Source organism: Pholis gunnellus, assembly GCF_910591455.1.
Source record: "Pholis gunnellus genome assembly, chromosome: 5".
Classification (NCBI taxonomy): Eukaryota; Metazoa; Chordata; class Actinopteri; order Perciformes; family Pholidae; genus Pholis; species Pholis gunnellus.
Genome location: NC_136531.1, coordinates 21,396,420 through 21,468,248, shown reverse-complemented (window position 1 = coordinate 21,468,248; position 71,829 = coordinate 21,396,420). Strand labels below are relative to the sequence as shown.

The following is a 71,829-nucleotide window of genomic DNA, read 5'->3' as shown; positions in this document are numbered from 1 at the left end:
ATAATCATGATCCTTCCATAACCAACTGCCTAACCGCACCTTAATAATCGTTCATTTAGCGATGGGGTTGTTCAGGACACCTCAGGCTCAGCTCTACGTTATCCTGGCACAGCTTTCTACCAGTTTAAGCCGTACCAAAGCTGTGCTTTGAGCTCAATGTTAACATTAGTGTTGGACTAACATATTGACATCCATCCCTGAGACGGCAATTTGCTGAATGGCAGGGTGGCATCATTAAAGGTCAAATTTTTGTAAATTGTTTAGATGCATCAGGCGTGTGAAACCGGAACAAACGAACGATTCAGTTAATTAATCCGTCACAAAAGTGCACAAGCCAGTGTAGTGAACACGCTAGCGCCTCAGAGGAGAACTGCATCCATCTCCAGGCTTTTCCCACCAAAAGCAGTTCAAATCACGCTTCCATTTAGGAGCACGTCTTGGTATCAGAAACACATCTCCTCGCAGCGTTGCCCTCTATTCTCCCTCCTCATTCCTCTCCATCGCACCCCGAGCTGGCCCCCATTACAATTTCAATGGCTCTACCTTTGCTGCCGCTAAGCAGGCTAATGTATGGATATTTATTCATCCAGTCCTCTGAAAGATAGGCAGTAACGCCGCTCAGACAGCGGGGGGAATGTGAGGAGTGGCGTGTGCGGGGTAGCAAGCGAGAAACAAGCTGATAAAATGGGAGAATGAGAGACTGGAGGAGGAGGTGGAGGAGACGAAGTGTACGGAGATGGAGAGTCACTATTTGAAGCACCTATTTCCCCCCCACAGTAAACAAACAAACTACAACTTGTTGTTTCCTCTGGTACGTTAAGTAAAGCCTATCGTTAGTATTCCAGCTCTCGTGGCCATTTCCCCGCCGTCTGTGCAGAGCATCTCACATGACAGGTAGACGAGGCTCGGTGGCGAGGCTCTCACTCCGCTGACGTTGATGAATGTGTGCAATGTGCGTGAGTGTTCGTCTGACCCCGCGAGTGCCTGACAGTGCTTCTAAAAAGAGACTCCGTAGCCGTGAAGCTGGGTGACGTGAGGGCCTCCAATTCCGTCAGAGGAGAAAGGGAAAGAGGGTCCTCCTCCGCCCCGCCTCAGTCAGTGATGGTCCACTGAGCTGGAGGGGCCATTGACAGAATGAGTGAAAGCTATCTGGCTCCCGAGACGCCGCGGAGATTTTCTCCTCAGAACAGATTGTTTCATCTCCTGTGTGAAAATATAAGATCAATATGAAGCTATCGCTGTTTGAATTTCATTTTGCCCCTACCGTAGAGTCTAGATTCCACTCATCCCCGCCCCTTAAAGTTGAGCGTGCGCTGATTTGCAGCGTGTGCGGTCTACGTATACACGAGTGTTTGAGTGTTTCTTCTGTTCCATCATGCCTGCGAAGGATGGATGACATTCAGCTGTGCAAGGAGATCACTCGTCTGAAGAAGGAGCTGCAGAAATTAGTGTCCATACCAGGTAGGAGTCCTCGGGGTATTGACAGTTGTTGATGAAAGACACAAACCGGCAGAGCAAATGAAAGGGAAAATATCTGCTTTCTTGCCAAGAATTAGTGGGGAAAATTGATGCCACGCTAAATATGAAGCTAGAGCCAGCAGGCAGTTAGCTTTATGCTGTCGTAGCTTAGCACAAAGACTGGAAACAACTAGCCTGGAATCCTCCAAAGTGAAACAAAAAATAAATCTGCCTACCAGCACCTCTAAAGCTCACTAATTACATTTTATATCTTGTTTGCTTTCCTTAAAACGTAAAATCAGACGTGTAAATAAAAACAGGAGCAACAGATGATCCCTTCTTTTGTGCAGTGTGTTGCTTTTACATCCCTGTTAAAGTAGTAGGATACAACAGTTGCCCGTTTTAGAGGTGATGGTGTGCATATTTGTTTTCTCACTTTGGACAGAGCCAGGCCAGCTGTTTCCCCCGCTTCCTGCTCCTTTCTTTTTGAAGGGGAGGGAGAGCTTTTCCTTATGCAAATCGAGGGTGTCGTATGCTCTACGGATTGTAGAGACCCTTGAGGAATATTTGTGATATTTTTGTGATATTGGGCTGTATAAATATAATTGACTTGGCTCCAGACTCATTTCTAATGCACAGCGGAGCACTAGAGTGTCATCGAACTCCCACCAAGAAATATAATGATTGTATTTCCCAAATTATCAAAACCATTCCTTTAAATGAATTGACTCCCTATTGAATTATGAATTCAATGAAGTGTTTCTTTAATTCCTCATTGTATTTGCAGTAGAGTAGAGGTAATCTGTGACGACCACCAGATGACTCAGATGTCTTGTGCTGCAGATAATGACAAGTCCAACGAGGACCGGCAGAAGGAAGAAGAACTACTGCAGCAGATCCACAAGCTGGTCGAGACCAGAGATTTCCTGGTGGACGATGTGGAGTTTGAGCGACTCAGGTGTGCTTCTGTCTCTATGGTCTCATTAGAGCTTGGTAGGACACCTGTGGTAGGCTGTGACTGAACAATTAAAGATGAGATCCTACTGCACACCAGATAGAGTTGCAGTGCACGGATAGTGCAGCCTTCCAGAAAAGGCAATAGGGAATTCTTTGCCCGAGTTTGACACGTACTTTTCATGCAGGGGAGCGCCGATCTTTGACGACGCCAATTCATGATCACCGTTCATTAACCTGCTTACAATGACTGAGAGGGCTCGCAGCCGCCGATGCTGGTGAAGTCGTATCTCAGTTCGGTGTCATTTGTATGCACGCTTCACAAAAAGCCGCTTTATTAAAACACTGGAGCATCTCCTCAGGCACAGCGCTGTGAGAGGGTGCGCCGCAGAGCGCACCGCAGAGCGCACCGCAGAGAGCCATTTAAATTAAAGATCTGTCAGCGTGCGTCAGTGAGTACTGCCAGAGGAGGGAAAATAAACTCTATTTCGGCATTTTTCAGGTGCACCAAGCCTCTTGCATCCGCTGCTGGCTGTTATTCGCAGGAGATGAAGGGAAGCTGTCTGAATCCTGTCCAAACCTTCCAGATCTATTCTGACACTGCTTCACCACACATGTCATACAAAACACCACAGGACGCTTTACATAATATTTAGAGGCAGGTCGTATTTTTTTCATGCAGAGGAGTCAAACATATATCAAATCTAAAGTTAAATGGAATGTATTGTGGGCTTATTGTATGTGGAATACATTATTTTCAGTCCTGCGCTGGTAAAAAATGTAAACCATTCAAGTTACCGTAACATAACGTGACCCGACAGTGGACAACAAGTATGTTTTTAGGTTTAATCTTAATTCTCACACAGTATCTGACTGACACCATCGCTGGTTTGGTGAGAAACACTTTGTGTTAGCAGCTGACAGCACGCTGTGAAACCACTGAGGGGCTGCTGGGAAGGTGAAAGCAAGAGACCAACAGTGGAGTAATGGATCACAGAGAGGAGAGGATGTGAACCCGCTCAAAGCCATGTTGTCCATGCTGATAAATATAGAAATCTCTCTATTGTTATTTATCTCTTTTTTTTTTCACAAGAAAATCCTATCTGCAGTTTTTATGTTGTACTTTTTATTTTTAAAGCAGGACAGAACATACCGGGTATCAATATAGATCTGCTTCATACATCTAGTAGTATAGAACATCACTAGACACTTCAAACGTCCAAATACCCTGATATGCAGAGTATGTTTATCCAATATAGAAAAGTCTCTGTGTAGACAAAGAGTGGTTGCCAGTTTTATTGAGTTTATCAGTGGAGCCTCTCAGAGTAAATCCAATCTTCTCTAATAGCCAGAGCTATGTTAGGTTTCTTATACGGTGCGAAAGTGTTTCATCTCTTCTCCTCTTTACCTTCTCTGAAATGTTAATTCACTACTTGTGAACAGATGGCCAGCAAGTGTAACTTGACTTCTACATCTGTATAACAAGGGATTCCTATACATCTTCTCTTTTGTGATCTGAAATACGAGGGAAGACTTTACATCGTAGTCCGCGTGCTTGATCTATTCATGCTTTTACGTTTTTACTTTTTGATATCAATCTTTCTCAATTTCTACAGGGAGAAGGAAGAAGATAAAGAAATGGCAGATTTTCTGAAGTCCAAATTCCCAAGAAATATGAAGAAGAAAGGTATTTGAGCATGAGGAGAGCTGCAACTTTGCACTCCATCAAAGTATCAACAAGTAAAAAGTACATTTTTGGGAACTGAGGAGTGAAATAAGCAAGGGCAAATATTTGCCTTGTTCCAAATGTTTTGCTTGTTCAAGGTGTTTCCCTCCTGAGGACTTTGAAGGACGAAGCTTCACGCGTCCACTGACTGATTCAGCATGAATTAGAACTGCTAGACCTATCTGTGCTGTTTTTGTTAGTAGAAGACTATTCCGTCTTTTCCTCACAGTATATATTTTCTCTGGGCTCCAGGTGGACCAACCAGGCGGGCGCCATCCAGGGCTCAGCAGGCCTCCGCTCCCTTCGCCAAGACGGGCCTCACCCTGCTGAAGGAGTGCTGCGGCTTCACATGCTCCGTCATGTAGACCGGGGGCCCCCCCGCTGCATGGGGCTGACACAGGGGCCACAACCCAACATTTCTTTCGAGTTTCAGCTTTTCAGTCCGAGTAAGACTTTGAAGCGTGGATGCAGCAGTACAGGCGCATGTTGAGAGTTTTCCCAGAGGGAGAGCAAAGGATGTCGCAAGCATCATGTGCTGAGTGTTTCCATGCCAAGACCCGAGTTGTGTCTTGTGTTGGATCTGTTTGTCTCTTTCATTGGATTTCATAACCCGGCTCTCCGCGTCTCTCATCCCAATCCTGTTTTTTTTTTTTTTTTAACTCTCATTAATCATCACAGCTATCAAAAGGAACAACCCGACGACCTGGTATTTATTTCGGTTTTTCAAGCCGACAGGACAGGGTTTGAAGGACAGAAACAGCACCAAGTGAGGCATGTATTGTGTGCAAACTAATTGGAATCAACTACCGTGACACCTATGAGTTTGATTTTTTAAGGATCCCACTGAGCTATGATAACTGTAATCTCCTGATTTAAAAAATAAACAGATGTGTTACAGGAGTCAGCAGGCCAGTCCAGACACACTGCTGGCACTTAGCAACACTAATGAAACTGACATTAATCAGGAGCTCTGTCAGGAGGACGTTGCCTGTGATTTGACTGCAGATCTAAATGGGTACAACCTTTTGAAGAGTGGTGGTTTGTGAGAACGGATGTCTCATTACGCTCCATTTTCCTGTATTGATAATACATATTCCAGTTATTGAAAATGTCCAGGAAAATCTTCTGTTGTCCTGGAAAAATGTTTCAGCATTCTCCTATTTCCCTTTTAGTCAACTACGAAACTATCTATCAGAGATCCCCAAAACGCATAAACATTGGCATCTGAAAGAGCTAAGTTATGTTCAGAATCATAATAACGTTCAAATGGTAGTCAAATGGTCGGTGTTGTGGAAACGCTGTGAACGCCCCCCCCCCCATGTCGCATGGCAGCGCATGCAAGTTGGATGACTTTACATAACGTGGCTTTCTTCCCAACTTGTTTTAAACAGTTGATTAATGCTAAATTGGTTAGCATGTTGCTAAAGTCGACGTGCTTGCTATAGCTTGTTGTGCCAGGTGTGTGTGTTTGCGTTATTCTAGGATTCATTTGTCATCATTTCTAAGCATGTAAGATATGACTTCATAGATATTTAGTTACAGCCAAGATCTGCACGTCTTTTAAATCACTACACAGAGAAAGAGATCCCAGCTAGATCATAGCTCTAGCAAAGTGCGGGAACTCTAACTATTAATATGGCTTGAACACTTGAATGAGTCATTCTGAGTCGAGTGCGCTCTCTTTTGTATCATCCATATGCATATTTCACAAATGATATGGATCAGCATGCAGCTCACACTGCAGACACTAAACCTAATATAGTGGTTTATATATATATATAAAAACACACACCAGTGATACATATCACAAAGGCACACTTGAGAGTGTTTCGAGTGGCTACTCTATGTTTCATTATATTTAATCTGCTGACAAGGGGAAAGAATTCAGCCAACTTCCACCATGCATAAACATTATATATTTGTGAGCGCCCCACATTTCATCAGGTGTTATGGCCTGAATATTTAGGTGTATGCGAGGCTCTTGAATGGCCTGCGGCACATACATCCATTTCGTTGGTTCACAGGGTGGTAGTGGCCAATCAAACTACGGAGCACCTCTGTGTTGCCAAGAAGAATGGTCGCCATAGCAACCTTGTACATCCCATATCTATACGATGAGACAATGAGGATGTTTGGACGGATGAGGCCTCATAGATGTGACAAAAACAAATACTCGAGCACTAACTATCATGGTTACCTAATGGAAGGCAAACAGGAGACAATATCACACTGCTGTTGTTTTCATGTTTTGGATTCACTCTGAGGACAACACAGCCCACTTTGGATTGCAACAAAATGTACCATAATTGAGCCTCTGAATCCCTTTCGCACCCATTTAGACAACTGCTTGGCTATTAAATAAGCACAAGGCAGCTTTGCCTGCACAGTATTTACAGAAGATGCAAACTGAACGTTTTAAATCATTATAGATCGTATATTTCTCAGTGAATCTTTGTTTCTCATCCCTGTTTTAACAGAGCGTTCGCTTTTATGGTCCAAACCAGTCCTGAGGATGGATACAGCTGTCTCTTCTGGTAAATCACTAGATCTATTGATATTCAGACTGAAAACTGTCACAGAGGCTTTGGGTCACATATCACCCGGCAACCATGTCTGGTGCTGTCATGATGGGTCACAGGGGAATTAGATGTGTGCCAATACTGTTGAAATGACAGCCGCGGGAGAAAAAAAACAAAAACTACCAGGGAAGGGTTTCTTCTGCGTGTGTGTGAGTAATACGGGGGAAGAGGTGGACACCCCGATGGGGAAATTTGTCTCCAAATGTTAAGTATTAGACAGTGTAAACCATTTTGCCAAAGCAGAACTGTATTTGAGTTTTAAAAAGAGACAGCAATGATACACAATATCTATCATCTGAGGTTATCCGTCCGTACAAACACATTCTTCCCCCCAATTTGTCATATACCGCAACTTGGCCAGTGCTCCCTGAGCTTCAAACTCCGAGGTTCCCTCTTCAAGTCTTCTCCCACGGTTGAGCTGCACAATGCATACGTCTGTGGAGACCTTCATGTAATCAGTAATTATTTCTTTTGTGCGCGACACGTTTCTGTTCTTCATTGTTCACATTTAGACATAAAACCAGCCGTTGACACCAGCTGGAGGGAGTGTTAACATCTCATAACTCTGCTCGGAGTCAAGCGAGGATTCAAGATTTTTTCTTTTGAGGAGAGAGAGAGAGAGAGAGAGAGAGAGAGAGTGTGTGCGTGTGTGTGTGTGTGTGGGGGGGGGGGGGGGGGGGCACAAGGTTAGGGGGGGGACTAATCTTCAGTGTGAGTCATCCTTAGTGAAAACACTGAGTTCCCGCAAGGGCAGCTCACAGTGAACGCTGTATGTGAAAAGGACACGACTGTCACACACATCCTGTCCCCCACTCAGTGTGAATAAGAGGAAATAGCACAATTTGTTAGAAAGAAATGAATAAGAAAGAAAATATCGTGAGTGTATGTTTACCTGTGCTTGTTTGCGTGCCTAGAAACAGGAGGGCGGGGACGAGTGGTACCGTATCTGTCACTGCTTTGTTACTATGGTTACTGTGACTTGACGGCATACTCTCACTTCTTGTTTCGTTTGTTCGTGCCAATGTAGTAGACGCCGCTGGGTTCTGATGCAAGGCTGCATGTGTTGTTAAGCTGCTAGGGGAAGACTATAAGGACCTGTTTTTATACTGTTCAGGGTACAAGGTCCTTAAATGTTTAACAGTTAAAGCTGCAAATGTAATAAATGAAATCGTATCTCAAGAGTCATTGTCATTATTACAAACTTCAAGTGAAGTATCGCGACAACTGTCGGACAGACTGCCATGAAGTTTCACACAGACATGCGTGGTGCCCAGATGCATCTTACAGACTTTGGTGATCCCCTGACTTTCCATCTAGTGCCACCAGCAGGTTGACATTTGTGGTTTTGAGTGAAATGTCTCAACAACTAGAGAAATATTGATATGGTGTTTGGTTAAAAGGTGCAATATTTGGGAAACAGAGCATTGATCAAGCAGCAAACAACTATTAGCTTTGTAAAGACATATTGGAGTCATGTCTTTGCTGTAGTTTGCACTGTTAGGGTTGTCGGCTTAGCCGTCGCCATGTTGAAAGCCATGTGGAGACGATAGAAACGCTCCCAATCTCGTATGACCTTTAAGACATTCATGTCCCCCTCAGGAAAAGAGACATGTCTAAAACTGCTCACAGGACAGATGGAACTGCAAACTCTGTAATTTAATATTTTTATGATTTTTTAATCCAGGGAAGTTTTATTACTTGTGAAACATTCCCAGAGCTTAGAAAACTGATTTTGAAGTTACAATATCCAACATCTGTTTTGTTCTTTTTGCACCTCTGGCTATATGTGAATACCTGAATAATGTCCGCTGTGTTTTAGGATCTAACTTCTCAGTGTCTCGCTGCTTGTGTTTTTTCCAGGCAGCAACCTCTGGTTCTGAAAAGTGAAGCCAATGCAGAAGTGAGTTAAACTTGCATTCTTTCTAATGGCCATCAGGAGGCGACTCCTCTGGTTGTATAGACGACTATGAGAAAATGAGCCTGACTTTCATTTGATTTATTACCTCAACCTTAAATGATATCAGCTGCTTCTTTCCTAACTAGATGTTATGGGAGGAAGCTGCCTGCGAGAAAACATCTGCTCCGCACTCAGACTGTAGTTTTATGTAATCTGACATTGACTGAGGGGTCTGTGTGTCTTTGCAAGGACGCAGAGGACCAAGACTCAATATGGAAATGCTTTGTCACCCCACTTATTGCCATGGATACCACAAGCACAAAACATGACACAGGAAGCAGAAAGTGAACATGCGCACATGATCTACATTTACTCCCGGCTCACGAGGCCGATGAGATGATACTACCTCATTTGTCAGAGGATGGTTTTTTTTCCCCTGTTCTTGCACTTGATGCAGATAATGTGTCATCATTCCCTCTCTTTGATCTGCCTTTGTTAATGCTCGCTGACATTTAGCAATTTAGTGCAATGAACAAAGAGGAATTATTACCACACAACTCAACATGAGTGCAGATTCCTCGCAGCCTGATGAAACAAGCTAAATAGTGTCCTGATGGCTACCAAACGTCACTGGAATATATTAAAAAGCAGCCTTTAAGCTATAAAATGAACCAACCACACAAACATTAGCCTTCTTTTTGTTTAGTATACTTTTGTTATTTTGAGTTTTTATCTGGGGGTTTTCTCCCTGTTTGTCTGTTTTTCTGCTTCTCAGAAACAAATGTGCATATTTTGAGACCGAACACTGTTTATTTATCTTTTAAACACTGCGCAGGATTATCTAATGATGAGATGCATTGATATTTTTCATGTGGGTATCATGTAAATTTCATTCAATCTGAATCTCTGTGATTTATTTGCTGCTGTTATATTGCAAAGTACAGTATGGTCACTTTGGAGGCTCCAGTTTTTGTGGTGTTGTTGTAATGTATTGTGTTACACCGACAGGTGTTTCTATTATTTTGAAAAAAAAAGAACGTTATAACATTCATGAAGGCAGCATTTACTGCAGCACTATTGTATCAGATTGCATTAGATAATTTAGGTACGTTATAAACTGCAAAGTGAGCATATCCTTTATTAAAAGTTTAGGATTTCCCAACTTCCGTGAAAGAGAAGCAACTGTACAAAAAAAAATAAAAAAGATTGAGCGGAGGTGGTTTGTTATAGCAGATAATATATAAATGCTGATTGAGCACAACGAATATAATACATCAAATAATGCTGCAAAATGGGAGAGAAAATGCACAAAAATGTGTTTTTTTCCCCCAACCCCGCTAAAGAGAGTGGAGAGGAGGCAATTCAGAGGGGTGCTGATCCCATGGAGAGCGATCTGCTCTGAAGCACTTCATTGTAAAAGTCCTTTGATCTTACCAGGACCAGGACTGTGTGTCCAGGTTAGTTAACGACCCACTGACCTCTGAGCACTGAGGACGCCAGCTGCTGGTGTGCGGGAAGCTGCAGCTTGCCTGCTTTCTATTCTTACGTGCATATAACCATGGTGATGATTACTGCACGATCCCAGTGTGTAGCGGTTGATGATGATTATGATGACATTCCATCAAAATCATTTGATACACCTTTCATATTTTGTCTTAGCACCCTCTTTCATTTTAAATGGACAGTCTGTTCCTCATTCGTGCCGGCGTTTCTCTCTTCAGTCCAGGGGTTTTCTAAATAAAAGCAACCGGTAATGAGAGCGTGGGCAGTACTTTGAACACGGCCATGTTCCATTAACTCCCTCCTAAAGTCACCAATGCAGGAAACAAAGCGGATTCCCGCTCTTTAAAAACAACAACAAAATGAAACTGTGACTCACGCCCCAGTCAATCCTCCCTGCATGCTTTCTCTCTGCTTCCATTCCTCCCTCCCTCCAAATGTGTCCTCAAAACACTCCCCCAGCATCTGTGACAAAGTATTTAAGCGTCCTTAGTTTGACATCTTGTGCTCCTTTAAAGTCAGTGATTGCTCTACAGACAAAGGAATAACGTTACTCCTGGTTTTGGCCCTTTCACTCATGCATGGCTGCTGAAACAACTGAATGTTATTCTCATCATGTCATTTTGGCTACCGGCCTGAAATATAATTGTTTAAAATGCAGGGTTTTTTTCTGACAAACTGCAAATAAACATGAATATGTATTATATCACTATGTCTAATAAACAGATACAGGGGGAACGACCAAGTAGAGAAGAAGCAGACTGTCCAGCACAAGATCTGTGCGCTCTCCATTCCAAACCTCAATATCAAATGTTCAATGAAGAGATTATTTTAATTGTTTGCCAGAGACCAATGATGAAGTGCAGCATGCGCCGTCTGATTTCAAAGTTGCTCTGAAGTCTAGAGGGGATCATTTTTAACATGGGATGGTTGCAGAATCACCTTAGCAAAACCAAGTAATTGCACCACAGTAGTGAAAATAACAACAAGTCATTTTTAGCGAAAGCGAAGGACACATTGGTGATGGGACAGAGGTTATGAATTATGAACTGCTCAGAAAGATATAACGAAACACTTTCTGATTTTCCTGCATGCAATAATCACTATCAATGTGTCAGCAAAGTCACTGTTACTGTTTCGTGAATGTGAATCTAACAGAACTTTCAGGGGCTAACAAGCTTTTCAATCACTTAAAGGTGCAATGTGTAGAATCGGGCGCCATCTAGTGGTCAGGTGGCAGATTGCAACCAACTGAAACATTGCCAAGTGTGTGGGAAAACTATGGTGAACGACGATGAGGACCCCCTCTCTATGTAAATATAAACGGCTCATTCTAAAGTAAAGAAAACACAACGACTTCTATTTTCAGGTGATTATCCACTTGAGAAAACGTACTTATTAATATTATATTCAATTTCTGCCATTGGATTTCCCTAAATGCTACACATTGGCCCTTTAGCAAAATTTTAAATGAAACAACCACCCAGCAGTTGAGTCTCTCTGGCCTTTGGAGGATTCAGCACTTCCCTTTAAATTAAAATGAGAGGAAACGGTTAACATTCTTCAATTTAATTTGTTGGTCCACTGAATCCATAGACAGTCACTTATATGGGATCTTGCTGTACTGCACACTAATGCATACAATAGAGGACGAACTGTGTTCTACAAAAAATGGCAGCATTTCATGAACATCTTGGTAAAGCAGCGTGAAGGCTGGAGAGCGATTCACTCCCATCGGTTTGAAATGATGCATAAATGGATAGATCACAAAACGACGAACCGAACTGCAAATCAAGCAAACTGCAGCGATGAAGGGAAGAAGTGAATGATATTTCAGGGCCATGGATTGAGCTGCTCATCAGTCAAATGATACAGGAGAGGCAGGATTATTGTCATTTAACTGGGGGACACCTAGTGGTCAGTTAATGCTGCTAAACACTGTTCACAAGACATCACATGCTTCAACTTTAACTTTAAGTTCGACACCTGTTGTTTCTATGAATATCACATTCGCTCTGCAAATCAGGAGGTAAAATGTGAAAATAAAGGTAAAAGAGAAAAGGGGAGGAAAGGAGGTAGCGAGAAGATCGTTCCCTGGATCTTTTTCTTGTTTTTCGCCCGTCTGTCTTTCAAATAAAGACACACACACACATTTGACATGTGTTAATTTCATGAATTTGCACATTGTGCAAAAAATAAGTAAAACATTGTAACTAATCCTAGTGGCAATGCTTCGACACCCTATGGAGCCATCTCTAAAGAAACTCTGTCCTCTTCGGGGTCATTTAACAGCGGTTCTCTGGCTCCATCTTGCGGTCACATGGAGAAAGCGCAACTACAAATGAAGCGGAGTGCCTCCGATTTGCCCAGGCTCTGATTCTCCGCCAAGTTGAGCTACACGTCAGTAGGGAACCGGTACTGGTGACTGGACGTGTGCAGCGCGCGTCAGGCGGTTCCCGGATGCACCGAACAGAAACATGGAACGGGTGGTGGTGGAAGTGCCGATCAACAACGGTGAGACACATTACCACCTCCACGTCTAACGCGCCCTTTCGACCACTTATATTAACGTCTCCTAAACGGCGTTTGGTGCTTCTCTCGCGTCGCGCGCACACGCTCCTCCTCCTCCTCCTCTGACGCGTGGTTCGGCATTGACCGCGCTGCTGTAGCCTCTGTAGGTGCTACCAGAGCTCTACAGGCCATATGTCTCTCGTTTCTGTGCGTTCGTTCTCGGAGCTGCGGGTTGCCGGCTTCCTGCACTTGTGCACAACACAGTGGAGCCCAGCAGTGACGGAGCTGCTGTCATCTGTCGAGCAGCAGTTCTGCAACTGCTTGCCTCCACTTTGCACAGGCCCCATTTATTCCCCCTCAATGCATAGATTGGATCACATTAGATTCAACTTTATTGGCATTGCGGCCTACAAGTGCTGAGACAAAGTAATATACTTCAGCATGTTGTTTTTTATATATATATTTATGCACGGTAATAAGCATCTAATAACACGAGGAGACATCAAATAACCCACTGACCCCCATGCTCATCTAACACTTGCAGTCTTATTCCAGGAACTGTAATGGTTTTGGTCCGATGGTAACAGTGTGTTAACAATGTGTGTTTTTTTTAAAGAAGGTCAGAGCGATTCTGATCTAGACCTTCAGTGTGAACGATGGATTCCCTATTCATCATTCTATTCTATTTCCAACTTCAGGTTTTTCTCTTGCCGGCCACTCCACGACCCCACGAAAGCGCCAGGTGCGCTTTTCAGCGCGCCATGACATCATCCTGCTGCAGGAGGTTGTTGCCCAGAACCCCTTTGCCTCCAAAGAGCCAGGTTAGTCCTGTTCTTAAAGGGCCAATCCGCCTGAAAACACTCAAATACAGTTCCTGCATGACAAATGTGGACACGTCAAAATATGTCCAGTGGAGCTACAGTGACATTCAACCCAGGAATAACTCTATATCTAAAACGGGAATAGCAACTTTACAATTTGTTACTGAAACAGTAAGGCTTCCTTTTGAGCTGCCGTTTTGTAAAGACTTTCAACAATCGTACAAGAGGAAATCTATCACATAACGAGCAGAGAGACCAATAAAAAGAGGGAAAACACGATCTGCTTTAAAGAAGAGACATTTGACCACACACACACACACACCTGTGTATTCGTACGGCCTATTACATTCCCATGTGTGTGCACTCATTCATCGTCACCAGGACGGATCTGGGCCCGTGTGGGGGAGATCATCACTGCAGCGCTCCAAGATGAAAACTTTGAGGTGGATGCCAGGAGGTGTAGGGAGAGGACCATGCTGCTGCTGGACTACTACAAGAAACAAGACTTCCCCAGTCTGCGCAGGTTGGTTCAGTCACCGGGAGCAAACTGTGTTGTTTCCTGAGGAAATTACCGGATGTGCTCGGCATTAACCTAAAAGTCAAATGCGTGTGTGTGTGTGCTCTTGGTGTGCTCAGATTTGGAACGGAGCGGTTGTACGCCCAAAAGGAAGATCTGCTCCACGAGGTGTTGGAGCTGGAGGCTGAGAAGGGGCTCCTGGCCTGCGGCGAGAACACAAAGTACCAGGTTGGTGTCGTGTTACGAGAAAGAAGAGGAGGTAAACTTAAGTGACACCACCAGCGCCAGGACTTTATCCTAACAGAGGGGTGTTTTAGTGCCACTGAGCTGGTTTAGAGGGGCAGATTGAGCGTATTAGTTGCAGCTAATCACATAGCTTCATGCTGCAATTTCTTTATTTTGTCAACAGCAGTACTTCTGAGTTACAGACTTGTTATTGGCCAAAGATTAAACTAAGGTCTATGATTCATCACAACTGAGAACACATGAACATATGAACCTGTTTTATAGTCCAGTGTAGGGCTGGGCAATACAATATATTGGTATTTTATCGGTACCGTGATATGAGAGTGTATATCGTCTTAGATTTTGGATATCGTCATATGGCATAAAGTGTCGTCTTTTCCTGGCTTTAAAGGCTGCATTACAGTATAATTACAGTATAGTGATGTAATCTTCTGAACGTAACAGAATGTCCTCGCTGTTCTGTTATTTGGCATTACCCACTTCATTACATCACAGTATTGATGACTATTTATCAAAAATATAATTTTTCAAATTACAAAACATCGTCACAACATCGTGACACAAGATATTGTGATATTTAATGTTCTCCTTGTGCCAGCCCTACATGGAGACCAGTGGATGAACAGCCCCTTGTCAATGGTCTTGTCTACATTGCCTGAGATGAGATACATTATACAATATGTTTTCGCTTACCTTGCACAATACACCTTCTCTCTGTGATCTATAACTTTGAAACTCATACCACAATTTGTTATTAGACGTCAGGATGTCCATTATCTCATTACACCTAAAGCAGATGCACCTTTTTTTCAACACTTCATTTGAACTGAGGCTGGCCAGAGAAATTGGAAATCCAAGTCAGGAGATACTTTTAGGTTCCCTGTAACTCCTGACCACTTCTCCTTTCTTCCTCTTTGTCCCACACTGACTAACAGGATCATTTAGATTCCATATTTGCCTACTGCTTATACACACTACCACTACCGCGGTTACTGCCGCTACAACTACTCTAGTATTGCTTTTACAATCTGCTGTCGCTCATTGTTATTATTGTTGTGGAAGTGATATATGTATATAATCTTGTCCTTATCTTTGTTAGGATGATGAACTGAGAAAGCGAGCCATGGAAGAACTAACTCTACCAGAACAGGACAAACCCAACATCACCATGACACAAACACCCACTGCAGGTAAAAACTGATTGAGAACACCAGGCGTGACGAGAGTCGACAGTCACTTGATAGTTAACAGAACATTTATTCATTGTTGCCTCCGAGGTAATTCCCTCTCAATCGTTTCATCTGGCTGAGAGGCAAATCGCATCTTGTTTAATCATGGAATACGACTCGGTACATGATGTTCATGTAATGAAAGATGTTGCATATATTCGGGGTGTGAGCCACTGGTGTCACAAATACTGCATCATTGAAGGCCATCGAGAATGCTTAAAGAGTAACTGCACACAAAGTGGTTTTTAAGCTATAAACTAAATGATATGACTGTGATGAAACTCATCAATGCTGGTGTTAATATTGTCATTTCCAACCAAATCTGTAAACATCAGCATTTCATGGTTGAAAATGGCTCAAAACACCCTCTATCAGCACATTACAACATCTGGAGAATCAGTGTTGATGGTTATCTGGCGACGGCAATGAGCTTTCCAACGCTGTGACAGGAGTGATTGGATGTTAAGTTGTGACATTTTTCTCCTTTTTCTGCACTTTATGTGCAGCGGGTGAACCTAGGCTCAAACCTGTGCTACATCCACACTAATATGTTTTCGTTTGAAGTATTAATGTATTCTGTAATCATGAAAGGTTGTCCTCTATAATCTTCCTCTATATACTCAAACAGACACATTTCGTGAAAAAAAACCCTTTTATTTTTCTAACTTAATTACAATTTTTGCAGGTCTTGCTCTATCTATCTCTTTCTCACACACATCAAAGTTACTTAAAAAATGCACACTTACAAGTTTATTAGATTATGGGTCAAGACATTTGGTTTCGTTGTTGTCTGTTTGCACACTCGTAGCTCTGCCGGTGGCTAAAGTCTCTGTCGCACTGGGGAGCATTTGTGCTTTTGTTTGTTTACAGTTTCTTTGTGAACTTCACAATACTTGTGCAGAACAAAATAAGCATTGATAAGAGGAAAGTCCTCAGTTTTACGTCTGTCGCCCTCCTCAAAGCGGCAAACCGTGATTTCAAACGTCCGCTTCATAGGGCTGATAACGCCGCTGGACACGATGCTCGCAAATCGCTCCAATAACAGCTTGCTTCTTCCGCATGTAGACAGTAGTAGCATTATAAAATGCAAAATGTAACTACACAACAGCTGCTAATATAGACAACAAGGTCAGCAACGCCTGTCATCCGTTGTCCATGTTGAATCAACCACTTATAGTCGATCGGTAATCAAGGCTGTTGTTTGTTTTCTTCCGGCGACGTGATGAATCAGGGAAGGACACGTCTTAACTGCTAAGACCCAATCAATAGCGAACACTGGTGTCTACGTCATCGTTTTTAAAGGTCCCTGGTTTCCGCTTCCACACTACAACACAAACCCGGATTTTTTTAAATAACACAGAGTCTGTAGCGTTTTATAATGCCTTTTTGGGGTTTTAAAACTCCGGAATAGTGTGGACGCTAGGTGTAAACGTAGCAGAAGATAGTATGCGTTTTAAAGCGAAAATGTAGTAGTGTGGATGAAGCCTAAGTGATACGTTAACCCGCTGGGGGCTTGAAATGTAGAAGTCAACAGGGGAGTGAGTGTTCCTACTCAAGATACAGACTTTGATGAAGCATAGTCTTAATCCTTTGAACCTGTATTTCAAGTTCAAGCTCCTGCGTAAGCAAGTAGTTGCCCTGTCCTTGGATGTTGCTCTGTAGCTGACTGTTTCTTTTCAGAAAATGGTACATTGTTACGTAATTACTGTCACAGCAGAACCAGAAGACGGCCGCGAGGAAATGGCAGAGCATTCAGCGGCGCCCACAGCCAAAAGGCCCTGCCAGTGCTGCTGCCAGACCTACTCTGAGATTCTCAGCTTCCTGGAGAAACGCTCAGAGGCGGAGCAACGGCTACGAGAGGAGGAGCTTTCCCTGCGTCGGGAGGAGCTGGAGATTCAAAGGAGTACGATTTTTTTCAGAGAGTATTGCAGTGTGATTTTGAATTCAATCCTGGGTTAATGTGGTTATTTTATCTTCCAACGTGGATTTTGTTTGTAATGCATGTCATTTTGCATATAATCGAGCATTTGTCACAGGTATTATGACATTAATTGTAACTAAAATGTACCTGTGTAACCGCTAATACGCTGGCTCTAAAAACATTATTTTCGTCCTTTACAAAATTCTCATGAAATTTGCATTAGAGTTGCGTTAAAGCCTGATAATCATTCTGAAATTCCATTTCATTTGAAAAATCTGTGATGTGGACAGAGATGTGGAACCAGGCTAAACTAAAGTAATAAGAGGAAATAGGAGCCAATTATTTTAAGAATGAATATGTTATTCATCAGTGAAGTCATTTATGAAAATGTGACAGATTTGGGCAGTTACAAATATCAGCTTAAAAAGATCAAAGTTGTCTTTAAGCTGTCATCATCCTCAAGGGCCATTGAACCAAAGATTTAATTTCCTTTTTTGTATTCACAGGTAAGATCAGTCTGGAGAGGGAACGTCTGGGAGCTGAGAGAAAAGAAAGGGAACGGAGATTTGAGCTGGAAAGCCAAGAAAGGCAGGTCATCTTGGACCTGCTAAAAGAAAAGGTGCTGAAAGGCTGAAGATCTGCATAACCTGCATCTAACGCCATCTTCGAAAAGAAGTCAAAGCATGAAATATGAGGGAAAAAAACATAGTCGACCGCTGAAACAGGGAAGGAAACCAAGGAAACAGGAAGTGAAAAGATCAATGGCCATTGCCAGGCCATTGTTAATTAAGCAAACAAATGTAGGGCAGTAAAGTGGGGGGCGTCCACATTTATGCAGGCATATGCTTTATGTGTGTCTGGTGCACAAAGCACCAGAAAAAAACAAAAGCTGCAATATGTGCATAAACCAGCGGCACATAGCTGACTCATGTAGATCCCAATAGACACTCCCTGACTTGTATTCCTCGTGGCATGGTCTGCATGAGGATTTAAAAGCGCTGCAACTGCTGGAGTGTCACCTAAGAGGTGGAATGCACCAGAAGGTGTGGAGCTGTGTCTTAGGTGTGGCGGTCCACCGAGCCAGTATCACCGTGTTTTCATGAGTCCTGTTCACACCGTATTCTTTTCTGGTGCAGGTATGAAAGAAATGGAGGAACAGCTGTTTATTCAAGCAGTTCACAGCAAAGTTATGGTGCAGCTCAAGCTTTTGAAAACTCTGTCGCGTTGCAGACTAATGACTTTAAACATGCTTTATTCAGCCACTTTCTTTTTCCAATTTGAAGACATTTTTATTAAAGTAGAAGTAAAACTATATTTTACTGACTGTGAATCAATCCACTAGGCACTTTTGTACTGCAAATACTACAAGCCATTTAGTGGCTGTCCACATTCTGTAGATTATACAGAAACAACTTTTTTTAACCAATGTCCTCAGTTTGATTTGTCGTGCAGGTATAGTTAACTGCCATTGGTTGCATAAACATGGCATTCATGACAGCAGCTCTTTTTATTACATGTTCCACTGTTTTATTAGATGACACTTGCTACTGGACTTCTGTATATTTTTCATTAAAAAATTGTATTTTTCTTCAAGTCCACATAACATAGCCTACGTTGTATAAAATGTAAGCACGGAAAATAAAAAAAAATGACATGAAAATATAAAAGTACCGTGTGACACATTCTTATTTATCAAATATCTACATTCTTGAACTTGCTACAACTTGTGGTTGCACATCACTCCAGTTGGCATTACAGCATGATGTGGGTTAGAAATTGAGCCATTTATCTCACTCTTAACCAAAACGTATGCACATGCACAATACTTGAGTGATTTCATTCCATGCTACTTTACACTCCTCCAAAACACCAAACACATGACATTTATCTGACACCTCAACTTTCTGCCTCATCTCATTTTTCATTGGTAATGTACCAATAATGTGACAGCTACCGCATATCAAATCATATATAACAATGCTAAAGGTGCAATTCCGCATAATGAGCTCTCTTGCTGATAAATAAAGTAAAAATGTAATGCAAGATTGACCCAGTATTTTAAACTGCGTTAGTACAGCTTTTACTTTAGTTAATCATGTGAACAGCCTACGTCTTTCTCCACTGTAGCCACTGTAGTCCCTAAACCCAAGGATTGTCTAACTGCTCTAACTAACTACAGCTGACAGTTGGTATATTTAGGACAATACAACATTTCCAACCACCCACCACTTTTTTTTCGGTCATTGCGCTTTAATTCGAGGTCATAACAAATCGCTCGCACCGATTGGTCAACTATATATCTCACACGCCCACTGTTGTTTCGATCTGACATCTGATTGGTTCAGTTTTAAGTCCCTCCCTCGGTTTATCCACCCAATGAACGTGTGCTCGTGGCGTTTTCTCCCTTGCTGCGACCGCATTACAAAGTTTACAGTCGCCACATTTGAATGCTAGCAGCGGAGTTTAGAAGTTATTACACTGTAGCAGCGCCCGAGACCGTTTTTTGGTCCATTTCAGCTCGTCTTCATGCTAACACGAGCCGGTGTTTGTGCTCTGGAGACGGGAAAGAGTCAGAGACCTGCATGGAAACAGCGACCAGCTTTCCATCTGCTGTCGATTTACTGGTAGAACGGGGGTTTTGTGGCGCTGGTAGATGTGACCAGCGTTGCATGTGGCGCATGTGCGCTCTCTTGTTTTAGTTTATACACAGTGTCGCGTTGCAGAGCTTCAGTTTGTACTTTCTTACAGAAACATGCATCTAAACCACCCATAGTTTAGATTTCAGCGTGGAAACGGCTCTAACGGACGGGTTTCTTTTTTTTGAGGGGGGGGGACGTAACCAAACACCACATTGGTTTCTCAAAGAAACATGCCCAATAGGCGTTTTGGGGGTCACAGGTCTCTGGTCTCTTACTCCCCAAAGCTGTCGTACGGTTTCGCGAAAATGAACGTCTCAAAAAGTGGCTACCGTGTTTTTTCCGCCAACTCCACCACCGCCTGCACCGAGCTGGCCAAGAAGATCACAGAGTAAGTGAGTTTAGACTTTGTGATAATATCACGATTGATGCCACTTCATGTCTGCTAATGTTGAGGAATGGCCTGTCTATGTGTCTATGTGTTACCTGCCGTGTCCTTGACAGTACACCTGGGAGTCATGGCTGCTGGTGACCTGAGGCCAGTCGGTGTGTATTGTTTTGAATGTAATGCTGTTTAATTGCGCTACACACACACACACACACACACACACACACACACACACACACACACACACACACACACACACACACACACTGTACATAGTGTACATAGTGTGGACATCGAGGGGTAGGTCTGAAGTCTGAACTAGCAGTAATGGCAGCAGTAAAATAATTAGTCTGTACTAAGGGAAGAACACGTTTGCATTGCAAGACAACTCATTCCTACATGGATTGTTATGTTGCCAAATCAGTTGGCTTATCTACATTTCTTTGTCCAATCCCTTACATGCATCACACTCTAGTCTTGTCACTTGCAACAACAACAACTGTGCAACCCTTAAAAACAACTTTCAGCGTCAATACTTCATTTGTGATCAGTTTTTATGTCATTTTCACATGATGTAAAAACTTGCTGTGAAACCTCTTTTTAAAAGTTGGTGTGCTTTGATGGCCTGATTGCTGTTTCAGTGGCCTTTCCCAGCCTGAAAATAATCGGAATTTACACATTTCTTTCCATGAATGCGATCCAACTTCAGCACATTGAACGTTTGCATGAAAATACTTTCAGTTCAAAGAAAATCGGCCAGCTTCTTTATAGTTGGGCTTCTTTTGAGTGAGTCTGAAAATCACTTCCCCCCCCCTTAATCAGTATTTACCTTAATAGGACCATCCCAGATTACCAGTAAAGGCCCCGTGTGCACAACTCTATATAGTGAAGATGAAAGATTTCTCCTCTCAGATTGTGTCCAATGTGGTGTTTCTTCTTCTTCTTCTGGGTGTCGGTGTGGGAAGTTGGAAAGACCTGTCAATGAGAATCATTATGATGAAAGGAGCACACTGTGCAGATACTGCTGTGTCAAGGGAGGAAGCAGGTCATGGATAATGTACGCAGGATGTTTGCTGTGGCATCTTTTTAAGAGGCAATTACTCGTGTGGCCTTTTAAACCAGTGAAACCAGGAAAGATGCATCTGAATGAAATGAAAGTATAAACAACATGCCACTGCAGGGCAAATACAGTTGTTAATGATCAATTATGGCCCCGTTTCATTACCGTGGGCCAAAATGGCTGCTTTGAAAAGGGCATGGGGCGTATCCGTTTGTTTTCCTAAATAAGAACACCGACCCGGGTCTTTGGAAACAACAATATCTTCTCTTGTCCTTGTCTTCTCTTTGGCCTCCTGACCCCCCCCCCCCCCCCCCCCCCTGTCTGACTTGTCTGACAGCCAAGCAGAGGTTGCATTGCTCGCTCAGAGAAAAAGAGCTCGCAGCTCTTTCTCACTTTTCACCGTTTGGCAACACTGCGGAACATTATTCGGGAGATTATGTTGCCATCCTGGAGAGCCGAGTGGAGTTTTTCTTGCGGAGCAAAAGGTTATTAAATAACAATGTGTGCACACAGAAAATGTGAATGAACATTACACTGAATAGTCACTCTGAGGTGCATGTGGGGACACGGCTGTGTCGTCCTTGGAAGGCCGTGGAAATTCCTCGCAGAATAGAACTCTTTCAAAGCAATTCATATGAAAATACTTCAAGGGAATATTCTTTGACTGCTCTTTTTTTTATTTGTCTGCTTAATTGCCACCGTAGTCAACATAAATATAAAAGCGTTATATGAACAATTGGCATATGGTTGAAAGGTTTAAGCAGGGCGAGGCAACAGACAGGCCGGTCTCGCCGAGCAGGATCCCGGCTGTCACCAAGCCAAGCCGCACGGCGTGCTTTTAGAGTGCCACGAAGTTCGTTCTTTATAGTGACTTGGTTTGGTTTGGTGAAACAGATGAAACATAAGTTTGCGCCTGAGGCTCAGCTGTGTTCATGGTGTCTAGGCTTGTTCAGAGTTTGACTTGTTATGCGCTGAAAGTCAACATCAACTCGGTCTATGTTGGTGCCAAGTGCTTTATGTGGATGTTTTCTCATCTTTGAGATCATGTAAGAGATTTCCAGTTGTATTACATTGACACAACTTGTATCTATAGGATTCCTTTATGGCTGCCACATCTCACCCCAAATCACTCCTCCTAATTAATTACCCGCATGGCAACAGGGGGATGCGTTTGAGAAGTTGTGGTATGTGAAGTTTGCATGTCATAGCTAGCAGAGTTTGAAAAGTTACCCAACAATTATTTGAATTATTCATAAGTCTGCCAATTTTTTTTATTAATAAATGTGGTCAATTAAATGTCTTTCTCAGATTCCAAGTTGATGTCTTCAAATGTCTTGTTTTGTTGAAGTGAAAGCCTAAACCTCCACATGCAAGAATAAGAACCCGAGAGGAGCAGCAGATCCTCACACCTCAGAAGCTGCAGCCCAACGATGTTTGGTGCCTTTGTTGGCAAAATAGATCACCAACATAGTTTTGGATTAGGCTTTTTTGTGGTTTGGTTGGTCCAATAAGCTGCTGGTCTCAATAATAACAAATCGTAGATTAGTACTAGCTAGAACATTTACACACTTCAATGAATGGGACACGGTAAGGTTGGTGTCTTTAACACTCTGTGGCCTGTTTGTTCTTTCCCAGACGCTTGGGTGTGGAGTTGGGCAAGTCGGTGGTTTACCAAGAGCCAAATAGAGGTAAGGCCGAAAAATACCCTCATCCCCCTCATTTCCACAAAGAACGTCTTGGATTAAAGACCTGCGGGTTAGTGCCGTCTCACTTGACTTGAACCTACAATGTGTTTTATTTTTGGTTTCAGAGACTCGAGTGGACGTGAAAGAGTCCGTCCGTGGACAAGACATCTTCATCATTCAGACCATTCCCAGGTGAGACAGAAGGACGCTCTTGATGCCTTAATGGTCAACAGATAATCCTATCGCTACGTGTTCGTATAATGAACCCTCAGATAAGCTCTCATCAGCCTCGCTTGATTTGCCTGGCATGACATAACAGACTGACACCAAATGATCAACTTCACGGCGAGGAAAACTGAACATCTCGCAAGCTACAGACCCAGATATCGTTCTTGGGAGTTGGTTAACTAGGACGACTGTCTGCATCTGTCACCAAGTAGCCGACAAAAGCAGCTTTTAATGTATTTATTTTCCTAATTACCACACTTTTATCTACATATGAAAACTCCATTCCCTAATGGCAGTCACGTGTGTATTACCAAAACCTGCATCCCCTTGTAGTTTTACATGGTTAAAGCGTAAACCGATGACAAATGACTTTACGTTTTTGATAAGGGTTTAAGTATTAACTTGATGATGATTCTATTCACATGACGAAGCGCCTGTGACAAAATAGTGTTTGAAAAATATATCTCTGCCATTACACGCTCAGTAGCTATGCCAGTATACTTGTCATTCCTCTGCAAAACGTTTCTACTTCATGTACTTGCGTGACTCTGGTAAATTTATCTTTTTTTTTAAATTATTTTACATTCAAGAATCCTACAGCATCCATTTGCTCGCTAGGTTCAAGTCCAAATAAAGATTACCGTGGCAGCACGTGAAACTGGAAAAAGCCACACTTACTGTGACCCTATTACTTCTGCCAGTTGAGCCCTCTCTGTGTCCTTGTTAATCAGTTATCTGAAAGATAACCTGAGGCCACAGGAGAGGACATCGCATTGTGAGATCTCTGGTTTCAACAAGCTGCCCGAGGCCATCGTGGCCACACACGGCCTCCTGTTACACCAGCAGCTCGTTACCAACATAACAGACATCAGGCTACTCTATCACAATCTCAACACAGATAGATTTCAAAAGTGTCCCGTTTTTTTCTCCTGAAAATAACTTTATAATTAGGCCATGTTTCGCTATGCAGTTCAGGCTGTGTTTATTTTGTCCCAACCTAAATCATATAGCAGCAGCCAGTAACGTTCAAGGTAATGTTTTGGCTTAGACGAGTCTAACAACGGGGCGTGTGATCACAGCGGGAATAAAAACAGGTTACATAATGCCAGACAGTGTTGACTTTATTGACAGCGGTTTATTAGATGACGGCCATGTGAACAAACGTTAAGCCGCTGACTCGTCAGTCACCCATCAGCTCATCAACATCTCCATCTATACCTGTTTTGGATCGTCTTTGTGGTCGACCGGCGCCTCAGGGAAATTACGCACCGGCATGATGATTTTGCGAGTTGTGAAATCTTATATAATCTCTTGAATTTAATGTGTTTTCTCAGAGATGTCAACACGGCCATCATGGAGCTGCTGGTTATGGCCTACGCCCTGAAGACGTCCTGTGCCAAGAACATCATCGGGGTCATTCCCTACTTTCCGTACAGCAAGCAGTGCAAGATGAGGAAGAGAGGATCCATTGTCTGCAAGCTGCTAGCATCCATGTTAGCTAAAGCCGGTATGGACTGTGTTTGGTCATTTCCTTTTGTCATTATGTAGTTATTTACTCAGACGTAAGTTGTATGCTCCTTCCCGACTGTCAAAGACTAGATAATATGTGCGTGTCGGTGGGAGCAATCTCTCTGCGTGGTTGGTCCAGTCTCTGTAGGTTTGAAGCTAGTCTTCAGGTTCGTCCCCCAGCTTTAGCTGCACATAACAGAGCCACTTAGAGCCGTGCACTTATCAGACTGTGCAAGGTAGGGTCGGGCCATGTTGCAATTCCCCCACTGACGCTGCACGTATGTCTTTGTTGTTTCAGGGCTAACGCACATCATCACCATGGACCTGCACCAGAAAGAAATCCAGGGCTTCTTCAGCTTCCCGGTTGACAACCTGAGAGCTTCGCCCTTCCTCATCCAGTACATCCAGGAGGAGGTGAGGCGGAGTGACACTGGACACAAGCACATGGTCACAACAGTGATATGTTCCAGCTGTACATCAAAGAATGACTTTTGGAACCAATGTATTGCTAATATTTTCTTCTTTTATTTTTCTTTGTTCCTCAGATCCCAGACTACAGGAATGCAATAATTGTTGCAAAGTCTCCTTCAGCTGCCAAGAGGTAACAAGAAAGCCTCAAGTTCCATTCTCAGGGCATCACTCCTCCTGCTGTCACAACGTAGAGTTTCTTTCTTTAGCGTCACGTTATGATCGTGCGTTTGTCTTTTGTAGGTGTGTTAAAGCTTCCGTGCAAACTCCCTGCTGTTCTTTTTATTATCAATTTTTTTTGTTGCCCGCGTATTCGTTGGTTTGTTTGTCCGTTTCTTTGACTCTTGCGTGTCTCCGTCCGTCTCAGAGCCCAGTCCTACGCTGAGAGGCTGCGACTCGGGCTGGCCGTGATGCACGGGGAGGCCCATCATTCAGAGCTGGACATGGTCGACGGACGAAACTCTCCCCCCTTCTCTCCCCCCCCGTCCCGCACCACCCAAGGACACACCGGCCTGGAGCTGCCATGTAAGACACCCAACACGGCTTCATGACTGATTCTGTATTGCTGGCTGTATGGAAACAAATTTGCTTTTTTAAATTTTTTGTACATATTCCTCCGAACCTGCTCTTCTTGTCCCGGTGCCTCGTGAAAACACCAAGAATGTGCCGCAGGTGTTTGAAATGTATTAACAAAGTCACAAACAGGTTTTTGTTCATTCATAGCAGGGGTCTTGCATGCAGCTATGAACTGCAAACACAACTGCATTGTCAGCAGGGATCTTATTAATTGTTAATGGAGTGTTTCCACTGCAGACGGGAAACTTTCCTTCCTCCAGCGTCTTGGCCAAATACAGAGGAACTGTAACTCCTGACCCGTTCTGCTCTTTTGTTGGGTGACGTGGAGAGCTAAATTTTCAACAGGGAGATTAGAGTGCTCGAGTTTCAGCTGTGTGTTTATCCGACTGTAAGAGAAGCGTTTGGTGCCAAAGCACATTGACATCTGCTGCTCGTGTGTCTGTAGCCACAGAAATCATTAGCCAGAGTTGAGTTCCTGGATTTGTTAAACTTCACAGATGCCTTGGGATGTTTTTCTTTTTTATATATATATATTTTTTTAATGGGATCCAAATAGCTCTTAGTGAGGACCGGTTGCAGGGCTGCCTGAAATCGCCAGCTTACGACGGGTTAATGCCCCTGCTGACCCTGCAGTAACTCGAGCACACAGTGTTTCTCAGCATGTTTCAGGTCAGCCCTGCCACAGGCGTTGTCAGAGCCAGCTGTGAAATGCTGCAGACGGTGGCTGACATTGCCCCGTTTTTTTTCTCCCTTTTCTGAATTTATTTCCTCTCCTCTTTTCAGCTGAAACCACCATCCTCCTCTTTCTCCCCCCCTCGACTTAGAAATGTGTTTTATGTCAACCGTCTCTTCCTCTTCCCCAGCAGGAGCTGAGCTGAGTCACACTCATACATCTCTCTCTCTCTCTCTCTCTCTCTCTCTCTCTCTCTCTCTCTCTCTCTCTCTTGCTTTATTTCTTTCTTTCTTTCTCTCTCGCTCTCTCTCTGCCTCACACATGCATTGATTACGTGCAAGGTCAATTCATGGTACAAGGCTTAATAACCCTAAACACAGCTGCTGCTGCTGCTCCTCCTCTGAAAACAGATGTAAGAGTCTGTTTTGGATATCACTTATGTGCTCTGTAATGGTTTGTCCATTGTATGTCTGACTGTGCAATAACATTTTCTCTACCATCCTATCCCCCCCCCCCCTCCACAAAGCAGGCAGCAGACCTCCTGCCCCATTTCCTGGGATAGAGCTCCCAAGTATGATGATAATGCTTGAATCCATCTGCGCTGCCTTTCGATGCCTCCCTGCATGGAATGACTTGAGTTACTGAGGGCTTCCACTTCCTTTCACATCGGAACATTCGATGATCACAAACACTTGTGTGATAAAGATTAGGCAGCGATGAAGGATTGGCCAGTGAAAACACGACTCATAGACCGCCGACCTGTCCAGCGTCCTCTCACCCAACAGCCCATCGTTCTAGCCTCATCATTACATTTTTTTACAAAACCAATTAGTGCAGCAAAAGTAATGCTGCCGCCCACCACCGCGTAGAATCTAGATACTCTATACAAGGATCTAGCTCAGCATTTTACTGCACTGCAAGTTCAGATTAATGGATGTCTCTGCCCAGTGCAGCAGAACTGTGTAAGCCCATTTTATTTTTGGCCTCTTCCTGCAGCTAAACCAAAGCTGGTGTCATCCTTCCTGATGTAAGGTATTTCATACCTCGTACTGCTGAGGTTTGAAAGGAATTTAGGTCACACATATTGGATCTGTTCAACAATAGAAATACAAGGGGAATGTTGACATATATATATTTGTTATTAAACTCGTATCTGGGTCAAACGGGACTTTGTACAAAGATATTCAAATGAATTGGGGAAATGAAACGTTTGTCCACCGCAGGTTTCACCAGCCTACATACAATAATGTGGGCCGAGCAGACTTTGCTCTTAAAGCCAAAGAGTTGCTGTTTTGGCGAATACTTGAGATGAAAGTAGTTTTTAGTGGTGAGGATAATCGTTGGAAGCCCTCAGTCTCATATCCTTTCAGATGAAATGAAATAAGTTCTGGAGAAATTCAGAATTGTTACAGGAGTCAGAAACTGTGACACGGATGATATGACGCATGTTATCTTAGTCGCCACAGATGCATGTAATCCTCAGGCTGCCTAATATTTAAAATAAATATGAAAAAAAGACGCTGTAGAGACATGAAGCAGCATTTTGTTTAATTAACTCACCTACTAGATGTAGCCTATGAAATTACATATGACTTGGCGCACTAATGATTTAAACTGGAGATTGTAGTTCATTAATTGCTTGATATGAACCTCATCATGTCAAGTGATGATACCCCTGCCTGATGTTTTTCTGTTTTTGGCATCTTTCTGCTTGATCTGATTTGAGTTGAGGGCTCAGAAATGGCTTAATTCTAGTTTCTTGGCTTCCCTTTCAAACCCGTAACCATTCGGAAAGTTTTGAATTTTTCAGTTTTTGCACTGATGCCTGGCTGGATGGTCTTGTGGTGGATTTGGGAAGTGACCCCTGAACATGCCTTGCTGTTTGTAAGATGGTCTTTGACATGGTCAGGGCCCCGTTGGGACCCTACAATTCAGATGTGGTGGGTTCCAGACCTGGATCGATTATTACTTGAAATTCTAAAGTGCTCAAGATATTTTAATATGCCTGTCGGGGTTGAGAGAATTCAATTTGGGGGGGGGGGGGGTTGGACAAGATCAATTATCAATATTGTAATCTGTAAAAAACAAATGGTATTAGATTATTATTACAAATAATAATCGATCCTGGTCTGTGGTTCCTGAAAGAGGCTGTGCTCTACACCCACTTGCCCATTTCCTGCTAAATCAAAAGCATCCACATGCAGTTGCACCATGTAAACCCAAGTCTGGAGTCTGATTCGGTCTCAGTAGTCTGCAGTCTCCTGCAGTTATTGGATCGGTGCCGTGGTACATGGAAGCTTGCTGGGGTAGAGCGGTCTTGCATGACATTTGCAGGTTTTTAACCAAATCCCTTCTCACCAAACCCCAAGAATCCATTCCTGAATGGGGTTGGTGGACAGACCCCCCCCCCCCCCCCCCCCCCCTTCATCTTTTTTGGAAAGTAAACGTTCTTTCATCTCATCTGTGTCTTTCAGTGATGATGGCAAAGGAGAAGCCACCAATCACTGTCGTCGGAGATGTAGGAGGCAGAATCGCCATCATTGTTGTAAGAAATTAAACTTTAATGTGACTTACTTAAACCTATTGCAGCTGCTAGTAATTCATTCCTCTTTTTGAAACGGAGGCACATTTGTATTGAAGAGATGCAATTGGAATTGCTTTAATTTTGGGGGAATCCAATGTCGTACTGTAAGAGTGGGGGGGGGGGGGTTGTTTATTGTGCAAGTTTGTGTGACGGATTATTTTCCATGTGGCGTTTGTGAGTTCATTGCTGTTCATTTCTCATGAATGCAGTGTTTCTGTTGATTTTTGCACTTAATCAGATTCATGTTAGTCATGCCACCTCCCCAAAAAATAGTCTTCTCTGAAATGTCATCCAAATATGTGTATTTTTCGTTTTTATTTGATGCCCAACCCCGTGGCCACTTTCTCAGGATGACATCATAGATGATGTGGAGGACTTTGTTGCAGCAGCCGAAATCCTGAAGGAGAGAGGAGCCTACAAGATCTACATCATGGCCACACACGGCCTGCTGTCTGCAGATGCACCAAGAATAATAGAGGAGTCCGCCATCGATGAGGTAAAGTAATGAGTGGAGCTCGTCACTGGAGTTAAAAAAAATCATGGAAATGTATGTCATATGTGTCAAAAGGTAGACTTGTATCTACATTCAGTAAAGTGATCTAATTAATTAGTTTTGTATATTCAATGTAGTCCAACCCAGCACGCCGTAAATACTTTTCAGTAGTTTGCGTATATATTGATTGATCTTCCTGAAACAAAGCATGGTCACGGTTTTGTGATGTATCCCTCCATGTTTATAAGACTTTTTATACTCTTCATGGTTATCTAGTGCCTCGGTAAATGTCTCAGGGAGTGTTGAAGCTAAAGAAAAGAAACCATCACGCAAAATACTTTGGCTTTCCCTCCCAGACATATTTTTTTTTAAGCCTCCGCGCCGGCTAGAGCCATGGCCGGAGGCTTTATGCTTTCGGATTGTCCGTCCGATCCATTCTCCAGAACGCCCGGATGGAATTACTTCAAATTTGGCACAAATTCACTTGGACTCAAGTATGAATTCATATGCTAATTATGACAATTTCACACACGCATGACTGAGAGGATAAAATGAAGTGATGACATTTTTGACAGGCATGGATGTTAACTGCAACATGATAGTTTTGCGGAGGCTTAACGAATATGACAACTATAACAAAATGTGTCATGACAAGTCCACGAGTGCTGTTTTTACGCCTCGTGTGGACGATGCACACACACACACACACACACACACATACACGCACGCGCGCCTCTGTTTGCGCACAGCGTCTCCTCTCCTCAGTCCTCTGTGTGCGGAAGTGTAGATGTAGGTTTCTTCAAGGTTTGCGTGCCGTCTTACCCTAAATAGCGACGTTTTGAGGCTGATGTCTCTCTCAGGCAGTGCTCGGCTGCAAGCCCATTCTGCATCCCTACCGTTTAACTAGCGAAAGTGGAGTTGGACACGCCCTAAATGCACTCATGCCATGCACTTTAGACCAAGCCCTATTGATGTTTAAATAGGGCCCAAACAATGTGATATCCTTTACTTATGCCTTGACTTGTGTAAGTGTTGGTTTATGGGACCTTGTTTCCTTTCATTCAGCCTCCCATCAACTGTATTGGCAAGATGTGAGTGTGAGGAATGGCTTTAATGTCAAGAGAGTGAGGTTTCAACATTAAATAAATAACATAGTTGGGGGTTTGTTTGCAGAGTTATGTGATGATATCATTTCCATGTGTTGTTTGTAATGCAAGCATTATTCCCAGGGTACGTACCGCCTCAGGCAGCCCAACTAATCAAATGCTCATGCTTGGAGTTTGAGTTGTAAAGTTATAGAAAGTCAAGTTCAGAGAGAGCCACATAGTCGGTCTGGTCTCTTCTAGCTTGAGAGTTGTAGTTCATCCTGAGAACCTAGACTGAGGGCAGCAAAGTCCCCCTAGCCATGAAAAAAAGAAAAAAAGGCTGACACAAATGCACTAAGGCTGTTGTATTGCGCCTCCAGGTGGTGGTGACCAACACTGTACCTCATGAGGTGCAGAAGCTTCAGTGTCCAAAAATCAAAACCGTGGACGTCAGTATGATCCTGGCTGAGGCCATCCGGCGGACCCACAACGGAGAGTCCATGGCTTATCTGTTCCGCCACATCGCTGTCGACGACTGAGGCAACACACGCACTCTCACTCGCATTCCTGCACACAAACACACACACACACACACCGATGACCAAGAATCAAGAACCTGTTGGTGCCGTTTGTTTTGCTGATAAACATGTCAAGAGATTGGTTATATTCCCTGCATGTGACATATGAAGCAACTCAAATTCTTCTTTATTCCACTGTTGTTACATAGTGGCACTGTACAAACTGTTTCACTTCACTAATACTGTCTATGCTCCCTACAATCTAAAAACATAAATAACACGGCACAATTTGGCAAATAAAACAATTCATCTTGGGTGAGTAAATTTGTCATTTTATTTTTTTCCCTCCATGCAGATTTAAAGTGACAAACGCTTGGTTGTACATAAAATGAATGAATGTAGCACAGTTCTATAGGTGGCATAAGTACACGTACGGTTTACTTTGTAAGTGTGAAGACGTTCCTGGAACTGCCAGACCTGTACGGTCGGCGGCTTCACACCTGAACCTAAACTCTCAGTAGCAGTTTCAGTCACAGCTGAGGCTGCTTGCTTCATGAAGCATGACATTTCAAACTGTCGGTTAGATGAGACTGCTGATGATAACGCTTGAGCCCAAAGAGCTCTGCGCTGCATGACGTGTTATGTCATTTTACGGTTGCCGCGTGTATATTACACAGCACTTAATAGGAAACGTAGTACGGCGTTGGACGTTTTGGTGTAATGCTGGCAGGGTTCCTGGATTTAATGGCAGCAATGTGCCTTGATTTTATTTTTTTGATAAATCCTGCTTATGTGTGGTGTGTGTGTGTGTGTGTGTGTGTGTGTGTGTGTGTGTGTGTGAGAGAGATGTGATCAACACAAAAGGTAAACTAAACTAGTTTCATAGTAGATCAAATGTTTTTAAAGTTTGAAGCACAAAAGGTGACCAATGATGCCCGTGATTCTCTGTGGGTATAATCCCTGTTAATCAACCTTTTAAATGACATTTTGGGAAATGATAATTTCCAAATCTTCTGACTTCTGACTTCTGACCGGAATTAAATTAAAGAAACATTCATTACTACGTTTTATTCATGATTTAAATGTGTGCATTAGTCTATTTCTCACATGAATTAAGAGCTACGGTAAAAATAGAATAGACAATAGATGTGACACATGTTTACTACTTTGCTGACATTTCATCACACACACGCACACATACACACACACACACACACACAATAATAATCTTGCCGTGTTCTGCCCAGGACCCTGAACTTGTTCTAAACGCCTCAGAGTCGCTTTAATCTGCTGAGGAGCTTTGACCAAGTCCAGGGGCGAAGACGTCTGAGAAAACGAGTCACGACCGTATGAATGGCTTCCCCCAGTGCGGCTAAACTCTGACCACTTAACGCTAATAAAAGTAATACGTAAAGTAAAGGTAGTGTACGTGAAATGACTGTCCAGAAATCCTCAAACGTCCACTGGAGACACAAGTTGAAGAAGAACTCTGCGGTACGAGATGACAAATCCACACACCTGCGTGCCCGAAGCGTCGAGGCCTCCTTCCCGTTCGCAAATGAACAAGAACGGAGTGCGGAAGACTGTTTAAATGTGTCCTGAAAGAGGAACTGCCCGCAAACGTTTACTCGGCCACTTCCTCAAATAGAAAACAGGAAACTTGGTTCAGTCTAATCTGATGGCGTGGAGTGTGTGTGTGTGTCTCCGCTCGGCAGGTTTCGTTGAGGGGGAACCATGCACAGCTATTTCAGGAACTGCACCATAACCTGTTTTGTCAACCCGTTTAACAGAATCGCTGCTGAACTATTCAAATTGTAATTTTGTGATGCTCAAGGTTTTTTCTTCTTCCTTTTTTTTTGCCCAACTCTTGACTGCTGTCTCCTCAGGCCTGGAGCCAGCAGAGGTTACACTAACACCTTAATTAAGATCTCACACGTACAAAGTGCTTGTGCTATTGTCCCGGCAGTTTCTTTTGCTTAACTTTACGTAAAGTCTGTTTTATGGTTCGGAAAAGTCATCTCTGACAGACGACCAATGAGGCTTCAACAGTTTGTGTACACATGATGTCCACCAAGCCAACCACTCCAGACTGGTGATGGGCAATAGCGTCGGCTCACATTTATTTTGTTAAAACATTAATGAGAATATGCAGTAAAGTTGATGTCTGGATATTTGAATACTGAAGTTAAAAAACATTTAATACCTGAGAGGGTCGTCCGGTAACCACAAGGTTGGTGGTTCGATCCCTGGCTGCTACGTGTCCTGTGCTGATGTGTCCCTGAGCAAGAACACAGAACCCCTAATCGCTCCCCCAGGGATGGGTTAAATGCAGAGGTTACATTTCATATATATGTACAATATATATATATATATATATATATATATATATATATATATATATTGTAGAGGAACAGATAATCGTCTTTATATATATATATATATAGATTGTAATAAAGTTTGTTTATATTACTAGTTTCAGGGGATGTAATGTGCTTTTCTCGTCAGCAGATGGCGACAGAGATCTGATAAGGTATAGTGCAGACTTGAGATATGTAAAGCTCAGACTCTTGATTTCGGTCCACTTTACACATGAATGTTCTAGTTTGAGTCACTTATTTCAATAACGAATACGTCGAAGAACCCTGAACAACACACAGAATAATTTCCGTGGTACCCTTTTGTCTTATTTGACACATGTTAAGACAAAATCAATTAGCTGGAACCCCACCCACAATTAGTCTGTATTCACGGTCCTGTAATATCTGCATTAACACGTCGATGCTTCTAATGTACTTCTCTGTGCATTCTACAGTCAGTTTTATCCTCCTATTCTTACCCTTTCTACCTGGAAAGCACATCAGAATATCGGCGGCCTTCAGAAATCTCTTTGTTCTGTTCTTAGTGGATTAGGATATGACTCAGGACGACTGTACATTTGACCAGATAGCAGTCAAAATGACAGCAGTCCCACAATACACGACTATATTCTGTAGCTATGAAACCCATTTGTTTCTGCATATTGTCATTACTCGGTGCACTGACACGGTTTCCTTAAAGAACGTTCATGTGTGATAGATTTACGTTTCATAACCAACCTCCTTTACATAATTGTTTACTGCAGTGAATTCATAACCAATACCTCCATAAACAATTTCACAAACATTTCTCTTTTTTTGTGCTTATATCTTTTATTACACAGTTAGATCCACATTCCACTTACATTTGTTAAAGAAACAGCAATATAACATTTGGCAGAATATGCCATTGTAAAAAAAAAATTATGGACAAGAAAAACACCGTCAAACATTTTGAATGGTCATTGAAAAAAATGACAAGTGCATCAACAGTCTTATATTTGCATTTCACCACTTTTTTTTTTAAAAACAATATCACGCTCAATGGCAAATTGTAATTGAATACAAAAAAAATGTAAACATCATGATGTGCTACATACACTGAATTATTAAATTAAAACCATTTACATTAAACAACCTGTTAGCAACAGTCCAACTCTCTATGTAAGTGAACAGTTACATTTAAAATATAAAAAGGTATACATTGATCTACACACCAGCAGCATGTCACCAAATAAGCAGCAACAACATTACATTGAGTGAACAACTGAGTAATTAATGCGGCGTCCTTTTTTCTCTCCCAGTCTGTTGAGGTCAAGTCTTAATGCCCTTCACCTCCTCAGCTTTTGTTCCTCTCCGTTTTTGAACCCTGAAGTGTCCTTTGCTGGTCCAGAACCCTTTATCTCAGTCACTTAACGCCCCCCGCAGACTCAAGTCCAGGCTTCTCTCTTCAATCTCTTTCTCCGAGTGCTCTCATCTCTTGTCCCTTCGTGAGACAAACCAACACTCCTCCTTCCTCCTCCTGTCTATCATTAGGACAGAATACAGCTGTTGGTCTTGTTCATGGGCGGTCGGAAGTCTGTGTCTTTTGGAAAGGTCTCCCTGCGTCTACGCAGCGCCGGGCTGAGGCGGCTGGGAAGGTTTGCCTGCTGCAGGAGCTCCTTGAACACCTCCACCACGTTGGCGTTGTCCTTCGCCGACGTCTCCAGGTAGCTGTTGTTCCAGTCCTGCTCCACGGTCAACAGCACGTCCTTATTGGACACCTGGCGCTCCTGCTCCCGGTCCGACTTGTTCCCCACCACCACGATCGGTGTGTTCTTGTCCTCCTTGATCTCCAGGATCTCATCCCGGAGGCTCTTGACGGCCTCCAGTGACTCGGGGTCATCCAGGGCGTACACCAGCGCGAAGGCGTCGCTGTTTTGGATGGAGAGCTTGCGCATGGCCGGGAAGGAGTAGCTGCCGCTGGTGTCCAGGATCTCCACGGTGATCTTGACCCCGCCGATGTCGTACTCCTTGCTGTGCAGCTCCTCCACTGTGCGCCGGTGTTTGGGCTCAAACGTGTCTTGGAGGAAGCGCTGGATCAGGGCCGTCTTGCCCACTCCTGCTGCCCCCAGAAAGACTATTCGCACGTGCGTCTTCTCCTTCACCTCCAGAGACATGCTGCTTTTTTTTTTTTTTGTGGAGGGGATTTTTGTTGCCAAAATGAGAAAAAGGAAAAAAAACGATCTCAGTCGACTCACTTCCTCAGCGGTTACAACAGCTGTTATAAAACTGACACTGCAAATGGAAACACCTGTCACTGACTTCGACCTTTCCAAATAGATTTCCTTGAATATCTCTCTTACAGCAGTTTCTTGTGAGTCCTCATCTTGAGCTTCCTTTCTTGCTTTGTTTCATTTGCTCGTTTCTTCTTCTTTTTTTTTAAACTGGTGGTTCTCTGTCTGGTTTAAACTTGCTCATCGGATGCTCCTGCGCGTCTGGTCCTCACAGCTGCCTTTTATGCCTGTTTTGGTCAGAGAGCTTCCATGCCCTCGTGCAGCTGCAACCAATCAGCAGAGGGCAGCCTGTTGCAGTGTAACATCCAGGCAACCAATGATGAAGGAGTATGTAAATCAGCGTATGCGGCCAATTTCGGGAGGAGAAAGGAGTTGATATCTAAACAGCAGGCGGGAGCGTGGACAGCATGAGGAGACAAAGACATGGAGACAAATGTCAGAAGATCCTTCACTGCTTCTATTTAGATTGTCTCGCTGCCACTACTTACAGAGTCGAATCCATCCCGCGTGGTTGATTAATGCATTCTGTGGTTCCTCTTTATGAGACGGGATCATCCTAAAAAATAAACAAACCTTTGTGAGGCTACAATATGTGTCATAAAGTCTTATAATGACACCTCTGACATCCCTTTGTATGAATACGTTTGGCATGTTCTGCAACAATTAGACTGCACTAAAGACCCTTAACGGTGCCCGGATTGACAACCGGCACATGAGATGAGTAAATATATTCAGTTTGTATTTATTTACTTCTTTTTTTGATGTGCTATGATGGAGAACAACCACCTACAAAGTATAGTAACAATATGCAGACTGCTCCGGTCACAGCTGTGGAGAGATGAAAGACGATATTACATGAAACAATAGGCGGTGGTGTAGTCTCGCCATGTTTGGGTTATTTTTATGGTCATCCTGTCTTGTAAACGCATCACAGATTTCTATAATCTTTTCTATATTTCTATGCTCACTGTGCACAATATGAGGCAGTTCTAACACTTGGCTCTACACTGTATAGAAACTCTGGCACAGCAAATAAATGTATTCGCATCTTTCAACAACAAGGCAATTCCAAAGTGCTTTACATAGGACATAAAATGGCATTAAAACACCATACACTGGAAACACAAGAAGCTGAAATTCAATTAAACTGAAATAGAAATCACAGTGCAAAATATGAATGGAGATTCATATTTGATTTAATAAAAGGTTGTGGCACACAGAACGGTTCTAAGACTAGATTCTAAGTTACTACGTGAGTGTATTCCAGGTGTGAGGTGCATAAAAACTAGATGCTGTTTCTCTATGTTTTGTCTCTGGATGATCTCTGAATGTAATGTAATGTAATCTGAAAGGTTTGGATGGTATACATCGTGGCCGATCCGAGATGGGTTTACAGACCAATAACATTTTGAATTGAATTCTTACTTGATTCTGTCCACATCTTTGCTCTTAGTGTTGACTCGCAGATACAAAGTCATGCAGTTACAAAGTGGTTGGTAAGGTAATAGTTAACTTTTAATCTGTCATTTAAAAAAAAAAGTAAGAAGACCAATGTACCAAAGTCTGTGTTCTTATCATAAAAATAGGTTATTTGACTATTCACTTCACCCACTGATGTAACCAGCACAATGCTTCACGAGGAAGAAACCGTATTTGACCTTTCCCCTCTCAGTCTCATCATGTTAGTATGAATGTAGAGCGAGCAGGGCCGGGTTTCTCCACCATCAGTCTGTTTCAATCCTCCAGCGGTAAAGGTGAAGCCACAGAAACCTGAGCTAAAATCATCATATGATTTGCTTCATGCAGTGTTCATTTAGAATACAATACCTTTGCAGAACGTGTCTGTCCTTTAAGCTGATGACACTTTATGCAGATTCTAGGGAGAGCAGCTTATAGATCAGCTCACTCTCACACGGCAAACGCATGACTGAATCGCCTTCCGCTGTCCTCGGTGTCCAATTAGATGTGATGCGTCGCCTGTAACTGTCTGAGAGCGAATCCTGCAGGCCTCCAGTTTGTCAGTTTGTCCCTGACTCGTGATCCTCCCAAGTTTCCCCCGAGACTCCGCAGACTGTGACTCTACCTTGCCTTGTTAGGTTAGGCAACAGCGTGGAACCACGACGAGCCCCTTCCCGCCACTCCACCAACACAGGCCTTTAATATGCACCTGATGGGCAGTGGAGCAGAGCTAAGCACTGTGGGAATATTAGCTGTGAACTCTCCTGGCCTGATAGTCACTGCTGTGGAATTTAAAGCAGGGTGTCTAAACTGGTGACAGTTCTAGTCCTATTGTTCTGGCAGTTCAGTGATAAAGAAAAGCATATTCCTACCTTAAGGCTTTGATATTTCTCTATAATATTAAATATTGTTTAAAGGTGCATTGCTATCGCCTCTCAGCAACTCTCTGGCGACGGCTGAGCCGGTGGCTTGCAGCTAACGGTGCCGACTGTTTTTACCTGAAGGGGAACTGGTGAATGGGATGCTAGGCTTCGGTCTCACTCTGGACAGAGTTATCAGCTGTAACCGCCATATGAGAGCAGTGCAGAGCGGCAGCAGTGAGCGTGCCAGTGGAGAACGCTCACAATGCACGAACATGCACTGAAAGCACGGGCCAGATCAACAAAGCATGGAGAAGCTCGCAGAGGGAGAGCGACTTTGTTCTCTGCTCAGGTAAACATTACTCCACTATATCTTTACACATGTTCAATATCGGATTTAATGGCACTTTAAGTAAATGTGCAATAAAACCTTCTTAGGTATTGCTCATTAGAATCAGATTTGATGGACAGCGGCCTGGCAACATAAGGGAACGACACCAAAACTGTCGCTAGGTTTTAGATATATATGTCGCCTGATTGTGGCACAACTGAATCCCGCTCACTCCAAGCCAATGTAGAGACAAAACTGAAGACAACCAAATAATGTGAAATAACCAAAGCTTTTTCAGTATTTGGCAGATAATTGTGTCTTCACACAGAAAATCGTTGCTTTGATTAATTAGCTGATTGTGAAAATAGGTTCTGGAGAAATGACAAACAGAAGTAGGCATACATGAGGCAGATGAAGGTCAAATTGATGCACTATGAATACAATGAATGTAATGCCTAATACATGTGTAGTGTTATGAATACAAATGTATTAATTCCAGGTAAGTACCAAGCCATTGTTGCATTCTGCATATCCTCATATCCCACTCGCACCTGAAAGAATGCCACAAAACTACAAGAAATAAAAACTGCAAAGTCTGCGCCATTAAGAGCTTCGAGTGAAATGAAAAGTGAACCTCCCATCTGTGGCCACTGGATGGATTTTCATGTGCCATCATGTCTCATATCCCAGGCTTTTCTTTTTTTTGTATTCCTATTCACGGTCATGCTGCCCTGTGGTGATGATTATCACCAGATGGCATTGCCTGTTGGCCTGAAATGGATTTTCAGACAAATATGAAACTCACATTGTGAGAATATCATGGCGTGCAGTTAACTCTTACAGCAAAATGTCTTTATTTATGGACTGTAAATTGTTTCGGGTCAAAGCTTTCCATGAATTGTGTTGTTTGATACTGGAACAGCCCGATGTATTGTATCCTCCTGTCGTTAATTTGCTTAGTTTTGTTCTCATGTTCAGTTGTCAATGCCTCAACAGGTTGCTTTGTCTATGTGACCTGTGTCGTGACATGTTGTACTGAATGTGCCATTGTGTGTGCTTTTTATGCACATGCAACCTCGCTCAATGAGTTTCTTATCTTTCTTTTCCTGTTTCTTGTAATTACCCTCCTATTGCCTTAATGTTGCTAATGTTTCCGTCCGTACTTGTGTTCATTTCTTCTTCGTATAAAATGACAATTAGTCTCTCGGTGGATCTGATCTTCGCGTACAGTCCGGTGTCTTTATTTGACTTAGATGTCTGAGTGGCTGTGAGGAATGGTCCTGGCTCTGTCTCTCTGCACCCTGGACTGATCGTTTCCATCCACACCCAAATACATTTTATTTACAATTACCCAATATCGCGAATCCCAAATTTACCTCAAGGGGGGCTATACAATCTGTGCAGCAAACATATGAAAGCATCTGTCCTTAGACCCTTGCTTCAGAAAAGGAAAACTCCCCCCCCGGAAAACTCATTAAAGAGGAGAAAATGGAAGAAACCTCAAGAAACGTGGACTGCTGTCATCCTGTCAAAAATGATGCCACGCTGAAAAGATGATGATGTGGAAATGTGACAGATGCCAAATATAAATATTGCCCTCCGTGTGAATCAACCTTCACATATCTGCTCTCACTAGAACGGTTGAAGGAGGACTGATAATGTTTTGATGCGGCTAAAAAGTGAACGTTGTAATATAAGGAAACCATTAATTCCCCCCCAAGAAAACAAACAAAACAACAACACACACACAAAAAAAAAAGGCTATTTGTTCCTATTAAAGACTTGAATCTTGAAAACAGTTCATAAATATCTAGTTTATTTTTTTTACAAAAGGCTCAGTCATTTCCTAAAAGCGATGGGCGCTGTAGTTAACCCAAACAGGAGTAAAAGGTGTATTTTGGGGGGGGACCGTATTCAGCTGCGGATTAATACACATTTGGTTTTCTAGTGAATATTTACGACAGGCGAAACATTTCATTCTCTACCCTGTCTACACCACACAGTTTATTACTAAACGCACTGACAGTCCATGAACTGTCCTTAGTGCTCTGGCTGTTAATCATACCCAGTCGCTGCCCTGTTGCCAAACAGCTGGTGTGCAGCAGCTAATTGCTTGATGCTTACACGAGGTTAGTCATTGAACAATATTACATTACAATCTATACTTATATATTTATCCCAGACTGTACCTTTTGGGATCGGCAATCTTGGGGTTGCTGTATTGCTGAGCAAATGTGTGGCAAACGTCCCCACTAAACACATTGGTGCTGAGGAGATGTTAAAATGACAGCATTTCAACAGTGAAATCCAGAGTGAATGTAGTACTGAAATGAAACTATTTACAACATGGATTAACCAGCATCCGCCTATTATCATTTTTTATTGTGAAAGTACAGCGGTTGTTTAGACGGACTTTAAACATGGACTCTTCCTGCCCATCGTAAACTGCATTATGTCTCATCAGAGCTAAAGCTAAAATAGTACGATTCATTCATGTTGGGTATGAAAAGCCTTCTGCCGCCACTGTAAGATCTCTGGCTGTAACACTGTGTTGATATGCTGCTTGGGCTTATTCCAAATGGCCTTCCAGTCTGGTCCCCACCTTGTTGAAGCAAATTGAGTTGTACATGTCCAGTAGTTGAGTAAATAGTGAGTAATAAATGTTAACAGGAGAAATGATACCATCTTTATGGTTGTGTTTTGACTTTATGGCTTTTGTGGCCCGGACATTTATTTCATGACTTCCTTAACTAGAAACTAATCATCTATTCCTTTATTTTTATTTGTCACATTTTGGAAGAGAGACGGGTCATTTCAAAAGTAAAGACATACGCCCAAGCTGATAAAACAAACACCTTTGCTATCATTCAATTTGGGAATGAGGCTACACGCTGCAGTGCAATTCTTATTGGATGGACTGACAGGATGTCTGCCAGGATATTGTACGTCAACAGTCAAATCGCCTGTCTGACTAGGCAACCGCTATCAGTGTCCTCGTGTCTTTGCCAGTGCAGGTAGACATGCGGGGCTGATGGTTACCAAACACGAGGCAGAGAGCGAGACAGAGAGAGGACAATCTTCCATCTTCTCTCATTCTTGTCAAATAAATCACCACAAATGATGTGATATTATGTGCTGTATTTTCTCATACTTATTTTTGTACTTTGGCTTCGCTCATCATGGTGTCAACAAGGAAAAAGATGATGTAATGAAATGTGTATGACTCACTCTCTTGTGTGGATCAACTACTGTATCTGCCCAATGAGGCTACTTTCAAAATCTTATGATAATCTATGTATTTGTCTTTTTTTCAACAAAAAGACCAAAACCAACAATGAATGTAACCCGCTGACAAGTATTGTCCGTGTAGTTAAACCCTGACATTGTTCATATCCTCTGTGCCTCCATCGCTGTCCAAAAACTACTTAAAACTACTTAAGCCACAGTGTTACACTGTGACATGCTCCTTCATTATGACCAATGTGGTTACTGTAGTTCTCTTCTCTGCCAGCAGGTAATACAAGGTAGTGTGTGTGTGTGTGTGTGTGTGTGTGTGTGTGTCTTTGTGTCTGCCCACGGCTAGTCTCGCATACTGCTGCACCAAACTGCATCATATTCTCATTGCTCATTGGTGGCTGTATACTCAAGGACCTCTCAAGGTTGCGGTGAGTCACACCTATTGCCTGTTTAATACCACCTTTGATTGACTATTGGCTTCTACTCACTCACAACTCAAGTGACTCTACACTTGAGTGCATTGCCGCGCCGCTCTGCAGCCAGAGACATAGGCTGTGTTCGTAATCGCATGCTAATGTACTGCATGCTCAATCAGTATTTCCAGCATACATGCCTACTAAATGATGAATTAAGTGTAATTTTATCAGCAGATTGTTGACACTGAAGTATGCTCAAGCGACGGTCGGACCAGTCTCAAGGCACCCTGTGAGCGGCTCAGTCACTCTCCTCGTCTGACTGAGTCAATTCAGGATATACAAAGGAAAAATTGTCCCAAAACAACTCTGGAAAAGAAGGCTTTTTCTATTATTGTTCATCATATGTCCTGCATGTTGCGCTGATGCTATATTTCTGTCTATTTATAGGGCTCCATTTTTGCCTGTTTTGCCTGTTTGCCTGCAATGCGATTCAGGTCAGCGAAGTACAATATCATCTCTGGAGTCATTTTCAATGCACTCCAGCTACTCGCGCTCCTCTTTTCGAAACACTCTTCCTCATGGTTGTCTCTTGAGGCCATGCAAACTTCTTCAGCCTCAGTTGCCCTGTTATATATTATGGACAGTCAAACGTTGGGCTAAAATAGTTTTCTCTCCAGCGTGCGTCTGTCATATTTTGTGGCACTTCATCTCAGATCGAAGAATGACATATTCAACATATTTGTTTTTAGTGTTTACCTCTGACTTATTACCAAAAATGTTGATAAAAAAAATGTAACAATTCAAAACTATGATATCAAAACGGAAAGGAGACTTAAAACAAATCACCGGGGAGTTTGTTTTGACAAACATCCCTCTGCCCCCGCACATTTCACATATCACTTGGGTTTAATAACTAAACCAACCGAAATCCAAAAATGCCTGGATTATATATTCAGGTGTTGGATGTGAGCTGCATGTGTGGATGTACAATACGCCTCCATGCCTGAACCGGAGGCTCGTGACTCAGAGGCATTATGTTAATGTCTGGATTTCAAAAGCTACAACTTCAAAATACTGAATACCAGTGAAACATGCTCAGGTGACAGATAGATGTAAATCATAGTGTGCTGGAATATGTATGCTGATTTGAGAATTGCCAAAGCCGTTGAACATTTTTAACAGTATTAATATCTTAATTGAATTAAAAACAACTCATTACTCAAGTGATTTAGGGCTAATTAGTGTGTCACTGATGAGAAACGTTTCATCATTTGTAATGCCTGGCAGGGAAAATGGGGTTTCATAGGGATTAAAATGGATCACAGCAAAGTATCTGCATGTTCATAACTAAGCAAGGCACACCGCAGATAAAGACGAAATAGGATTATTGTACATTTGCGGTGACACACTCATTTAATGATGTGTTTACACATAAACAAATGAACTTGCTAGTTGACCTCATTCACCCAGAAAGTTCTCATTCTCTGGTGCGTTTGGCGAAGGGTCAGATGGGGTTACAAACGTCTTCACGGTCGCGTGACTCGCAACTATTTGTTGCAACTGCTGTCGGGTCCTGTTACTACTGAGAGCTTCCTGGGAGATGAAGCCATATAGAATTTCTGTAAAACGACAAACTCTATCAGTCAAACCGCGTTAGCGTACCTCATAAATAGCTCACTTAATGACATTGTTATCTCTCGTCTTCATTAAAGTTGTGGACACACGTAGGAGAGCAAAACCACTCCAGCCGGCAGCTCATCTCCACGACTATCTTCCAAAGGTCTGAATGAATGCATCTTGCTCTATAATCTTCTTTGTTAATCGCTCGATAATAATTAGTTGGGTTAACTGTGACTCAGTGCTGATATTCTTCTGGGTACAAGACAAGCAGAGTCAGAGATGTGCTCGCTTCGAGAATGCGTGTGTCTGTCTGTGTTTGTGTGTCAGAGGGGGAAAAAGTGTAAAGTAGGGAAAGAATATGACAGGCACACTATGTACTTTCAAAAGTTGACAGGCCAGAATAGCAGTGAAAGGTGCCGTGTTTCCTGAAAACCATGTTAGGTGACACCAGGGCCAGATGCATAAACAACGAGTATATGGAAAAAGAAGCGCATTGTTTTCTAGATCAAGATGAAGGACCAACTCTGATGCGTCACTCGTGGGCAGCAAGAACACGGTGTTCATGGACATAATGCGTATAAATAGATATTTGAATAGTTAGAACAAATATTCAAATGTCATTTTTGTAGGCTTTGACAAAGAGTAAGAATGTGTGGAGGTGGATAAAATAGATTATCTCTTGATCTGCTGCATTATTTTTGATCCTATATTTAAACTGTCCATCGTCAGTCCATCGTCAACACTGTTGACGGAGGGCAATGCTAAAGCTTGTGCATGTACACACAATTACTCAAAAGACTGATAATCACTAAATAGACCCATTTATGGCTCAATCTACGCAGTTTTAATGCGTATCAATTTCAGAACTCATTTCCTGTTATTATCTCAAAAGGCGGGTGAAAAGCTTTTAGATTGCGGAAGGTTCAGCTTTTTACCACTTTCTGTGTGGGAGTGAACATGCATGTGTGTGTGCATGTGTGAGTCAGCAGCAGTCAGATGGCTCGTCAGTCTGCATTAGGCTCAACAGTGATCAGTTGGCTGATCAGTCATGCCACATCCTGCCGGATTCATCACAGCGGCGGTTCCGAAAGTGAAAATTTGACACATTTGAAAAATTCCTTGCTGTGTAAATACTGCATACATGCCCACATGTTTGTGGTGTTTCAGTCTTTTATGGTTCTGTATTTCCATCTACAGGCGCAAACTTTAGTCACAGCTTCCATGAAGCTGATGATGATGATTAACCTAAATCTGCCTTTTAAACTGTAATGTCATGTTTTTGTGGTTTGAAGGAGTTCAGGCATCCAGCACCATGGACAGATACATCACATGGAACAGAGAAGAGTGATTTGACTGGTTTCCACTGCAGGGTATCAGTTCGTCAAGTCTTGACTCAAATTCCTTGGAACCACTCTTTTGTGGTTTTTCCATTGGCAAATGTTGTGGATAGCACCTGGTACCTGATTAAAACAATGCGAACCGTTGATTAGTCAGAGTGAACTGTCACTAACGCAAAACCCCGACATTTTTAATTTGCCAAGCTACCGTCAATAGCGACCGCAATTCTTTTAGTCACAAAACCACGCCATGGTCGAATTGCTGATGTTTGGTTTCCAAAAGAAATGATGGATGGACCAACGTCAACTGTTTTCCCGTTGAGGATTATGTCACGACAGCTTCGATCCGCTAACAATCCCTCCTACATTGACGAGCACCTGGTGCAAAAATTGAGCCAAACTATGCGGTGGAAATGAGGCAATAAAGTGCTACAGGAGAGACAATGGATACAATGTCAGCGATTAAATTAAGATCAGATTTTGCCGTACATGTTTTACTAAATGAACAGATAATTCGCTCCAATGTGTTTAAGCGGGATCATTTTTTGACTTTATTGGATTGAAAGAACACACAGGTACGGTTCGGGTTAGGGCAGGTCAATATGAGTCAAGAGGAATTATTTTTGGGCAAAACTGAATGAGTTAAGAAGGAACAGTCTTTTTGATTAAACTCAGAAGCTACCATTGTATGTATCCAAAAGACAAGTCAGTCAGGCACTCACTCACTCCCACTCACAGTTGGCCCTCCTTCCCCTAATGGTGCTGTCTACCTGTGACTGATGAGACTCTGTGTCCTTGTTTTGCTGTTAGATCCGTTCAAGGCACAGAACTGTAATTTTACCGCTTATGACAACAACGACTGGGTAAAGTGCAATTGCTCACTTATCCAGAAAATGACATCTCAAGTGTGCGTGGAGTGGCGCAGTTAGTCACTGAGGATGAACATGTTGTGTAACTTGCCGCTGATTGTTGCCCCTCATATAATGCCTCCTACTCTTTGATGCCCATTTCATTTACCCCGTTTCTCACCTGGCTCAACGTAAACACATAGAAATTGTGTTACCGTGAATATGCCACACTTTTTCCTAAGTTTAAGTCCTTAAAATAATCACATTACTATGACTATTTTATCTAAAAAATATATATTATATATTAAATGTGCTTGATTTGTTTCAAGGCATATCGGTTGCCCCCCCCCCCCCCCCCCTTGCTTGATACACGTCATATGGACAGGTGTTTCCATCATTTCCTCCACCCTGTTTGTATTAAGGAAGGTCGTTTAGATATCAGAAACACCTTTCTGTATAATATAATACAGTAAGACAGCACCACAAACTACATCCGCCAAAGGGACCTTAAAATTCATTCAACACCTCTCAGTTTAACAGTTTAAACAAAAACAAATGCATGAAGGTAGGATTCAATGCCGGACTGTTTTGCTAGATGTCTTTGGCTTTAACTATTTATAATATCCTATGGCCCTGGACTCTGATCACCCCCGCTGATTAGATCTCATTGATAGATTAGACCCAGACATAAACCATACACCCATTACTTTGATATCTGTGGGTTTTTAGTGAAATGTCTGAACAACAATCAGATATAGATTCCAATGACGTTCAGTACAGACGTGATTTGATGGATTCTCTGACTTCCTAACATCAGAGGACCAGGCTTTTCTCATTTGCAAGCGAAGACCAACAGTCTATTATCAGTGACCCACATACTTCAACCCTCAAGTAGATGATGAGTTGATATCGTGCACATGCAGTTCTGGAGCTCTGACCCAGACCCCCCTCCCCCCAAAAAAAAACGGTTGCGTCACGTACCACATGTTAATAGACAGTTTTATTTTTCAAGGGCTATTATGAGGCTCGATGTGTGTGAATCAATGGAGTTCACTGACTCTGTAATATGCTGTTGTTGTGTGAGATTGCTGGTAAATTGTGTGAAGTGCCGTTACGTGACATCACTGATGGATACATACAGTATCCAGGGCTCTATGGCGCTGTGTCATTAGAGTTGCATATTTTCAAAGCTTTACAGTGAAGTCTTTAGCTGTTAAATAGTAATCATCAACACAACATTTCAATTGTTCATCATTTATCAATTACCATCATAATTTCATTACAGGACACATTTTAGTTTTAGATTGCTTGTGGAGTATTTTCACAGTTTTCTCTGATAATAGTGCATGAACTGAACATTTTGATCCACTTTTCTTGATCATAAACTTTGGTGATGTAGTTTTCAGAAAGTTTCCAAGTTTACAGTTGCAGTCTTAAAAGGTTTGAAACACCTGATTAGTGTTGTAAATTGGAACAAAACCGAACTACTTTTCTTTTTACCCCCCCCCCCCCCCCCCATGTTTTCTCCATATATGGACTTCCGCAGACTCGTTTGAAACGTATTCGTGATACGTCAAAAGCAACGTAATCCGTGACAAAATACATTTCTCACGAAACGTAATCCACAACAAAATAAAAGTAATTTTAAGGAGGCATGGCTGCATTTTATTAGTCTACACTTCACACGCACTCAACATCTACACTAGCACAATAGCTCAAGCAGCACATCTCCCCATGTAGCCTGTATGGTTTACAAACACACTCGAGTACATATACTACCACCTTTCATACGGAGTAAGCTTCATGGACGGTAATCCTTTAAGTTGACTTCCACCGGTCTGTACCCACCCAGAGTCATTCATTCACTGTCAGTCATCTCGTGTTCCTGTTTATTTAGGCAGAGACAAAATGACTCAACATCGTATCACTTCATGCCAAGTGTGATCATTTGCTCTGTATTTATATATACATATTCGTCCAATGTGTTATGTTGTTATCCACACAACATCACACCACATGCAATGTTTTTTTTCTCCTTATTTTCTTCCATAGAATGTTTTACCATGATATGTATGAGACTGTAGTTGCTGAACTTGGTCAACAGTGTTTCTCTGTAAATAAGAAATATTAGTATTGCCTCCACGTGTCATGTGAACTGCTTATACGCTGCTGTTTTTTATTTTTTAAATCATATGTAAAAATGTACTTTTACCAGATTCTCGAGGAGGGACAGTAACAACCCAGTTGAGTCATGGTTGAGCCTTGATGAATAATTCTTTTGAATCTACAGAATTTCAGAACCTTTCAACAAGCGCTTCTTGTGTTCTCCATGTATGAGGCGTCAGCTCAGCTCATACAGTTCAATGGAAGTAAAAATAGAGAGGATGGCAACTTCCTCCAAAAGTACATTGTGTTGTGGCTCGCGGGCTAATATTTCATGCTCGCTGCATGACTCAGAGGGTCGACTTATCCTCGGTCTGTCTCGCTGTCCCCTTAGCCCTCCGTGCGCCTGCGACCCAGACACAGCAGGGCTCTCACGTACACAGAGCTACCTCTGAATGCTTGTCAGAGATATTTAACCGAGCTCATTATGAGTCAGAAATAATACCAGTTAATGATTGATAATATCAGATGAGCACAGTGAGAGCTGGGAATAGCTCCTTTTTTAATCAGCCTTAACCTGCTCCTTTTGTCACGCTTCCTCCCGTCCCGTTATGTGACCGATCAATACAACAGCTGTGCATGAGTTCACACACGTGTGTCTCTGTGTGTGTGTGTGTGTGTCAGTCTGCGTGAAAGTCCTACTTGATTGCAGGTCTGTGGTGTAGTGAGTGAGTTCACCAGGCCTGAGCCGTAAACCACTGATCTACATGAGCTCTTATGGCTGTGTGAAGCAACAAGGTGAGAGAAGTAATCACTAACCAGGTACACAATGTGCCACATTAGTCTGCCTTTCTGGACAAGCTGATTCCACAAGTGGGAATTCCCCTTTAGCTGGATTAGGGAAGTACATTTTTAAGATGCCTCTGTTAGACAGCAACATCAATAGTGTTGTTAGCCTGAATCGGGTGAGGACAACAATCTAATAATGGCAAATGAGAAAGACAGATATCAGTACAGGCATTGTATCTACTCTAGCTGACAGCACAAATGGACATAACCTCCAATTGTCACTTGCGCTCAGTCACACCTTTACATCAGCCTCCGATATTTAATACATTCTAGGAGTTTGTGGATTTATTCTTTGTTATTATCTGTCCTATTGATTATTTGCTTGCTATGCATCAGTTTCTGACTTCCTGCATTTCCCAGATGCTTTCAAACAAACCCCAGAGACAGAACTATGTGTACATAGATATAGGAACTTGATGTGTGAGCAACAGCGTGTCTGTGATTATAGACCTCACAGCACTGCATTGTATTCTGCTCTATTGAGGCAACCGTGGGTGAAGGAGTTGCATTTCTTCTATGATGGATTTCTTCATTTATGATTGTTCAGTGCAACAATGGAGCTACAGAAAAAAAACGGCATTACTCTTTTTAAAATCTCTTCCATATTTTGCATAATGACCTATAAAGATATGCAACATATGATAAAGTAGGAGGAACACCAACCTTTTGATGATGAAGCATCAAGTATTGCACTTTACCAGGGAGTCTGGTGGTAAGGGGTTATTATAGTTCACTGTTTTATTTTGTTGCTTCTCCACTCCCACTTAATACTGTGACCCTGTTTAAAGGCCATACCAATACACTTAATGAATACAATACACTATGTATTCATTCTAATCCAAAATATGTTGTATCTATTTTTTCCCCAACAATGAAACCAGTGTGTATATGCATGAGATGAGTGGTGTTTTCATCTTGCATTAGTCCCCACATGGCACAATATTGCTGACAGGTGAGCTGTCAGAGGCAGCAGAGGGAAACAGCCTGCTGGGCATCCATGTGCTAACAAGTCACATTTGGTTGTGTAACACTGTCCGCTATCTAAAGTCTAAACTGAAGTCTCTCTCCATTACAGCTACACACTGCCTGAGGACATTCACAGGCCAAACTAGATGTGTCAAAAATGAAATTATCACCCTGTAATGGTGCGTAAATGAACCATATAATATTCAGTCAAACCATTAACTGTATTGTTGTGTCAAAAAGTCAAATTATAGTGTGCCATAAAATGGAATGATATAGTTTATCATAAAAAAAAATCACGACATAAGAGTCCGAAAAATGTCAAAGTATAGTATGCCATTAAAAAAATATGGTAATGTTTTTTGTCATTAAAGATGTGTGAAATGTCATAATAAAGAATATAAAATGATCATAGCATAGTACTCCATTAAATGTCCTAAAAATATCATAGTTGCTACAGTTAGATGCAGGATGGTGGGCCACAGAAATGAATGTATGAGAAATCAATGCAGTACTAGTTAGAGGAAGAGAGTCAGCCAGGCTTACCCTGCTAGTAGCGCTATGGAGGCTCGACTGTCATACAAAATATCACATCCATAATATGTTGTAGTATAGTAGTATTTATATTTGCTCCTATTCACTGTCTGCACAGAAATAATCACAGACTGTAAGAGGTGGACGTAGTCACCGCGATGTCAACCGTTGGTTTGTGAACTGCTGTTTTGAAGCCACGTGATCAGCATTTTAGCCGTCGCCATCTTGGTTTTTGCAACCAGAAGTGACACGAGAGGGGGGCGCTAAGTACAACTGAACGCTGAACGTTATATTTTTAGGCAACCAAAAATGTTATGATCAACTTTCATGAACTGAAAACACACTGTGAAAGGGTTAAAGTGCAAAGACAAACACCCTGACAACTCCCAGACCAGACAACGAGGTTGTAGCGACCTGTCAATCACAAGGTAGCCACGCACTAAAGCGCATCCTGCTTTACCATCTAATATACTCCCAATTGGACCATAATTCACTAAATGAACAATAATAACGACAATAATGAAAATAATCAATTTTAAAAAAAAAGGAGATGAACAAATTCAGACACAATTTGTGGGACTTTTTGTTTCACCTGCATTTTATGTTCATTCCAGTGGAAGATAATGCTGAACTGAAAAAGACTTGAAACGATTAAGACCATACATTTGTGTTCACAATGGTTACAGAGGTAATAAATCAAGTGAGAAGTAGGTCATTTCCCCAGAGACTTCTATACAATCTGACTTCTTTTTGCAACCAGAAAAAGAATACCAGCTTAAGGCACGTTTCTTTTCAGAACTGGAGGTTGCCACCTGGGAATAAATAAGATATTTCATTCTGTTTCAATACAGCAAATAATTAAACTCTGAAATTGAAATGGTCTCTTTTGCATATTTGTAAAGAAATGTATGATTGCCAAGAAATATGTTCTCCTTGCTCCTGAATCATTTACTTGTCATTCGTCAAATTAGGTTTCTTAATACATATAGTGTACTCCTATCAAGGTTTGACAAATCTAACTATTAAGCCTGTGGGGGGGCAATCCATTACATATATATATATATATGTATATTTTATTTTCAAAGGATTCAGCACAAATCACATTGTATCTCAGCCTCATGCTTGCAGCAGAAGGATAAGCTACTTACCATGCAGAAAGCTTTATCGGTTCATTTGATTTGTAGAAGTATACAAGCTAAGTAGAGCTGGTCTAATCTTAGTAATGAATGCTAATGAGAACTTGCTGCTGACTGCATGCACTTCTGTGCTCCAGACTCTGACGTGTGCCTTGATAAAGAAAACTGCTCTGTGACCGATGAATACTCAGCGAGATAAGACTTCATCTTTCTGGCATTGAAATAGTGTTTGTTCCGTTTCCTTTCAGCTTGGGCATGTTTCCCCAAAATCCTATAATTCATTTTACTGTTTCAGTTATTCCATGACTTTGTCTACTCAGATGCCACATCTTATTATGCATATCCTTTAGGCTTATGCATAAATGCATATTATGAACTTTCATGAGAAACAAAAATCGCTAAAGACAAAAGATGGGGTCCACAGTTTGGACATGCTCCTATGTGACTGAATTTTAGTGCTAAATCATGGTGAAAAAAAACAGCATTGTTTGTGTCCATTTTATTAACAATAACTTAGAGATGTAAATGTACATTACACTGCATGGAAGTCATTAAAGGATGCAGAAAGCTTTCATGAATCATCTAGTTCTGAAAGGAATGGAGAGGAAAACTGTGCAAATATTTTGACATTTTCCTGCATTTTTTTTAACTGATGTATTGTGAATAAATGACAAAGTGAAACATAGCAACATGTACACATATGACGTCCTTTTTATAATACGTTTGGTGCACTACATTGAAATAATCACATGGGCCTGTGCGTTTGAAAAGGCAACAATTCTAACAGTCGTGTAATTCATCTTTGAACACTCGGCTCAGGGTTTTAGGTAAAAGGTAAATAGACTGCATTCATTTAGAGCTTTTCTAGGCTTTTCTAGGCTTTTCTAGGCCTTACAACACATGCAGCATTCACACATGTTCATAGATGGCAAAGGCTACCATACACACACAGCAATTTGGGGTTCAGGATCTTGCCCAAGGACACTTCGTCATTAGAAGTGCAGGGGATCAGGGGATCAAACCACCGACCTTCTGACCAGCGGACACCCGCGACACAGCCCACAATGACAGATGGACTGCATTTACACGACAGAAAAAACATCTGTGAAGCTCAAAGTCAACAACTATGTTAAACACTTCGTTGTGTGTTTGCATCCACAGCCGTGCTCAAAATATTGCAGCAGATAACAAAATGTCGTGCTGAATCACCCCAGATGGAGGTAAATCCCCCAAATTCCCCGCCTGTTCCAAATGTTTGACCACAGCAAGTTTCCCATCCGCTTTCAAGGCAGAGCATGATGTTGTCCCTGACAACGAGCTGCCCTGAGGGGCCTCTTTACACCTCGCTCCCTGAAAGATTACGGATCCTTTCAGATTTTCTGGAATCCCTCACGGGCGGAGCAGCAGGTGTTTCTGCACAGTGTTGGACGCTAAATATCTGAAGAAATCCGCTCCTGATGTGCGCTCACATACACACAGTGTGTTATCACAAAGGCCAGCACACGCCGCGTCCACATTGATCCGGATTACTGCTCTCTCCTCCACTCTGCTCCCGCCTCGTCCTCTCATTTCTCCTTCTGTCTTTCCTCATTTTGAAGTTGCTTTCTTTGTCCGTCTTCCGCTCTCTCGTCGCACACATTGAGGCTCCCTCCATGTCATGCATAATAACCTGAACGCTTTTCAAAGACGGAGAGGAAGAGTTGACAAGCTGACATCTCTATCTGCCCCTCTGTGCTACATCTATACGTTTATAACACTCGTGCGTTCTTCGTTGGTCGTCTAATCAGGATATTTGGGTGCTCCTTTAATTCTTGCTGCAAAACAGAGATTACTGCCAAAGCGAAGAGGTGAATTACGCCATGGTCCTGATTCTGTCACCTGAACTCAGAGTGTGATAAAAGGCTTCTCTGTAGTAGCATATCACGGTCCCTTAACGGGCCCCAAAGGCCAAAAAAAGCAATCAAATGCATGTGACAATTCAAAGGACTCGGACCACACTCACTCTTTTGAAGATGTTAATCCACTTGGTGTGATGCTGGCTCTGGAATTGCCTTTTCCTGCTTCTGTGTGGAATGGAAAATGGGGGTCATTATTGTGAGGAAATGGGAACTAACTAATCCTGCCGCATTAGTTAAATGTATGTCGTTTTCTTCAGGTTCCCCCTGGAAATGAGAAATTAAATTTCAAGGGTAAATAATAGTAGATGTAATGTAATGTGTAATGTCAAAAAAGGAACCCGCTTCTATAAACAAATGACTAATACATATGATGGGTCTAGAATGTCTCAGAATGTTTTCATATACATTTTGAAGTTCATTGTGGTTGACTAAAAATGTGAAAAAATAAGAAAAAAGTAATATTGCAAAAGCTCTGGTCTAATCTCAGAAATAAATGCTGATGAGAACTTTGTGCTTCATACTCCAACATGTGCTTTGAGAAATAAAAGACTTTGATCTGTGCCCGATGAATACTTGCAGAGGAAATAAGATCATCAGAGTAAGAAAGATCTGGATTTCAAATTGTACATTTCATACCTTCCAAACAAACCAAGTGAGTGTATTTAGTGCTACAGTACAAATGCTAGAACATGTTTCAGAGCAACGTTATCCTCCCACTGGGGTTGTGTTTCAGGCCATCTGATGATATACTATTCCTGAGAATTGCTACAAGCTTAATTGAGTTAGTTGATCATTTTGTCTGTTTTTCATTTGGTACTGGCTTAGGTTTGTACACTCTCTGTTTAGCTTAAAGGATCTAAAGTTATATGAAAAAAACGGCTCGTGTTTCTGAACGCCACAGACAGTATGAATGATTTCTCTCATGTATAAAACTCATTACATCCTCCACGTCTGATTGTGTGCGTCTCCGGTCTGTAAGTGCATCTCATTCAATCCCTCACCCCCTCCCTCTCCCTTCATTTTCTCCATATTTTCCTTTCACATAAACTCATATGCGCCTCCTCATCACCTTGTCTCCTGTCTCTTATTCCGACCAACCCCCCCCACCTCCCTGTCCATCTCTTCACCGACACAGATATGAGCCTCACTGAGCAGTGATCGGTTTCCATGGTATTTCAAGTGGGGCTTTCTACCCCTTCATATACAAGCGTTCAGGTATTTCATTATATTTGTTTTTCCAGGGTTGGTCTATGGGAAAGATATTCCCCGTCATCAGGTGTGCATTTAATCAACAGTACAACTGGGAAGTAATTTTCAGCAATATTCACAGCACGAGGTACGTTTAATTATCTAAATTATGCATTTATGCATGTGATAATTAACATACTGTAGTATATGAAGCACTAGGGCAAATGAGTTTGGAGCCAATTTATTTGTTATAACTGAAACAGACAGCAGTTATGGAGTTTCCCATATACATTTATTGAAAATATTGTCTTACATGAAACCGGTCCGTGACGCAAAAAAGGTTGGGGACCTCTGGTCTACAGTGTCAACCCTTTTCTTCCAACTCAGTCTCCCAACTCGCCAAAGACCGTGCTGTGTGTGTGTAGATGGTATGAAGGAGAAACGACTCAATGAATGACAGGTGTGAAGCTGAGAGCTGTTCAACTGCTCCCACTGTGGATCGACCTAGTGGCCTCGATGAAGGTTCTCACGACTCCAAGCCCACTCAGAACCTTGGATTAGAAACACAAACAAATCGCTCAGAAGTATAGACTACACACACACACACACACACACACACACACGCGCCCAACCTACCTACAAACTAACACCTTTTATAAAACCACAACAACAACCCTACTGTTTAGTCAGTGTGATGATCTGTTGTGTTGATGTGAAGAATGTCTTGGGGGGATTGTTGCGTAACCGAGATGAACAGTCTGCTGCGTCCTCGGCTCTGGTGGAAATCAAAACCCTCGAGACAGTACCGCCCTCTTCAGAGTTGGCTGGATTGATGGTGTGGAGGTATGTAACAGCAGCAGACAGAGGAGTCACGTATTTGAGACTCATTTTAAAATGACGCTCAAGCAGAAAATGGAGGCTGCTTTCAAACTCAAAATGCAAAATGCGTTATCATCTCGCGTGCACAGTCTGCATTCATGCACTTCAGTGAACAAAATGATCAACTGTTTTTGCGGGTCCCCACACTTTACACTTTCAGAAACACACAAGACGCTAACATGTGGGTGACTGGAGTTGTTAATCCTTTAACTGCAGCACAGTGATTTAATTGTCACCGATTCATTTGGACTGCATCACTTATCGTGAAATTGCCAACGACTGACCCCAGAGCTCAAATGAAGCTGTAAGGAAAACAGCTTGTTCTGTGTGCTGAGGAGCACATGGGATTAGAAGCAGCATGCGGGAGAGACTCTGTGAAAAGGGGGCAGGCGGAGCAGAGCAGAGGGCAAAGGACCTCCACTCAGATATGGAACACGGCGCAAGTGCATTTTAATGCTAATGTCCCTCATTACCATACATCTCGCACGCATTCTCCACAGAGATGGGAGCCACTGATTTCGCACGAACGCGGAGAGCCTTGGTCAAACAAAGCTCATCACAGGTCTCCTGTGTGCTGGCACAATTATCTGCATGTAGAATTGATTGATCATGTGTTCCTCCGACAGCTTCATCAACAAGCCCCTGACATCTTGAAGGTCGCAGCTGTATAAGTAACATATGGATTGAATTGTTTTATGAAGGTGTCACTGCAGCAAGAAACTATACGTGCCAATCACATACACAACATCGAAGGACTTGAAGTAAATACCAGGTCCCATGATGAAACTGTCTTTAGGCTGAAGCATTTCTGTTACGCTTGCTATTGATGATGAACACACCTTACTAGGGGTACACATGGCAAGCTGCAACAAAATAAAAAAAACTCACTGGCCTTATATTCTTCATAAAAACAGAGTTACTAACAGCTGGACTTTCGTGTTTACCGCCATTTCTGCCATTTTTGCTCGTTAATGTGTGCAGAACTGTGTTTGTTCAGCGTATTTACTCTAAGTTCCAGGCGGCAATCAGTGTTAACATGTTTATTTTTCCTCCTCTTTCACCTCTCTCTCTCTCTCTCTCTCTCTCTCTCATCCTCCACCACTTTGGTTGATACCTGCTGCAGTTATCAGTCGCCATGGAAACCCGGTACCAGCCTGCTAAACTGGCAAATAGGTTAATGAAGGGAAACACGGCCCACCTGGCCAGAGACAGTGAGCGCTCTGCTCTGGTTGTTGCAGTATATCGGATAGTGAGATCAAACATCAACAGAATGCATTTAGAAAAGGTCAGCTGCTGGGTTCAGACGAATCTCTGTGTAATATTCAATATTATATTCAATGTATTCAATCGTCTTTATTTGCATTTGTTATTTATTAACTTATTTATATATTTGACAGGGAGAGTGCACGGCTTCCTAGCTGTACCAGAGTTAGCTACAAGCTAATATACATCCTGGGCAGGAATCAGAGAAAAGCATCTCTGTTAAGAAAGATACACCGATCTTTTGTTTTGAAATTGAGAAGCGAGAAGCGATTCATGTTTTCTATGGATGCTTAGTTTCCTGTTATTTGGCTTTCACCGCAGAATTTGGAACACTGGCATTATTTGAGTCTGTGAATTGGGCATAATATTCTCTCTGTAGCATAACAATAATGGTGAAGTGAATCAGAACTCTGACAAATGCTCCTGGGTTGAATACCTCAGTGACAAAAAGCTTAACATATATCCGTTCAACACAAATAATGAAAGTCTATTCATAATGTGGAAGGCAAACACAATTAAGAGTTATAAGATTCAATGGATGGTGTGAGTCAGCTGTAGAATTGCCATGAACTTTGATACTTCATGGTTCCCAGCTGATTTATCCTCATGTCTTTGGTGATCCAGTGATGCTTCATCTAGCGCCATAATCAGGTCAACATCTCACTTATTAGCTTTACTACTTTTTGCACTGTGTTGATTGTTGTTGATCGTTTAATGTTATGCACCACCCGTCAAATGTCAAATGCCTTGTATGTGGAACATACCTTGGCAATAAACGGTTCTGATTCTGATTCTGAATTAAATGAAAATTAAAGATAGTGAACACGGTAATAGTTAAGCATCTTTAAGCATCAGTATGCTACAATTGCCATTATGAGGAAGCCGGCATTGGTCAAAGCTTAGTACAACCTGTTACAGCTGCGAATGTTCCTTGTGCTGTTGTCACTTTTCCCTCTCTAGTTGCTCTGCCCAGGTGTACTGCATTGCTCAACAAGGTGATCTCTGGTGTGGGGACTGCTTGTCTTACTGCTTCTTGATTTTAACATTTGGTATTATCTTGTTTTCATGTTCTTTTGTTCATAAATCCCATGGATTTGATTGTTTTATAGGTGTTTTCTGTGGTTGATTTGGCTCAATGGTGGTGTGTTGTTAGACCCATTGGCTGCCAAAGGGTGGGGTGTAGCAACCCTCACAGAGCCACTAGCATGGCTGTAGACCCTTGCTTGTGTAGTTCATCCCGGTTTGCATGTAAACCGTGTACAGAATTCACATGGATGCACCAGTTCCTATTTGTTTGTTTAGAGTTTTTGTACCCTGCCATCCTGCCAGTTTTGAGATGTTGGCAGGCAGGGAGGTGAGGGCGTCAAAGTAAATCTAATTATCTCTCTCTTTCTCTCTCTCTCTGTGACTTCAGCTTAGCATGATTGACTTGCCTGCCCTCTTTGCCCGAGGTTATCCTCGCTACTGCCGTGCCAGTAGAAAGTCAATGAAGGCAGCAGTTTGGCATCGGCCCTTTTTTTTTCCGAGCAAAAACATCAGTTCACAAACAGATAAGGCTCTGTTAACATGTAAAACCTTTTGCTTTTTGGGTCATTTCCTGCAGTTGGGTCGATTATCATAGGGCACTTTTACAAGGTATTTGATGCCACCAGTGCTGCAAACATTCTGTTCTAACCCTGTATGCTTTATGGCTTTTCTCCAGTATTTCTTTGAAGTGCTCGGCCTGTCAGTGACAATATTTGTTGTGTGCGATGTTACTTTCTGTGACAAGTTGTCTCTCCCGTTTATTGCCAATATATCAGTTGTGGCACTCATGAGTAGGAGCATAGAAACCCGTCAGCTCGTTCCTTTTTTTTTTTTCTGTAAGATTTATTTGTCCAACTGTGGTGCTTGTTTTTTTTTTTTCTCTTCCATGAGGACACAGAACAGTACATACTGTGCCTATATAGCTGGTCCCACTCCACTTAAAAGAGGAAGAGTATATACATCCGACACCATTGAACCATTGTTATCAAGGATACGGAATCATTAACAGGAACTGTAGTAGCTTGGAAAAATACACCACAATCACATGTATCTGTCATGTTAAAGCTAATATGGGGTTATTGCTTTCTTTGTAGCTTTTGACCAGTGATAAAATGCCATTAAGATAAGATATAGAAATTGAAATGTTGGGCAAGTGTTGCCAAAATGTGAGACATTGCGAAACAAAAATAGAGCTAAACATGAGCACACAAGCTTAAACAAGTCCTCTTTCACAGTCAGTCTGCGTGTCCTTAAACATCAATCAAGCATGAATATCACATGTCAAACAAACAGAATACATCTTATTCCAAAGAAAAAGAGGGAGAGTTTGGGGTTTTAAAAGCAGCGTCCCTCCATCAGCTGTGTTTGTGTACGTTTATGTGCGTCCATGCATGTGCAGCAGATGATGACATATACAGTAGTTCTGAGGTCTTAATCCATCTGGGAAGCTCTGCAGGGCTTCTTCGAAAAGAAGCAGGCCTGATTGATCATGTCTCGTACATTTCTCTCTGGAGGAAGGTCAGAATAACCTAGTACAGCCTCCCTGGACCCCTGCAGTCTAATTTACTCTGCTGCTGCACAGTTTTTAGCCAGGCATAAACCTCAGATTGGATGTATTTTTTTGTTCAGGAGGGTCAAACTGACAATGGGCTTTTTTTTTCTCGACCTAAGTACTTGTTTATGCAGCAAATACCTTTGACCCAATGTTTAATTCACAGAGCAATGAACCTGCATCTAACATAACATATGAAGCTGTTTTTCTTTTTCCATTCCACATCATCTTTTTATTGCTGATTTGAAGACATGAAGTGATTAAATGGGTCGTAAACTGTTATTATGAATCATGTACTGTATATCAATGCAAATTGAGTGACAGGGCCAGAATAAACTTGCAAATGAAGGGTGTAATTTCCCCCACGGCTCAAAAAAGTTCAATAGAGCAGTCAGCCAGGCAGTAAGCTGCCATGGCTGACTGGATAAATGATTGGCTAATTGCTTCACTGCAAGTTTTGCAACAGCCACCAGATGCTGGCTCCCAAAGAAAGAAATGTATTGAATAACACTTAAATAACACTTAAATATGATATAAAGGCAACTTGAAATGTGAGGATACACTTAGGTATCTACCTGATTTTACTTCTAACAACCTTTTACCATATCTTAAAGGAATAGTTAAAATGGCCATTTATGTATCAGTTAGAAAATGTATTTTTCTTAAATGTCTTTACAGTGAAGTAAATGGAGGCCAGTTTCTCAACAGCAAAACTGAATCAAAACATGTGTTGACGCTTTTATCCAAAGCGACTTACAATTCAGATGCTATCATACCGTAGAGCTACGGGAGCAATTTATTTTTTTTGGGGTTAAGTGTCTTGCTCAATGACACATCGACATGCAACCAGCGGCGCCAAAGCCGAGGTTCGAACCGCCAACCCTCTGGTTGAAAGATGGCCCTGCTCTCCACTCAGCCACAGTCGCCACTAACGCACTTTACAAACTCTCACACAACTCACAGTATAATCAAAGTCTAATTTCATCCACGAGAACGCTCACTACTTCCCAAACACATGCATTTTTGCAAAAATCGTACTATTCAAAACACTTCGTCCACTGTCGTCTCATGCTATGTGTCGGTGCGCTGCAAGTCTCTGCATCCGTTTTCCCTTTCGCATTCTCCGTTCACCATGGAGGCATGCAAGACACGTTTTCTTCAAGAATGAGTGGTATCTCACAGCTGGTTCTTGATTTATAAATGGCCATTTTGTTAGTGAAGTATTTCAGCTACAGTGAATGCTTTTTGGCCACTGGGTGGCAGGATAACTTGAAAACGAGCTGACAGGCTCAGACATTGCCTTGTTATTAGATCTGTGTTTCATTTTATTTTTCCTAAAACAGAAGAAAAAGCAGAAACGCACATTTATATAATCCACATTTGTTGGACGTTTGAAGTCGCCCCCTGTCTGTGCATGTACAGTTGTGCTGTTATGTATCAATCTAGGTAGATAGTGAACATGTTTGCGCTTTGCAAATATTTGTAATTGCAAAAAGCACTAACACTAACTGACAAGTCACAGCAGAAGGTCAAACGAGTGGGGAACTTTGATCATAACCAGCATTTGTACGTTGGCTTGTTATATCAGTTGTCAATGAAGTGTCCAGTGGGAAAAGGTGCTAACTGATAGTTAGCTGATCAGCTGTGACAGTTTGACCCAGAGTTCAAGTTCAAAGTCGTATTTCTCAAATGCACAGCAGGCATGGTAATGATTATTGGCAATGAGATGTTTGGCCCAACACGGAGAGTTGTGGGTGAGCTCTCACCACGGCAACCATCCACGGTGCCGTCTACCATCTGACACCGATGTTGGCTATAAAATGTGCACATATTTTTCAGTAACATCACTGTTTGTTGTGTTGTGTCACCCCCTCAATTTTTTTTTGGACAGATATTTTCACACAACACTGCAATGCAACACAATACTGCCAAAACCAGAAGACAATCAGATGAATATGTACGAATTCTGGTATAGTGGCATCTCCTGGGTGGGTGGGAGGGTGGGGGGGGCACCAATTGCTGACCCCCCTCCCCGCGTATTGCACATGCATAATATGCCTCTATCTGAACTGATTAGTCTGTGCACATCAGATAATTAATATATAATATACTATATAATATATAACTGCGTAAGACAATTTCTGAAGTTCAGTTACAGCTTTTGGTTTTTGTTGTCGCCCAAAGATGCCCCCCCCCTATGTAACATTTCTGGGGGCATCACTGTACTGACACGGTGTGAATTCTTCCCCAAATACAGTTTGGCCAAAGAGGTGTGTGTCTTGTTGAGCCTTGTGTTTGGGTGTTGAATGTGTTGCTGTGAGTCAGGATGTCACAGGCTGTGAATGTGATGCAAATGCTTCGCTCTGCCCAATGACCTATCTTTAGTTACACGTGGAGATTTATCTTTAAAAAACAACATGGGGTGGTTATGTCTAGTGTCGTGATCTGAACAAATTACTGGCAAGATCATGTTGTGCAAGCACATGCTGTGACAGATTTGGTGGATAAAATGGCTGACTGCCACAAATCAATACTAAGTCTAGTAGACAGACACATGTGTGCGTTTGTGTGTGTGTGTGTGTGTGTGGGTGTGTGTGCGGCATCTGTAAATAAAAGATAACATTAAACATTTGACCAAAAATAGGAAGTATGAATGAATCATACTTTGTTTGCTGTTAATGAAAACACTTTACAGACACACATTTCCTCTCAATGTCCACAGAAACTGGATGTCCGGCAAAGGTGTGAAATAGGTGTTTGTTTGTGTCTTATTCTGTGTGCTGTCTGCTTGTATACCTGCATGCGCTGTGTGTGTGTTTGCCAAAATCATTTTTTGTCTGGCGTGCTTTCTTTGCATTCAGCACTTTTGCATCAAATAGTTTTCTGTTGACTTTTCCAGAATACGAAATATGTGTGAACACCAAATGAGTTATTTATCTCACAGTGACTGAAGAAGGCTTTTCTCAGTGTTTGATGTTTATAATCATACTTCACTACCACTGTTTACGATCAACATTTCATTAAGATAGTCCCCGCTTTCCTGTCGTAATGTAACTTGTGAGAGTTGTAGAAATGAGGAATAAATTAAGTGGAATATTCAGAAAGAAATCACGTGTATTGTTACTTAACATATTTCTATTGGCGTTTCAGCAGATTCACATGACATACTGTATCTTTACAAGTTGATGTCTTAGAAAAAAGGTCACACGTCATCCCTTAAAAAATCCATCCTGAAATCAACTCCTAATAAGTTTACATTTAGACATAATTGCTGTTACTTGATGGAGAAAATTATACTAGATCTATTGATTTTACAGTAACATAACTGTAAAATCAATAGATCTACTGTACTTTTCTCCTCTCCTAAACGGCTCTATGTGTCGCTTGTCGTTCTGATGACTAAAAGTAATACGATGCCAGAATAGCAGCCTCCACTAAGTGTCTTGCCACAGTTATTTTTTCTTTTTTGGTAAAAAAAATGTAACGCTAAAACGTGATGGCTGTGTTAATGTGTGTGTTGTGTGAAAGAAAATCTAGTTCACAACTTTGAAGGATGAGTCAACATATAAATAAGAATCAATTTATTACAGGCAAAATCAAATACCTGTGAAAGAAACCCAGATGGCATTTAATTTCCGTTGTTTCATAACCTCCATCTTTCACTAATTAGGTGCTTTTCATTTGCCGAAATTAAATGATCCGATCAGAACGTATTAGGAGAACTAATTACCACATACAGATATTCTTCATTGTGCACAAAATGTGTCAAAACAGGAGCTGATTATGAGGGAGATGAAAACTGAGATGAGAAGGAAAAAGTCACACTGCCTGCTTATGACTTCTATAATTGCCTTTCCCATACTAGCTTTTCAACTTGTACCCAAAGAGTGAGTCATCTACCAGATGGAGTGTGAATATAAAGTTTGAAAACAGAAAATCTCAAGAAGTTAAAAAAAAAGAAGCTATATATACATAGCAGAATCATTCCTGAGTGGCCTATAAATTGGCACAGTCAAACCCCCTTTAAAGTGTAAGCCACCTCCATTTAAGGTTCCTGACTCTCCAATTATCCTTTTCTCCCACCCTAATCAGAGAGCGCTTTAGCCCCAGTCACCAAACAGCTCCATCTCTCCTTCCCCCGATGCCCTCGGCCACATCTGTTGCACTTGGAAAACACAAGTATACAGCACTCAGATCTAGTTATATGGCAATCTCTTTATAAATACAAAATAGCCCGGCATGCTCCCGTAGCTTGAAAGCAAACAACTACAATAAGTGTAGATGCACAGCGGTGTCAAGCAGTTTGGTGGTCGGGGTTGAGATGTGACATAAATCCTCGGGTTACATGATTTCCCGACACACACACACACACACACACACACACACACACACACACACACACACACACACACACACACACACACACACACACACACACACACACACACACACACACACACACACACAGTGCAGTAAAACATCCTCTAAAGCTGCTGGGGCCTCAGAGTAATGAGGACCATTTGGATGTTATTTTCCGAGCAAATCGAACCATGATAATAATAAGACATCAGTTTTGCCTCTGGTCCTTTGACCCCACTGTCCGTGCCGAGTATGGATGGTGGGCGGTGAGAGCAGTAGATTGAAGGGAAACGCTGAGAATGAGCACAAATTACATAGAATTATTCCCTTTCTTCTCGGAGCTGAAATGCAAGGTAAATGGGAAGGTAATCCACACGGAGAGCAGACAGGGAAGACTTTTTGATATGAGCTAATCAGCAGCCCTTTGATGCGAGACGTGGAGGTGATTGCAATCCTCCAGAGATGCTGTGTAACAAGTGCAAGTGTTAACAGTCCACCTCATCAAACTTCGTGCTGTTATGGATATATGGAAAGACAGGGACCATTTGTTAGCTTGAAGAGATATTGATTCTGTATTACTCAGAAGGGTTAAAACATGCATATTTCAAAGGTATCCAGGAAATACCAAGACCTGCTCTGTATGAGGGTAAAGTAGAGGATGCACTCAATTTGGAGTCGAACAATTGGTTTGCAAGCACTCATGAAATATGGTGGGTGCAACTGCATCTAGACCGTCTCTCAATATTGTCACTTAATTTGGACTTTGATCAAAAAATGCACCAGTTTTCCTTTGATGATGTGAGTAAGTGGAACAGAGAGTCACTGAACCCAAGCAAACTGATGCTAGTGGGGCTTCCTGTTCCAGGAAGTTGGAGTCAATTTTGGTCCTGTGACTTTGGAGTTTTTTAAGGAACATGTAATGTAAACGATGACCTCATGTATCCATCTCCCCGAAGATGAAAGCAGTCCATTACTTTATCAAACACTTGTTTTCTTTGCCCTCCATCCCTGTTCTTGTACCGTACTTCTGCTTGTTTTCTTTCAGGATGCAGTTATGTAACTCAAGGATACAGCAACCATCAATACATACCAAACAAGAGATCAGTAGTACCCTCTCACAAAGATTGAATGAGCAGTGGTTAGTCTTCTTGTCAATGGGGCTTGATTGAAAAGAGCTCTCACTCAGTGCCGACTTCGCTCTTCGAAAAGATTTCAAAGAACGTTAATGAGAGGGCGTCGGTTTGTAACTTACATTTCTGTCCTCATTGTTAGTCTGACACAAACACTGCAAAATGAAGGCCCTTAACAAGCTATTGTGGCTATCATTATCACCGGTTAGCACGGTTAGCTTGACCTGCATTATACACTCTATACTAGTGGCGGGCCGTGTATTTTATACCTGGGCCTTCAGTGCTGTCCTACTACAGTTCGACCACCTCCTAATAACCTCATTATGACGCCAGCATGACGGGATGCTGTGTCATTAACAGGCAATGCATGTAGTCAAAATCAATGTAATTAACACAATGACAAGAGCAAACTCACAAGAACCAGTCACATGTATTTATATGACAACAAAGCAGGTAGAACAACATAAAACCCAAATAACACCATTCAACAGGCCTCTGGACATTCCAGAAAAACTGCGGCGCTAAAACACGCATTCCGCCGCACACTCGAGAGCACCATTCAAATATTATTCACATCAGTTCAAGCAAGAGGTCCATCTCGATTCATGGACGCCAGTAATGACAGTCGAGCCTCCCCAGTTGTACTTCTTGAATACGTTTTAGTGCGTTTTAATGGATTCAAATGTCCGCTCGACAGAGGCAGTAAACATGCCAAAACGCTAAAAATGTAATGTCATGTAAAAACATCTTACATATCTTTAAACTTGAACTCTTACTACCACAAAGTTCTGCTAGCTAGTTTCACAACAGTCACGCTAGCCCACTGACCAATCAAGCCGCACGTTAATGCTGACGTACTTGTAGGCTACATACGTATCTGTATATCATACGATGCGTTCGTGAGTTGTTGGCCATGTTAACAGTGTCTGTGTCGTACATCTCTTACACTCAGGTTTGAGGATGCGCACAGAGACGTGTAAATGTGAAAACAGCCTCTGCACAAACATCATTATGAAGTCAAAAGTCCAACTGAAGTAACAATAAGCAAGACACCTTTTTGAGCAAATGCAAATGCAGGTATCTGTGTATTTTAGGTTGAATCCCACCAAAGGCTTGCACAGGCAGGCTTTTAAATGGAAACGTTTTAGAAAGAATCTATGTGTTGGGAAGTCGTGAACATAGGCCTGGATAATTAGACTCTGATTATACAGTAAGAGAGTAAGACTTAATAAACAGAGTGTGTATCCAAGCCCTCTGCATCTCAGCATTAGCTGTAATGTTTCAGTATTTTATTTTGACAGTCTAAAGACTTCCCCCTGTGTTTGTTGAGAGGCTTCCTACAGGCGGTGTCTTCAGACAAAGGTTCATCTTTCCCTCACAGTCACATTTGACAGTCTCAGCCTCCGACTGCTGCGACTGGGGCATCAGCGCTGGCACATATGGCTTTACAGCGTTTATTGATCTTTGCTCTCATTCATGCCTTTCAACACTTGGATATCTCCTGCTGTAACCATAACATTTCAAGACACCGCCTCCTCTCAGCGTAGCACTCAGTCTTCCCGCTGGGCTATTCATGTATTGATCTCTCTGACAGCCATTATATAAAGCAGCCTTCCAAGAGTCTGGATTAACACTGAATGAGGGATGAGTTTGTACTCTGAAAACTTTGTGGAAAACTTCGGAGGAGAATAACAAGACAGCGTCCGTGTTGGAAATGTTTAAGTCACCGATGCTCTCTGATCTGCTATATGATGTTCGCGGTTCAGAGGAGGGATGAAGTGTTTAATTAATACTTGTAGGATGTACACAGACATAATAGGACATTCAGTGTTTGAGCCACCAATGCTTTCCCTGTAGCTGTGACCTACAAACACAAGTAATATGTACTCAAGTACTGTAATTAGGTCCAATTTTGAGGCACTATGCTAATGCTCGACGTCATTTCAGAGGTAAATATTTTAAATTTTACACTTTTTATTTTTTTACTACATTTATGAAACAACTATAATATACGCTTTTCTGATTTCAAACACAACTTATCCAACTTACAAATTATAAAATAGGATGCAAGATTAAAATATCTAACAGTATATACTACATCTTCTTACATGCATCATAATCCATTAATACAAATAAAAAATACTGACAAGGATCATTCTGAAATATAGTATTTTTACTTAATGCCCTTGAAGTGCATTTTGTTGCCAATACTTATGTACATTTTCACAATCTGACTTTGCTCTTAACTAAATAAAAACATGCTGCAGGCTGTGAAGAAATACCAATGTTTCGTTGTTAAAACCACTTGGGGGCATCTTATAACATGTGTATGAATTAGTGTTATACAGTAAATGTAACTGCGTATAAAGACAGAAATAAAGCACACAGAAGTCTACGGGAACTGTGCCACGACTGTCACCAACAGCACTGATCCTTGTGCACATCAGCTCTTGGGGCAATTAATCCTAAACCAACACCCTGTTACCGTAACGTTAGGTAACAGGCTCATCAGTGCTTCACATAAAAATCCCCTGTTTGTTGACAGAATCTGGCTTTTATCTCTTCTTTCCATTCCTCTATTCCACCGTCTTCCCTCTCCCTCCCCGTCCCATTTATCCATCCTTTCGAGCTGTTTGTCGGTCAGTCAGTTTCTTATCTTGTTTCTTTTTTTTTCTCTTTATCTGTGCACCCTGCTCTTGTGTATGATATAACCATCTGTGGCCGCTCACCTGACAACGACCACCAGGCTGTCACAGTGATAATGTAAACCTCTCTGAGAGGAGATAACAGCCCACTGGGATAATTGGCCAGACACACACACACACACACACACACACATACGAAGCCATGGGCACACAGTGAGAAACCTCTCAGTTACCATGGGAACTTGACCTGAAGCCCCTGTATACACTCTCTCGCACACACACTTGCGCATCTCAGTGAATAGACACAACACCCGCCAATGTGTACTTTGCGCCCAGATGAGGTGCTCGCAGGAGAAGTAAACTTCAAACATGAGGCGGTGATGTAACAAGGCAGCAGGGCCACTTGCAGAAACAAGACCCATGTTTCCTGGGGTAACGGAGAAGATCCTGCCGCTCGGTTACAACACCAACATCATTATGTAAAGAGGGAGCAAGAAACCCAAACATCACACATTTTGGCAATGAGAAATGCTGCGTGGTTGCAGATGTTTATTCAGTTTGTGAATTGTTAGGACACATTAGTCTGGCAGTATGCGTAATTGCAACATGTTGAACTCTATTTAACAGTATTTACGCAAACTCTCATAATGAAGCAACGTATATATATTGAGCAGTGAGAATGTTCTCCGAGTTCCCTCATCAGTTGGCCCCTTTGGACCCGGCAGCCCAGCATCAACGTGTAAAGCAGTGTGGACTCATTATTTGCCCAGAGGAGGACTGGTAAGTGTGTAACTTGTTCCCTCTTGTGGTAAGAAGTGCATGCTACAAGTACAGAGGGAGACGGTGAGGCAGTGTGTTGTTTTATTTAAACCATGACGCGCTGATGTGCAGAAGAAAATGTTCTTCTACTCGTATTATTTGTTGGTTTAGGGTTGCATGGGCATTCTATGTTAAATGATGATAGCCATTTATTAGATCATGGTTTATTCAGTCCTTGCTTTTCGGTGTGTTATGTGACGCGTAGTTTAAATGTGTATTTTTGTACTGTCAACCATGTCAACTGTTTGGACCCCAGGGAAAATACAAACAAGCATTTTCACCAGCACATGGAGTTTGCACATTTGATATCCTTCTTTTTTTCTGACCATTTCTGACCATTTTCCACGTTGGTTTGGATCAAAACCAAGAAATATGAATCTAACAAAAAAAGTCCATGTAAGACCGTCGCTCAAGAATAGCCCCTGAACGGACTTTGAGTTGTGATTGTTTTACTTTACAAAGTCAAGAATGGACTGAACCTCAACTACAGAAGTAGAGCTTCATTCTATGTTTACAACAACTTAAAGCCTCTTACATTACATTCAAATGTGCATCTATGATGAAAAACACCACTTTCTCTTTCATCATTCGACTTCAATTTTGTTACAGATTTGTCGGCACACTTTTCCCTCTGAGGTTATCAGGAATAGTAAAATAGCGTTCATATCTTTAATTCAGGTTCTAAGATGTTTTAGCACGCTGCCTTCTTTAGGTTGCAGTCACTTACCTTTGCATTTATGAATTTGGCAGATGCCTTTTGTTCAAAGTGACGTATAAATGAGGTACAACAAAGGCCACAGTAAACGAAGGAGAAGCCTTCATCACATCAGGACATGAATAAAAAACTAAAAATGATCTTCAGTCTGTTATTTCCATAGAGAAACCAACCATAAATCATTTCATTCGTAAATGTTCTTTATTTTTCTTTAATTAAAGGCTCTATTGTAAAAGCTTACACCGGGTTCACTTATAGGATTTATTGTTGTAAACGTTTGAGTCAGCATCATTCTTTTGAGAATCACAACATGGAAACAGAAAATCAATCAAGTGTTCACATTAGTACATCATGTTATAGATGATCAGAAAGCTCCCTTTAAGGCTCATCAGGAGTCCGTTTAAAAATGTAGCCATTTTGAATAGTTAGTGAAATCGTTATTTAGTCTTGTGATAACATATGCAAATAGCTTTAATGTGCAATATTGGTCAAAATCAATATTTCACAAAACAATCATCTGTGGGATTATAGATAATTATTCCACAAACACCCAGTGTTGTGTATGCATGTGTGTGTGTATATATACGTGTGAATCCATGTGCACTGGAATAGCCAAGGTGATCTCAAAGTCATTCCCCCAGTGGGCTCTCAGCCGCAGCAACGTCTTGCTAAAAGTTGAACCTGCCCCTGTGGCGGCAACGATGTCGTGACACCATTAGCAGAGAGTCATTCGGTCGAGAGAAGCCTCTTAAGTGTCTTCTCAAGAGCGTGCACTGCGAGACAAGACGGCTGGTTGAATATGGGGAACCGGGAAAAAATGATCTGCTGCAGTAAACCAACCCTTTATATGCACCCATTTAGCCCTCCATGGACAGCTAGTTGTACAGCAGCCACAGTCACATCCCACACTGACCACAGCCAGCTCACCAGAGGGCAGCATCCATCCACGATTGCTTTACTGAGAGCTCATGTGCCCAGATATTTTGCACACCAAAGGCTTCTGTGTGTTTGAGGGGAATTCATGGGCAGAGCCCATCTTTTGAGGTCTGTATTCTGTTGAAGACGGACAGATTTGTCTTTCATAGTGCTAGTGCAGAAATTGTGCATTCACATAGTATAGACAACCATCCCGAGGACACACGGTGGAAACACCTGTCAGCAGGCATTTTCATCTCACTCTCTCAGAAAGAAATCTTGAGGCAAAATTGAACCAGTAGCCAGAAGTACTCCATGGTCATTTGTACTATGAGAGTGTTTTACTACCGTGTGTGTGTGTGTGTGTGTGTGTGTGTATTTGGGAGTAATGAAGCCAACAAGCTCTGCTCACTTATCGTGACTCTCTATTAAAACAAAACTACCAGAGGAATTTTCATACAGCGTAATGATTATTGACTTCTGAGCAGTCTGTAATTTACTCGTCCACTTCAGTCGAGAGCTTAAAGGAAGAAGAATAAACCACTGGACCATGCAGGATGATTTAAAAAAAACACAAATCTCAGTACCTTATTGTTCCCAACCATCGCTTCACCCTGATATCTTATCACACTCCAGTGTGTGGATGTATTTTAGCAAATCCATTAATTCAGTGTGGCAAGTAAGACTGAAAAACACAAGAACGTCGACATAGGTCCGTGTGATCCAACTCCATTCTTGCTCTGGCGTGAACGTTCCTGTGTTTTAACGCTATCCAGGGACTTTGGACGTACCAAAGTGCTCGCAATGTATCGACCAGATTCGTTGCTCATCAAGGAACAGTTGTAGGGCCCATGGGAACTTTTCCGTTCCAAGTAACTTCGAATAGTCAGCCAACCCCCTTCTTCCACTTGTTTAGAGGTCTGTTGCCTCGCAGACGCGTCTGCGAGTTTGTGGGAGCCGTGAAACCAGTGCACATCTCCGTCGGGGTAGACATTCTTGAAGGTGCAGGTGAGCCGGTCCGTTGTCTCAACACCCTCAGCGATCCCACAACACTCTGAGGGGGAAGACCATAAGAAGAGTTTTTAAATTAGCTTCAATGATGCCCTTTTGATATGTAGTGTTTTCATTTAGCATGTGGAACCATGAAAGACCCTCCATACCTCACTGATATTCATGATCAAATCTACACCAATCACAACGGAGCACATTCACTCAAATATTGTAGTTGTACATTGCTTTAAACGAGCCACATTTAAAATAAATATGTTGATTTGACAAACTTTGCGTATTGAGATTTTACACATAAAACGCATTATGAGTTTATGAAATAGGATGTTTATTCTAATAGGTTACACTTCAGTATAGAAAGTAGCTCACAGTAGCTCAACCAGCTGCTACATTAAACATACTAATTAGGCATTCTGGTAATGCATACAGATTTGTACATTTTAACAAATGTATTTATTAGCTAAGAAATCATTCAATTATGCATTCATATGCAATACAGATTAGCCAGTATGAAGGACAACTTTTGGGTTGCAAAGTTGTAAAAAAATATATTTTGCTGGTGTTCATCTTCAATAAGCATAACTGGCTTTGTCTTTATAGCTATTGAGCTAATTCATTCATCAGGAAAGATCCTCTTAGTGGCTGGTTCAAATTTCAGCAAAAGAGCTGCAGACCAGAATCGATTCATACCTGGTGCCTCATTAGAAAAATACAGTTAAAAATGGTAATAAGTCATTAATAAATGGTTCTTTAGCAATAATCCACTAAAGTGAGTACATTATTTAAAAAAAAAGGGGTTGTGGATTTCTCATTTTCATATCTCCCATTAGTTTGCAGTTGTAAATAAT

At 42.0% G+C, this 71,829-nt stretch overlaps 4 protein-coding genes and 1 long non-coding RNA gene across 11 annotated transcripts in view; 3 read left to right on the top strand and 2 right to left on the bottom strand.

Moving 5' to 3' along the window:
• The window catches only part of pik3r6a (phosphoinositide-3-kinase, regulatory subunit 6a), a 10,004-nt gene extending 5,094 nt beyond the window's left edge, over positions 1 to 4,910 (top strand). Inside the window, exons 3-6 of the mRNA XM_079159666.1 lie at positions 1,388 to 1,461; positions 2,302 to 2,416; positions 4,029 to 4,099; positions 4,391 to 4,910. Of these exons, the coding sequence (XP_079015792.1) occupies positions 1,388 to 1,461; positions 2,302 to 2,416; positions 4,029 to 4,099; positions 4,391 to 4,503 (373 nt within the window). The 3' untranslated portion in view covers positions 4,504 to 4,910. The remainder of the gene's footprint in view (positions 1 to 1,387; positions 1,462 to 2,301; positions 2,417 to 4,028; positions 4,100 to 4,390) is intronic.
• A 7,617-nt stretch (positions 4,911 to 12,527) lies between these two features.
• Positions 12,528 to 18,952, top strand: LOC306696460 (uncharacterized protein). 4 transcript variants are annotated; one of them, XM_079160073.1, is made up of 7 exons: positions 12,528 to 12,628; positions 13,324 to 13,446; positions 13,828 to 13,969; positions 14,083 to 14,191; positions 15,309 to 15,399; positions 17,156 to 17,341; positions 17,866 to 18,952. In XM_079160073.1, exons 1-7 carry the CDS (start codon positions 12,592 to 12,594, stop codon positions 17,991 to 17,993), a joined length of 816 nt encoding a protein of 271 aa, XP_079016199.1. In that variant the 5' UTR covers positions 12,528 to 12,591; the 3' UTR covers positions 17,994 to 18,952. The 4 variants fall into 4 exon arrangements, with proteins under 4 accessions (XP_079016199.1, XP_079016198.1, XP_079016197.1 ...); XM_079160072.1 differs by having other exon boundaries at positions 17,153 to 17,341; XM_079160071.1 differs by having other exon boundaries at positions 14,083 to 14,222.
• An 834-nt stretch (positions 18,953 to 19,786) lies between these two features.
• Positions 19,787 to 31,577, top strand: LOC306695906 (phosphoribosyl pyrophosphate synthase-associated protein 1-like). Of its 3 annotated transcripts, none has more exons than XM_079159338.1 (11): positions 19,787 to 20,386; positions 23,079 to 23,131; positions 23,254 to 23,320; positions 24,691 to 24,863; positions 25,164 to 25,279; positions 25,411 to 25,466; positions 25,701 to 25,858; positions 27,112 to 27,153; positions 29,057 to 29,127; positions 29,516 to 29,662; positions 31,125 to 31,577. In XM_079159338.1, exons 1-11 carry the CDS (start codon positions 20,229 to 20,231, stop codon positions 31,281 to 31,283), a joined length of 1,200 nt encoding a protein of 399 aa, XP_079015464.1. In that variant the 5' UTR covers positions 19,787 to 20,228; the 3' UTR covers positions 31,284 to 31,577. The 3 variants fall into 3 exon arrangements, with proteins under 3 accessions (XP_079015464.1, XP_079015463.1, XP_079015465.1); XM_079159337.1 differs by having other exon boundaries at positions 27,109 to 27,153; XM_079159339.1 differs by lacking the exon at positions 27,112 to 27,153.
• Positions 31,578 to 34,562: 2,985 nt separating this feature from the next.
• On the bottom strand, positions 34,563 to 36,073 carry LOC306696048 (GTP-binding protein Rhes-like). The gene has a single exon (XM_079159536.1). The coding sequence runs from the start codon at positions 35,773 to 35,775 to the stop codon at positions 35,149 to 35,151; it is 627 nt and encodes a 208-aa protein (XP_079015662.1). The 5' UTR covers positions 35,776 to 36,073; the 3' UTR covers positions 34,563 to 35,148.
• Positions 36,074 to 69,246: 33,173 nt separating this feature from the next.
• Positions 69,247 to 71,829, bottom strand: part of LOC306696587 — a 7,128-nt gene continuing 4,545 nt past the window's right edge. For both annotated transcript variants that reach the window (XR_013767103.1, XR_013767104.1), the window contains one exon: positions 69,247 to 71,027. This is a non-coding gene — a long non-coding RNA (uncharacterized lncRNA). The remainder of the gene's footprint in view (positions 71,028 to 71,829) is intronic.

Bases quoted from the DNA above. Each gene is read 5' to 3' on its own strand.
- LOC306695906 (XM_079159337.1), top strand. From the start codon at position 20,229: ATGCCCAATAGGCGTTTTGGGGGTCACAGGTCTCTGGTCTCTTACTCC. The intron at 24,864-25,163 runs GTATGGACTGTG...TTGTTGTTTCAG, and splicing joins ATCCATGTTAGCTAAAGCCG to GGCTAACGCACATCATCACC. The intron at 29,663-31,124 runs GTAAAGTAATGA...TTGCGCCTCCAG, and splicing joins AGGAGTCCGCCATCGATGAG to GTGGTGGTGACCAACACTGT.
- LOC306696460 (XM_079160070.1), top strand. From the start codon at position 12,575: ATGCACCGAACAGAAACATGGAACGGGTGGTGGTGGAAGTGCCGATCA. The intron at 13,447-13,827 runs GTTAGTCCTGTT...CATCGTCACCAG, and splicing joins CTTTGCCTCCAAAGAGCCAG to GACGGATCTGGGCCCGTGTG. The intron at 13,970-14,082 runs GTTGGTTCAGTC...TGGTGTGCTCAG, and splicing joins GACTTCCCCAGTCTGCGCAG to ATTTGGAACGGAGCGGTTGT.
- LOC306696048 (XM_079159536.1), bottom strand. From the start codon at position 35,775: ATGTCTCTGGAGGTGAAGGAGAAGACGCACGTGCGAATAGTCTTTCTG.